General features: G+C 42.9%; 3 protein-coding genes and 1 non-coding gene across 6 annotated transcripts; 3 read left to right on the top strand and 1 right to left on the bottom strand.

The window, feature by feature from the left end:
* The first annotated feature begins 15,598 nt into the window (after window positions 1-15,598).
* Window positions 15,599-36,103, top strand: LOC147197606 (heterogeneous nuclear ribonucleoprotein U-like protein 1). Of its 2 annotated transcripts, none has more exons than XM_086126260.1 (16): window positions 15,599-15,679; window positions 16,147-16,415; window positions 16,959-17,210; window positions 18,112-18,325; window positions 20,434-20,507; window positions 20,593-20,732; window positions 21,228-21,327; window positions 21,422-21,534; window positions 21,605-21,868; window positions 26,575-26,697; window positions 27,226-27,354; window positions 30,571-30,739; window positions 32,137-32,397; window positions 32,904-33,058; window positions 34,509-34,742; window positions 35,514-36,103. In XM_086126260.1, exons 2-16 carry the CDS (start codon window positions 16,184-16,186, stop codon window positions 35,628-35,630), a joined length of 2,577 nt encoding a protein of 858 aa, XP_085982386.1. In that variant the 5' UTR covers window positions 15,599-15,679; window positions 16,147-16,183; the 3' UTR covers window positions 35,631-36,103. The 2 variants fall into 2 exon arrangements, with proteins under 2 accessions (XP_085982386.1, XP_085982387.1); XM_086126261.1 differs by lacking the exon at window positions 15,599-15,679 and adding an exon at window positions 15,771-15,992.
* Window positions 18,762-18,902, top strand: LOC147197608 (small nucleolar RNA SNORA50). Its single transcript, XR_015102586.1, has one exon. It is a non-coding gene; the product is annotated as a small nucleolar RNA SNORA50 (small nucleolar RNA).
* Window positions 21,886-24,146, top strand: LOC147197607 (uncharacterized). Its single transcript, XM_086126264.1, has 2 exons — window positions 21,886-22,826; window positions 23,656-24,146. The coding sequence occupies exons 1-2, from the start codon at window positions 22,685-22,687 to the stop codon at window positions 24,138-24,140; spliced, it is 627 nt and encodes a 208-aa protein (XP_085982390.1). The 5' UTR covers window positions 21,886-22,684; the 3' UTR covers window positions 24,141-24,146.
* Window positions 36,104-36,243: 140 nt separating the features above from the next.
* rasgrp4 (RAS guanyl releasing protein 4) lies at window positions 36,244-59,865 on the bottom strand. Of its 2 annotated transcripts, none has more exons than XM_086126263.1 (17): window positions 59,461-59,865; window positions 52,749-52,936; window positions 50,578-50,689; window positions 49,177-49,239; window positions 48,953-49,078; window positions 47,099-47,240; window positions 45,993-46,166; window positions 44,605-44,721; window positions 43,156-43,431; window positions 42,996-43,076; window positions 41,487-41,591; window positions 40,375-40,484; window positions 40,110-40,260; window positions 39,981-40,017; window positions 38,620-38,757; window positions 37,660-37,847; window positions 36,244-37,362 (listed from the first exon to the last, which is right to left on the bottom strand). In XM_086126263.1, exons 1-17 carry the CDS (start codon window positions 59,475-59,477, stop codon window positions 37,249-37,251), a joined length of 2,139 nt encoding a protein of 712 aa, XP_085982389.1. In that variant the 5' UTR covers window positions 59,478-59,865; the 3' UTR covers window positions 36,244-37,248. The 2 variants fall into 2 exon arrangements, with proteins under 2 accessions (XP_085982389.1, XP_085982388.1); XM_086126262.1 differs by lacking the exon at window positions 59,461-59,865 and adding an exon at window positions 54,472-54,547.
* Window positions 59,866-62,723: the final 2,858 nt, after the last annotated feature.

The following is a 62,723-nucleotide window of genomic DNA, read 5'->3' as shown; positions in this document are numbered from 1 at the left end:
CTTTGTTTTTTCCCCCACACCACACGAACGCTACGCAGTGTACACCCGGATGCGAACCCACGTTTGCTTATGCATATCAAGCGGTAACGTTTTACACAGTAGTGAAGCTTGTTAGCTAACATAGGCGATAAAGTTGAAAACGACAAACAAGTGGACGTATAACCTGTGTGTAATTATTAGTCCGTTTTGTTTGATAATTGTAACTATGGTAGTAGGTCGAATGTACCCCCGTTTAGTTAACCGTTTTCTTTATTTGTAGCCATGTAGCTAAACTACAAACGTTAGCCCATGCACCACCAATGGCATCCTTGTAATAAGTTCAGCTCAACGCTGTAAACCAGGGGTGGCCAACCAGTCGGAGACGAAGAGCCAATTTTTTTACTGTGTTACTGCAAAGAGCCACATCATACCCATCCTCGCGAAGAGCCACATCATACCCTTCCTCGCGCGCGTACACACACGCACACACACACACACTTTTTTGGCCAAAGATCGACTTTTGAAGCGACCACCTTCTCACGAACGACCCGATCGCGCATGTGCAAGCACTCACACACACATACACTCACACACACACACGCGCGCACATATGCACGCACACTACGATGGGCAACAGTCGGAACGGCCGAAAATGAATGAAAGCTAAAGATACAAACAAACAAATCTTTTTTTCCCCCCACCCGATTCTGATCGACAGATAGAGGGCTCCGTCCTTTTAGCAATGACCTACAATGCACTACCGGCATATAACAAGTCTATTCGTGTATGGCTTGTTTATAACAGGCATATAACAAGTCTATTCGTGTATGGCTTGTTTATAACAGCCCTCCAATATGGCCGCCGGTAGTGCGTTGTGGGTAATTGCTAAAAGGACGGAGCCCTCTATAGTAATACCCTCGCTTGGCATTCTCATGGCCTCGCCATTACTCTGAGATTTCGGAATTTCGGCAAGAACGGAAGCCACAAAGGGTGCACGTGTGCACACAAAAGGAAGATTAATCATTGAATGTTGAGTATTTGAATAGCGTTTTTGTGTAAACTAATTCATGCGTGATCGGCCAGGCATGTGTGTGTATATATATATATATATATATATATATATATATAAATTTCCCCCCGGAATTTTCAGGAAAGTCCACTTTCATCTCTGATCAAGTAACGGTGCGATGATAGGCTGACGTTGTACGTTCTGTGTAGTCAGCACCTTTTTTTTGAATGGCATCGCCACTGCCGAGGCGTTTTCCACGCTTGTCGTGTGAAAGCCCGGGAGCCGCATTGAACCAGCCAAAGAGCCGCATGCGGCTCACGAGCCGCGGGTTGGCCACCCCTGCTGTAAACTTTCCCATGTCTCATCACTGCGCTCTTTCTTTGCAGCATTTGTACTGCACACACGCACGCCAGGCAACACAATGAGTTGCGACGTGATGAAACTGAAACTGAACGAATTGAAGGGCGAGCTCCAGCGTCGCGGCTTGAACGCCACAGGCCTAAAAGCGGACCTGATGCAGCGGCTTCAGACGGCCCTGGAGAAGGAACCCCTCACGGACTCGCAAGGTAAACCAAACATTTACATTTGAGATTTTCCTGGCAGGAAAAAAGGCGAAGACCAATGTTTTTGTACTGGGATAGTGGTATGATTATACCCGGGAGGGGTCGACAGACTGCACCAGCGAGAGGTACCCGGTAATACTAACAGTGTAACAGTGCTTTTGCGCAGGTGCTTTTGCGCAGGCACTTTCGCTGCGGTGTGGCATTTGCATGAGGCAGATGATGTTCGTGCACACGGGAGCCTCTTTTGACGGCTGCTGCTTATTTTTGCGTGGATGAAAGTGTCCTGCTTCTTTGAGAAACTCCTTACTCTAGTCCAACGGTTCTTAAACTTTTTTAGTGGTACCGAATGTCATGATGGTGCAGACAAACTTCACGTTTAATGCGACTTTTTAAAAACAACGTGACATAGCTGAAAACATGCAGTGTGCTCACTCTAACAGTAACTTCCTGGAACTCCCCCTTTATAGGCGGGACCTGTCAATCAACTGGAGTATGACGTATCACAGTACAAACTTTCATAAAGCACTACTCATATAATAGCCTATTATATGACACCGAATCCAACCAGTTAATATGCACATTCACCGAACCTTTCATGAGTGAAAAATAAATATATATTTTTTAAAAATTCAAGATATAAAAAAAAAAACGTATACATTTTTTAAATTAAAAACAGAAAAAAGTAAATGAAATTTCAAGAGATAGGTACTGTATACTTTTATTTTTTTGAATTGTACGACGTACCAACACGACAATCACTCTTGACTACTGAGCGAACTACATTTCCCACAGCACTGATTGGACAAGCAATGTCATGTGATCATCTGCAGCCAGTGATGGCCAAGCGGGCGTGTCATAACTAATTAACATGTTGAATCGCATGTGTCTCACCCTCTCCATAGCAGAGGCTCCGTCGAGCCCCTGAGACCAACTCACTGAACACCTGGGGTTCGATCGAATCCAGGTTAAGAACCACTGCTCTAGTCCTTGTGGAAGATTTTCTTCCCCAAAAGCAGTCCTCACTGGTTAAGTGTTTTGATTTCTCCATCCCTACTGGTTCGAGTGCGCTCTCTACCAACTGCACACAACTCTGCGCAGGCTCCCACGCAGAATCAAAATCAAATCGAAGTAGTTCCTAATAATGCCCAAACCTAGTGAGTGCATATTTGATCTTGGTCACTTACTTAAAGTTCAAGATATTTACTGAAACAGTGAACAAAATGTGTATTGCATTTACAAAATGTATATGAGCAACATATCTGTCTGCGCATTCACAGCTGAGGCCTTTGCTGGAAGCGACAGCAATGCACTGCTACAAGACAACAAATGCAGGGATTCGGGCAGCTACTCCAAGGAAGCGGAGGCAGAGTCAAAGCCGGCGTCTGAGTCTGGCCGCAGCGTGCTAGATTTTGGTGCAGACGGTGTCCTTCCCACAACTGCTGCCGTGGCCAAGATGGTTGTTAAACTTGAACCGAATGAGGAGGAACACGTCAGCATCAGAGGAGGGCGCGGCACTTCAGTTTCGTGGCCTGCAGGTACATATTATGTACATTTTCATGTGTTTTGTATTGTCAATCAAAGAGAGAGAGCATTGAAAAGTAAACACTTGGGAGCTCAAATTTCCCCCGGGTTGTGAAAACATGTAGATGTTCAAAATGGCATTACAGTAATCCCTCGTTTATCACGGTTAATGGGGACCAAAACCACCCGCGATTAACGAAAATCCGCGAAGTAGCGACCAATTAACATATACGTATATTAAAAAAAAAAAGCCCCACGTGGGCCTTTGCGCTTGAGCAGAGCGCGATAACACACACACACACACACACACACACACACACACACACACACACACACACACACACACACACACACACAGGCCAGCCGATCCCTCTGCGTGCAGCAGATGTGTTTATGATTAGTCAATTAGGGTTGTTTAGACAATTAAGGGTTAATAGGCATGTTGCCACTGAACATTTTGAGTGGTTGAAAGTCAAAAAATATTCATAAATGACTGAGTTATCACACTTCAAGTTCACGTCTGTGCAAGGTTTTTGGGGAAAATGCTCCTGTCAAAAAAAAAAAAAATTGGCATGGATTGAAAATAATTTTGTCACTTTTTGACTAATTCAAAGCTCTAATTAGGCCATATGAAATATTCACCGAGAAATTTTAAGTATACTGTATATTGTGGCAGTCGAAAGGAGCACACATGACTGACTGTAAACACGTCTTTATTCCACGACTGCCAACAAGTGGATCTGAAACAATTACAAATTTGCCAAAGACATTCACATGAACACGCCCCCTACTGTATACCTGCTGGGTGAGAAGCATGGTCCTAGTGTCTGCCATCAGGCCCCCCCACCCCCAAACACCCAGAAGGACAATCAAAATGACAACTTCACAGGGGTTTAATTAGCCTGCCACAACGACTACGCAGTCCGTCTCTTGGTGGCGCAGGCGAAACTAGTCGGGCAGGAGGCAACAGGTGAGACATGAGAGGGAGAACAACACTCAACACTGACACGCCGAAGTGAGGCTGTCGGCTTCGGAGGACAACCACGGCGAGGTACCTGGGCCGGCAACAGCACATCGCCCGCAACCAAATGAGCTGGTTTAAGCCTATCTAATGAAATACACTCCCTTCGCTCACCCATATCAAGCACAAAACTCTTATCACCGTGCTAGAGCACCCTAATAAAAATAATAATAATGCGCTGTAAGCATCTGCAACTTGGCACAGCATCGATTATACTTGCTTGTCGTATATAACAGTGGAGACAAGGGGACAAGCAATCAGCAAACACTTTCTTAATCAATATAGATGATCACGAGACTGGCTGCTAGTCGGCGATGGCATGATATCTGGGCACATCCGCGACCGCTCTTCTGGTGGGACACAATTGTGCCAGAGTTCACTGCTCAACAGTTGATGCAAAACCTCCACGTGTCCAGGGAGTCATTCCTCTACATTTGCGATCTTCATGACAACCCCGCCCCCTGAGGTCGTTGGTGCAGGAGTCTGGCCCAGCAAATGAGTGAGCTGGCCAATTTCGATGGTGGACAAAGAAAAAACTGGTGCTCACCTGGGTACCGGCCCCGAACTAGCACAAGCGCGGTGGCCATGTGATAACTGGGAGCAATAACATGGGTACACTTCTGTCTCTTCTTCAATGTATGGTGTACAATACAAAAAGTACCGGTAGATAGCAGAGCCCAAGTTAAATAGCAATCTTTGAATTTGTGGCACAGGCCGACCAAAATAACATTAATTGTCCTTCATTACAGAAATTGAAGAGGACCTCAAAATTAAGGGCGGCCCAGAGATGGGCGTTGAGGCGGGGTGGGACGCCCTTGGGTCCGAGCCGAACAATGAACAAGATGGCAGCGGGCTGGCAGAGCAGTTGAAGGCGCAGCCCGAGAGAAGTGAGCAGTATAGCCGAAAGCGAAGGCACGGGGAAAGCATGGGCCGCAACCACTTTGAACGGCACGAGAAGAGGAGGTATTCATTCATAATTGTCCAAAAGTGAATGTGTCAACAGGATGTTTGATGGGCTCTTCTTATGAGCCAATAGTGACTTTCATTCCAAACAAATTGCTTTACATTTGACCCCCGTTCATCCACGCTCAAAACACAAAGCACTCATCTCTCAAAGCATCTTTCCCAAATGCAATGATTGTGAATGCAATTACTGTAATCCACACCGGCCCCTTGAAAAGCACCCCCCAAATTTTTGTAACCTTTCTTTAAACAAAAATAATTCTCTACACGATATTGTTGCACTTCTAATTTGCATACCTTCACCAACAGGGAGGGCGCATTAAAATACATTGACATGCAACCCCTAGATTTGATAATGAAACTACTGTAACAGCAGATGTTTTTCGCAGAGTGGAAAGAATATATGCCTGTATGGTTGATACTCTGTCTGGAGCCATTGCTGCGGCTTGTGTTCAAGTACTGTTTGTATTTAGATTCAGACAACTTTATTTATGCCCTCAAGGGGCAATTCGTTTGTAGCTTTTCAGTGTACATTCAAGCTCCTGCTGGTTAATCCATGAATGAATGTGTAGTAGAGAAACAGTGAAGCACGGGACAGAGAGAGAGAGAGAGAGAGATCTGGGCCTAAGTAGCCTACAAATGCAAGCGCAAGATAAACGTGATACAATAAGATAAAACCAAATAAGATATCCTTTATTTGTCCCGCAATGGTATGAGGTAAGAGCAAGACAGTGTAAAAGAACAATATAAATAGTAATAAGAGCAAGAAGGAATTACATTCAAATAAATGACTTCTATCATTAAAAAAAAAAAAAAAAGATAGATCATTCAAGATGAGCACAGTTTGTGTTTAGAAGCGTATGACCGAGGGAAAGGAGGACTTTTGAGGACCAGTTCGTTTTCCTTCTGGGCACATTGGGAGCGCCTGCCCAAAGGCATGAGAGAATTCCTAAGATATGTCAAATTTAAGCTTTGAGTCAGACACAATGCCCAGATATTTTGTACCAATCAACAAGTCTAGCCTTTTGTCGACGAATGATGCTTTCTTTGGGCATATCACTGTGCCGCCTAAAATTGATAATTTGCTCTAAAATGTTTAATACATTTGCATCCCAAAAATGATCTTCACACTAATTCACCCACGTCGCTCAAGCGTGACGATGATAAGAGGTCTGTCGCAGCTGTGCGGTGTCATCTGAAAATTGGACAACATTCCTCCCCCTCCTGTGATGTCCTGCAGCTGTCTGTGTACACACTAAAAAGCAAAGGAGACGGCATATTGTTTGAAGGTTTATGTTTACGACAACAATGATGCTACTTTTCGAGCCCATCCATGGCGTTGTTTTATCACGAAAATAACATGCGTATATAGACATTTTTTTCTTCATTTTTCAATAGGGTTTTACTTTTTTTTTTTCACATTGTAGATATTTAAGTAAGGGTTACAACAGTAAAAAAAATAAATAAACGCGCCTATAATATGAACATTTATGCCGGCTCGTGGGATTTCATTTTATCTTGAGGTCTGAGAATGGCACAATGTGGGACAAAACAGCCGGCGGCATCATCACTTTTTGTTTCGTTTTAAGCCCTACGATGGCCCCCAAGCATCCTGCACCTCCGAAGGCTTCTGGTAGAAAGCTTAAGCGCCACAGGAAGATGCTGACCATTCAAGAGAAGATCAAACTCCTGGATATGCTTCGGGAAGGACGGAGTTACGCCACCGTCGCTCGACATTACGGCTTAAATGAATCGACTGTACGCTGCATCAAGAAAGAGGAAAAGAAAATAAGATACACCGCATCGGTATCCTTCAACCGTTCAGCCAAAAGAGCGGTAACCTGTCAAAACGCAGTCATCATTCGGATGGAATCCGCGTTGGCTCTTTGGATCACTGACTGCAGAAAGAAAAATGTTCCTTTGGACATGGACATAAGAGAGAAGGCTAGGCAGCTTTTTGCCATGATTGCGGAAGATGCTGACAACCCCTGCGATTATGGAAAACCTCAAGCGAGATCATCCGCAACCGAATCTGCCGCCAACCCCACTAAATTTTATGCCAGCAAGGGTTGGTTGCACAGATTTAAAAACCGCTTCAATCTCAAGAAACTTTCCCTGTGCGGTGAAGCTGCATCTGCGTCTCTGGAAGACGACGAGTACAACAAGGAGACATTCAAGTCAATCATTGAGGGGGGAGGTTACAAGCCCGAACAAGTCTTCAACATGGATGAAACTGCCTTGTATTGGAAGAGCATTTCTTCTCGTACCTCCATCGTGGACGAGGGAGCCAGAGCCTCTGGATTCCAAGCTCCCAAAGACAGATTGAGTTTGATCATGTGCGTCAATGCTGCTGGCTACATGATAAAGCCGGCGCTAATTTGCAAGTCCAAGAACCCCAGGTCACTGAAGAACAAAAACAAAAACCTACTGCCCGTTTATTGGATGCACAACCCCAGAGGTTGGATTTCAAAAGTCCTCACATGTGACTGGTTCTACCACTGCTTCATTCCAGCGGTCAAGTTGTACCTCACCCAAGCTGGGTTCGAGTTCAAGGTGCTGTTACTGATGGACAACACAGGAGGCCACACGCTGAATCTATCCCACAAAGGCGTTCGGATCGAGTTTCTCCCGCGAAACGCGGCGGCATCGTTTCACCCGATGGCTCAAGGCATCATGCGTGCCTTCAAGGCTCTGTACGCACGTAATATCCTCCGCCACCTCGTCGAGGCAATGAGTTCTGACGAAACCTTCACGCCGGAGACGTGCTGGCGTGATTACACCATGGCAACGTGTCTCCAAAATATCCAAAAGGCCGTGAAGGAAATGAAGAAGGAAACCTTAAATGCCTGTTGGGGAAAGCTGTGGCCCGATTGTGTCCAGAATGATGTCGGTTTCTCCCCAGACCAAATTTGTCTGTCGGCAGTTAACGAGGCAGTTGAACTGGCCAAGTTGCTCAGAGGGGAATGCTTCAACGGAGTGACTCGTGACGACATCAATGACCTCATCGACACACACGCAAATCCACTAACGAACGAAGATTTGATTGAAATAACGAAAGCCAAAGGTGAGGAGGAGGAAGAAGAGAAGGAGGAGGCAGAGGCAGGAGCGGATCCATCGGAAGAAGACGACAGTGACCTCTCACTTGAACGACTGACAAACATGGTGACAGCTGCTGAACAGCTGCAGGGAATGGCGGAAGATTATGATCCCCAAATGGCCCGGGTGTTGCAGTTTCAAAACGCCATCGAGGGAGCTATTGAGGTCTACAAAGACCTCCTGGCACAGAAGAAACAATGTCAGCACCGACCCGTAAGAGTCCCGAAGAAGGAAAAAGGGCACACCTGTGCCGCCATAAAGGATTCAAATCCTGCAGCAGGGTACCCCTCCTGAAGAGGCGCCTTCAGAAGAGCTGTAAGTGCTTTACCTGTGCATTTTGTACTCATCGGGGTCATCAGATAATTCCTCAGTGTACTTATGGAGCGTATGTTAAGCAGAAATTCATCATCGTTGGAAGGAATGGAGTGTGTCTTCACTAGTAATATTTTTTTTCCCTAGTTAAGATTCACACATTTTCAGACATGAAAAATCAAGTAACTGTAATGCCCTCGCATGTGGGCAAGGAGAAGCACAGTTGCAGAAGTACTTGTTTATTGAACGGAACAAGCAGTCCAACACTGTAACCTGTGTAAGGTTTTTAGTACGGTCTTTGAACCCGTTTGGTCCAGCCCTGACCCTTCCCCAAGTGGCCATTTAAAAATTGTAAAATGTTGATAATTCGTCACACCATTTTTAACTCTAACCATTCTCCGCTGCCAATGACGTCTATGGATGTCGATTAATGCGAAGGGCTAGCGGGCTCACCTTGTAGGTGGCAGCGTGGCAACTCTGTACATGGGAGATCAGCATAGATGATGAAAAGATGACAGATAATGAGAGAATTGCAAGATGAAAGTTGGAAAAGATCAGGGAACTTTCTCTCTCTCTCTCTCTCTCTCTCTCTCTCTCTCTCTCTCTCTCTCTCTCTCTCTCTCTCTCTCTCTCTCTCTTTCTCTCTCACACACAAAATTTAGTCCCACTAGTTAATATACTGCAACATCAGTTGCTATCACTTACGGGAAGGAATTTTCAAGTGACAGATTGTGCATCCTGCATGGGTCCCTCGCCATTTGGCAGTCTGAAAAAGAAAGATAAAAAAATGCATCCCCACATCACATCAATGAAGAAATCAGATTGTTGGGGTAATTGTTTACATTTCTATACTTCCGCCCAGCGCTGGACTACAGTGTGGAAAAGTTTAAGCAGATGTATCAGCTAGGACAAAAATTTGCATTGATGAGGGTATGATGCTGTGTGTGCATGTGTGTGTGTGCGTGTATGCGTATATTTGTATATAAATATTTTTCTATGAGATGTACAGACGTGTGATACACTGATTTGTAATAAACATTTGTTAGCAGTTTTATGGCCTTTGTTTAAAAAAAAAAGTTTATCGTCATGACCATATGTGCAAGGTACCATTTGTCTAAGGACCAGTTGTTGAAAAAAAATATATATATCTAGATATACTGTATTTTTTTTACCGCATTATACCTTCAAACAGATAACCGGGCAATGCCTTTGATACAGCGAAGAGGGAGGAATTAATGTGATTTTAGTGATCAAAGCAAAACTCCTTCTGCCCTCTCTCAGTCCATGCCAAATGAATGCAATTTAGTCCCTTCAGTTTTTATACTATGCTATAATGTTAGTTGCCAGTGCTGATGTGAAGGACTTTTCATTCACAGATCGTACATTCTACAAGGATCCCCCTCCAGTTGGGACTCTGCAGAGGAAAGGTAAAAAGAAATGAAAGTGTATTTCACCACATCCAATTGCCACAATAAAAATACAGGGATCTCATTTTTGGGTAATTGTATATATTTCTGTATTTTGCATGTCATGCGCCAAGTGATTCCAGTTCCACACTTGTTGACAGTTTGAACAAAGGTAAGAAAATAATAAAAACGACTCTTTTCCTCCACCACACACTGCAAAATTAACCACATTTTTATGGTAATTTTTTTATTTGGAAAATTTATAGATCATATGTGGAGTAGCAAGGATGAGGAAGATAGTAGCTGGCACGAAGCTGGCTGGCAACCAAATAGGTTTTTCTTCACTGCAACACCTGGGCCTCGGAGTGCTGCCGCGGAGCTGGATTCAAACCAGCCAGCTGACTTCCTGGAGCTCTTTATCACAGATGAGCTTCTCCAACACATTGCCGATCAGACCAACCTGTATGCTACTCAGTGTTTGCTATCCCAGCCTGAAGGTCTGCCACCTAGCAGAAGTCATGCCTGGAAACCCGTGTCTGTCGCAGAACTGAAAACCTTCTTTGGACTCACTTTTCTCACCAGTTATGTCAAAAAACCAAGCGTTTCACTCTACTGGAGTATGGACGAGATTGACGCAACACCCCATTTCGGCCAGACCATGCCAAGGAACAGATTCCAGACTATTTGGAAGTTCCTTCATTACAACGACAACGCCTCACAGGACGACAGTGACAAAATGTACAAAGTCCGCCCAGTGCTGGACTACATTGTGGAAAAGTTCAAGGAGATGTACCAACCGGGGCAAAATATTTGCATTGACGAGGGTATGATGCAGTGGAAGGGGCGCGTGTCCTTCAGAGTGTACAACCCCAAAAAACCTGTGAAATATGGAATCAAATCGTACATACTTTGCGACTCTGCCAGTGGGTATTGTTTCAACATGCAGCCTGATGTCAAGGAAGCTCGTACTACGTCGGACATTGTGTTCTCTCTCCTTGATCGCCTCCCGGGTCACGGTTATACACTGTATATGGACGATTCCTACAATTCTGTGGCAATGTGTGAGCTTTTACTGGGAGCGGAAACCAATGTCTGTGGAATACTGAGTAAGAATAGGGGGGAACCTCAGATCTTTAGGATGGTGAGAAAAAATGAATTGGGGGTGGAGGAGAAGCTCGTGCGGCATAATAAGAGGGTAATGGTAGTAGCGTGGCAGGGCAAACGGTTGGTGTCAACTTGCCACCAAGACAGGATGCAGAAGGTTGAAGTGTCGCAGAAGGGACACAAAGACAAGTGTCCTAAATTGAAGCCAGAGTGTGTTGTTGCATACAACTCCTCTATGAACGGGGTGGATAAGTTGGACCAAAGCATTGCATACTACCCCTTCGTCCGAAGGTCGCTGAACTGGTCCAAGAAGTTTGTCGCCTACCTGTTCCAACTATGTATGTTTAATGCTCATGTCATATACAGTGCCAAGCACCCAGAGGAGTGTAGAACCCTCTTGGAGTTCATGCGCGGCGTAGTCAAGTCCTGGACTGTGAAGCGAAATGTGTTGGCGCAGGTGAAAAAAGAGGAGGAGGAACGTGCGGTCGCCAAGGTTAACAGTTGTGGTGACTGGGAGGACATCCGGGGTTCGAAAAGGGCCCCGCATAGAATTGACCCGGACAGCAGGCTTGACGGACAGCTTGGCAAACACAAACTCGAATATTTGAAACCAGCTGCCAAGAGCGTAAACCCAGCAAGGACACCAGGAAGGAGGTGTAGAGTGTGCGCGCGCAGAGGCCTGCGCAGAGATACCAGAATGTGGTGCGTCTCCTGTTGTGTCCCCCTCCATCCAGGAGAATGTTTTACAGCTTATCACACGAAGCAGAACTATTCTGTATCGGTGTGAAATCACAGCTTCACTATAGATTTGACTGTACATGTGTTACGATAGACAACTCAAGTTTATATATTTTTGTCAAATGTCAAAATGTTTCCATTCATGTTTGTGAATAAATCTTGCCATCAAATGCTCCTTGTGATTAGTTGTTTCTTTTATGAAAGAACTTTTGAGGTATCACTAAAGCAGAAAAAAAAGCATTCGGCATCCCAGTTACTGTCTTGCTTGTTTCTTTTCACAAAACTTGTTTTCTCCAGGCTCTTTTGTTTCAAGAGGACTATCGGAGGAGTATGGACGAGGTTGATGCAACACCCCACTTCTGCCAGAGCATCTCAAGGAACCGACTTCAGATTATATGGAAGTTCCTTAATTACAAGTGGTGTGGGAATTTGGGATTCAAAAGGGCACCCTATAGAACTGACCCGGAAAGCAGGCTAGATGGCCAGCTCAGCAAACACAAACTCGAATAAGAGCGCAGCAAGCAGGAAGGAGGTGTAGCGTGTGCGCTCGCAGAGGCCTCCGCGAAGATAGCAGAATGTGGTGCGCGTCCCCTTGTGTTGCCTTGCATCCAGGAGAGTGTTTTACGGCTTACCACACAAAGCAAAACTATTCTGTATAGGTGTGAAAACAAAAAAAGAGCAATAGCTGTGACAATACAGACATAAGTGGTAACAAATCAAAATGTCATACATCTTTGTCAAATGTGAACATTTGTGCATCATTTTGCTTGTATTGTAAATACATTTTACCATCAAAAAATGTTTTTTTTTTTGCAGAGGAAACCACTTAATTGTTAGTGTCACTCAAACAAAACAAATATTGGATTTCCGAGTGACTGTCTTTCTTGATGCTTCATTTAACACAAACAAATATTGTTTTCTCCAAGTATTTTTATTTCAGTTTTTTGTTGAACGTCTCTTCATACGAAATGTTCAAGTTACGAAATGCCTCAACAGGAAAATATTGCCTCTTTTTACGAAAGAAATTTCCGGATAAGAAAGGTAAAAATACAGTATGGCCTGCTGCTCGCAGCTCCCAGCGTCTACTGAACGCAACATACCTGTAGCTGCTCTGTCATTGGCTATTATCGAGCATCTTCCTGGCATCCCATTGGCTAAGAGGGACCTCTACCGGCTGTATCTATTTGTTTAGCGAGATTGTGTCTATGCAGCGTCCTTTTCATTCGCCTCTCGGGCCATGAGGTGTTCCGAAAGTTTTAGGTAAACTTTACTGTATTCACTATGGACCCCAAGAAAGTGATGGGGAAAAGAGGAAAAGAAAAGAAGAAGAAAAGAGTTTGTTTGTCCATACAAACAAAGCAAGAGATAATCGAAAAGTATGAAAAGGGGATGCGTTTGAGTGATCTCGCCAAAGAATACGGCCGTAATGGATCTACAATCGCCACGTTATTAAAGCAAAAGGAAGCCATAAAAGCTATAACTCCTTCTAAAGGCCTCGCTATAATTTCGAAGAGGAGGTCGGCAGTGAACGATGAGATGGAGAGGTTGTTACTCGTGTGGATAAATGAGAAAGAGATGGCTGGTGACGTGATGACCAAGGCCATAATTTGCGAAAAGGCAACTGTCATTTTTAATGACCTCGTGAAGGAGGATGCAGGCGATGGAACGTCGGTGAAAGAACACCGGGAGTTTAAGGCATCGCGTGGGTGGTTCGAGAAGTTCAAAAGGAGGACTGGAATTCACTCTGTTGTTCGGCATGGTGAGGTAAGTAGCGCCGACCACAAGGCGGCCGACGAATTCGTGCAAAAATTCAAACAATTGGTGATTGATGAAGGCTACGTTGCACAGCAAGTTTTTAATTGCGACGAGACGAGCCTTTTTTGGAAAAAGATGCCTCGCCGTACATTCATCACAGCAGAAGAGATTAAAATGCCAGGCCACAAGCCCATGAAGGACCACCTTACGCTTGCCCTTTGTGCCAATGCCAGTGGGGATTACAAAATCAAGCCCCTGCTGGTGTACCACTCCGAAAATCCCAGAGAATTCAAGGCTCACAAAATATTAAAAGAAAGACTTCAGGTGCTATGGAGGGCCAATGCCAAGGCCTGGGTCACCCGTCAATTTTTTGTTGAGTGGGTGAATTTGGTTTTTGGCCCTGCTGTTAAGAGGTATCTAGAGGAGAAGAATCTCCCCTTCAAGTGCCTCCTCGTTCTCGATAATGGCCCTGCCCACCCACCCGACCTTGAAGATGATATCCTGGAGGAGTTCTCGTTTATTAAGGTGTTGTACCTCCCACCGAACACTACCTCTATCCTCCAGCCCATGGACCAACAACTAATTTCAAACTTCAAAAAACTCTACACAAAACACCTGTTCAAGAGGTGTTTCGACATTACTGAAAACACTCAGCTTACCCTTCGTGAGTTTTGGAAGCAGCACTTCAATATCGTTGTTTGCCTCAAGATGATTGACACGGCTTGGCAGGAGGTGACCAGGCATAACCTGAATGCAGCTTGGAGAAAACTGTGGCCTGATGCTGTTGCCCCACGGGATATGGAGGGGTTTGAAGGGGAGGGTGAAGTTGAGCCTGAAGTTGGGGAAATGATTTCGCTGGGGAAGGGCATGGGTCTTGAGGTGAATGAAGAGGACATCAATGAGTTGATTCAGGAGCACAATGAGGAGCTGTCAACGACAGAGCTGAAGGAGTTGGAGGCGATGCAACACACGGCAGTGCAGGAGTTCAAAGAGGAGGAGGAGGAGGCGGCAGCCATGATTCCATCAGCCCGAATAAAAGACATTCTAGGAAAATTCCATGATGTTTCCGAATTTGTTGAAAAGAATCACCCAGAAAACGTGTTCATCAGTCGGGCGATCGCTCACTACGATGATGTTTGCCTTGGACATTTTCGAAGGATTGTTAAAAGCCGACAAACGTCCTTGGATCAGTTCTTTACAAAACGCCAGGCAAAAACCACTTCTGAGAGAGAACATGAACTAAACAGGGCAAAAAACGATGAGGACGTAGTTAAAAGGTAAATGACCATCATTTTTATTCTTTATTTTTTACATTCTGCACAACTCTCATTTATTGTGCCATAATCTAATTGTAACATGTATTTGTTTCATGTTTTGATGCATTTTTATGCTTTATAAAAACATTTATGTCTGAATTTTGTGGGGCTTGGAACGGTTAGGGCATTAACATGGAAAACATGATGCATTTTTATGCTTTATAAAACATTTATGTCTGAATTTTGGGGGGCTTGGAACGGATTAGGGCATTAACATGGAAAACACGTCTCTACTTAAAAAAAAATTCTAATTGAGAAATTTCTTTCAGAACATCTTAATTTCGTAAGTAGAGGTACCACTGTATAATTTAGGGGTTCAATGATTGGGCTTGATGTCAAATGGATTAATGAGTCAGACCATTAGCATTTATATGTTTCAGCGCTTTGTTACAGCTGCAGCTGTTGTGAAAGCGCTATATAAATCAGGATGTATTGTATTGTATATATTTTTTTCAGCACAACGCAGAGGCCTCCAACCTTTTACACCACAGACCAGTTCATGCGCAGCAAAGACGGAGAAAAAAAAGCACATCTGCATTATTGGAGATAACATTTTGGCCATGAAAATTGTCGGCGGGCAACCTCTTACACGATATTACCCAGTATTCGTTTAAGTACTGTATATATCTGACAAAACTTTTAAAGCATGTGGGCTATCGTTCACGACACTGCAACCAATTACTAGATTTTTACTTGCTGTCAAAGCCCACCTCTCTGTTAGTTGGTGTTTTTTAATCAATATCAAAAATATAATTAAGATATACAGTACAATAAACGGAATGAAAATTGTTCAAACGCAACTTCCGGCACGTTGTCTGGCTGGACCGCTAGAGGGCAGTGGTGGCTCTTGCCGGCAACTACGCTTCTATTTGCCAGCGACACCCACGTCGAAGGAGGTAGGCCTCGACTTGAATTCCACAACGCACCGTCTAACTTTTGTTGTTCCTCAAGCAAACGACGCCTCGAGTGTTCAAGTTGCGTGCGAAGCTAATTCACGTCTACGACTGGCGCTTTTCAAGCGGCGGTGTTTCGACTCGTGCTCACTGCTTCGCACTGGCCCGTGTGCTCAGCTAGCTAGCTAGCTAAGCAATATCGAAGGCGATAATCGCGATCTCGAAAACGGCAAATGAATGATTTTATATACGTGTGTAAGTAGTCAGTTTGGTTCGGTAACGATTATCGATTCGTTGCTAGGTCGAGCAACCCCCGGTGAGTAACGTGTGTTGGATATTTATAGACTTTGTAGCTCAATGGCTAATGTTAGCTTAACGCTCCGTTGATGGCGCTCAAATGCAACGTCCTTGTAAGTTAACGCAATACTGAAAACTTTGCAGTGTCTCATCCCCGCGCCTTTTCTTGGCAGCCATTGTCCTGCACACACGCGCGCGCAAGGCCACGCGATGAGTTTCGACGTGAAGAAACTGAAAGTGAACGAGTTGAAGGACGAGCTCCAGCGTCGAGGCCTGGACGCAAGAGGCCTGAAGGCAGATCTGGTGGAGCGGCTCAAGGCGGCGCTGGAGGAGGAAGCCCTCGCGGAATCACCGGACGCAGGGGGCGAGGAGCAGGGCGACGACGGCGCGGAGGACTACGAAGACGGCGGCGAAGACGTTGGCGAAACCGAAGCGCAGCAAGGTGAACCACACATTTGCTCTTTTCGATTTTTCTTTCAACGAATATATAGTCAACCTCGTGAGGGTAAGCAGTGTGGAAAATGAACGGATGGAAACAAAATATAAGGTCGTATGTGGCAGTCGCTACAGTCTTTTATTTCCAAAGGGCATCGAGCAGGAGGAAAAATGAATGTTGCTATGAAATGAATATATGTGAAGTCAAATGTCTACATATACTGTAAATATAAAATTTCATTTATTGCAGGGTTGCAGAAAAATCTGCCAACTTTGCTGAGTTTCACAATAATTGGTTGACACAAAAATGTCTACCCCAAAACTGTAGTTCACGTAGAAACTATAATTGCACCACTTGGAAATATGTTTGGCTCCTGTTCATTTTCATCGCATGGGCATTTGTTCAATTGTCAACTTGTCAGTGGAGAATGACTGCCAGTAAGCAATACGGAAAAAACTCGGTTTAAACTAAAAATAATTAAATAAGCAAAGGCTATATCAAATTACTGCAGAGCAAAATAAATGACTTTTTCTCTGTGGGCATTCACAGCTGAGGCGTTCGCTGAAGGTGATGGCGATGCGCTGCTGGAGGAAGATGAAGGCAGAGATTCAGGTGGCTACTACGAAGAAGAGGAGGCCGAACCGGAGGTAGAATCCGAGCCGTACGAGAGTCGGCCAACGTCGGACTCCGGCCACAGTGTGCCAGACTTCAGCGCAGACGCTGACCTTCCCAAAGCCACCATCACTGAGGCAGTCGTCAAGCTTGAACCGGATGAAGAGGAAGGCGTCAACATCAAAGAAGGTGCTGTGACTTAATTGCTGCATTAGCACAGTATAATGGTAGACTACAATGCTTTCAGACTTGTATTGGGATTTCTTTTTTGTGGGAACTGACCTGTGCTGTCAAACGAAAAGTCAAAATCATATTTTCCTTCAATAAGAAATGGATGGGAATGGCTCGTGTAAAACAGGATAACAGTGGTATTTGTACATGTTGTTCAGGATAAACAACAAAAACATTTCACTGCTTTTTTTTTGTCTTGCAGTTACAATGACAGTGATGTAAAATACAGAAATAATTGCCATAAAAAGAAAAGATTTGTGCAAATCATGGTTATACTGTTCAACATTATATAAACAGTTATTTACGCAAGCAACATCGAAATCAAGATGGCATTTTGATTTATCGTCCAGCCTTAATAGTTAGAGCCCAAGTACTGGGGCACAGTACTCAACCTTCCTCAGGACATGTAATGACAGCGGGAAAGAATAGCAGGCATTTATGTTCAAATTCAGCAATCCACTGCCAATTCCTGTCATGAAAAGGAGTAATTGACAGTATCCATCCTAAAAAACAGTTTATATTAAAAGTTTAAACTGTATACACATAAAAAATGTTGATCCCAAAACATTAAAAAAATATTTCCAACTCTTACGACATTACCATTACTTCAATGCTGTTAGTTTCTCAGTTGCAATGTATCATTTAGATATTCCTTCCTTGGCGCCTTTTGTTGCTTTCTTCTGGTGCTTCAATGCCATCTTGTCTTATAAAGGGGAGTTATTGGGTCAATAGATGAAAAGTTTACATTTGAATCTGCTTTAATGAACCGTGACTCTGCTTGGGATTACTTAATATTTTTTTGATGCCGTCCCGATTGGAAACAACCTGACAAAGTAATGTTCGTTGTCACTCCTGACAGAAATAAAAGAGGAGATCAAAACTGAGGACCCTCCAGAGGCGGCGGGTGATGCGGGGCGCGAGGCCCATGAGTCCGAGCCGAGTCGCGGACAAGATGACGACGCTCTGGCAGAGCACATGAAGGTGGAGTCTGAGAGAAGTGGACAATACGGCCGAAAGCGACCGTACGAAGAGAGCAGGGGCTACAACTACTATGAGCACAGAGAGGACAAGAGGTATTCATTCCCTAATTGTACAAAAGTGAATGAGGAAGAAGCTTGCTGGACCATTCTTTTGAGCCAGTAGTGACTCATTAAAAACAAATTGCATTATATTGTACACCCATTTACCACGGGGCGGGGCTCAACCGTGATTTGAAAATCCGCCATGTACAGAGACCAAGTACGTACAAGTTTCGTTCTGTGACCATACTGATAACTCAAAACACTTGTATCTCACATAATCTTTCCCAATTAAAATGAAGGCAAATGCCATGGCTCAGTGCTGAACACACACACACACAAATGTCCTGAGCAGATTGGGGAGTAAATATTAATCAACACACCGCAGGATAATCTTTTTGAGACAATGGATAATCAGGCCACCTAATGAATTGTACCGCCAAGGGGAAATTGACTAAGGCCCGATGATCAACAATGTGTGTAAGGTTTTTAGCACTGTCTTTGAACCCGTTTGATCTGACCCGTGACCACTCGGGTCAAGCTACAGTGCGAAAGCATAATGGTAGGCTTGTTCATAACTGGAGCCTCATGGTTATCCTCCAAGTGGCTCTTTTAAAAGCAAGCCACAGCTTCATATTAACTCTGATCATTATCAACTGCTAGTGATTTCTATGGATGTCAGTTGTTTTTCAATGGGACATGCTGGGAACTGGCTGGCAGAGCTTGTCAATCAGTGTCAGGCTTGTAAACCAGTGTCCTGTCAATCTAAGACCGTATGTGGCAGCGATCTAACTCTGCATGAGAGATCAACATATATTATAAGAAGCTGATAGATACGGGGTGAGTCAGACAAGTTCACCGAACCTGTACTCGCAACACCATGAGTTGCATCAGTTCTGTTTGAGCGTTGCGATGCTGAGGGGGAAAAATGCTGCTGATCATGGAGCGGTTTAAAGGGTAGGGTCAAGCTACCCTAGCTTGAAGAGAGGGTCGAGCTACTGAGACTATCTTTAGAAAAAGAATGCCGGCGACAATGAACATGAGTCATGCGGTGCAAGTCAGCGTAGTTCACAGCGCTTCTTACCACAACACGACTTGTCCGATGAATCCGGGTCAGATAAATTAGGTGAAACTGACCCGAATTCGTCTCAGTGATTCCCATTTACGTCACACTTGTGTGGCGGAATTGTTGTCGTGAACTCTTGCAAGGCTGCATGTTAACATAAGGTTACAGCTGAAATTAGTCGAAGATGAGCTTTCATTATGAATCAGATTTGATACTGTTTTCACTGTTGTCACTTTTGTGCTTCATGGGATTTTAGCAAAAAAGTTTTTTGTCCGGTTTCTGTGAGAAACGGATTTTGTAAAACCTACAAATGTTCTGCTCTTGACTTACAAAGTTAGAATCAGTCTTCTCTTCTGGGAGAAAAGAGCAGCCTATACTTGGTTTGGCAGATTTGGTGTCTAAACTGTATATTCGTAGAGCACACTGTTATGAGTGACGGGACTTGAAAAATCAGTCCAAATGCCAATGAAGTAGACAAATCAACTCCTACTGTCTTCAACTGCAGAATACTAAAGAACAGGAAAAGATATAAAGTGTTTTCCTATTGAAGGGAGACAGTCTACTCTTTTAGTCTTAGTAGTATTGTATAAAGTCTCATAATATTCTGGTACACTTGAAAAGTTATCAGAAATTCTCAAGTGTAGGGCACTGCTCTGAAAATTCTTAGCAACCATCCATCCATCCATTTTCCGAACCGCTTGATCCTCACTAGGGTCGCGGGGGGTGCTGGAGCCTATCCCAGCCGTCTTCGGGCAGTAGGCGGGGACACCCTGAATCAGTTGCCAGCCAATCGCAGGGCACACAGAGACGAACAACCATTCACGCCCACACTCAAACCTAGGGAGAATTTAGAGCGTCCAATCAGCCTGCCATGCATGTTTTTGGAATGTGGGAGGAAACCGGAGCACCCGGAGAAAACCCACGCAGGCCCGGGGAGAACATGCAAACTCCACGCAGGGAGGCCGGAGCTGGAATTGAACCCGGTACCTCTGCACTGTGAAGCCGACGTGCTAACCACTGGACTACCGGGCCGCCCCCTCTTAGCAACCAATGAATAATTAAAAAAAAAAATTAAACGGATTGTTTCTGTTTTAAGGTCTCGCACGCCACAGCCGCCGGCAGAAGATGAGGAGGAGAACATTGATGACACTCTTGTCACTATCGACACATGTAAGTTACAAGGTGGGACGTGAAAAGATGCATCTTTTATTTAGGTTATACTAACGCTCAATGTCCACTCTTTTTTTGTTCTCAGACAACTGCGATCTGCACTTCAAAGTTTCCCGGGATCGCTACAGCGGCTACCCACTGACCATCGAGGGCTTCGCCTACCTGTGGGCGGGAGCGCGAGCCACCCACGGTGTTACCTGTGGACGCGTGTGCTATGAGATGAAGGTCAACTTTAAATGATCTAGTCATTGTCTTAAAAAACGGAATTGTTAATTGGCAAGTTTTTAATGCATATGGCATTTGGGGATACACGTAGTTTAAATGGTGAAACATTCCTCCCCTGAAAGCGTCAGTAGATGCTTTAAGTTTGAGATCTTCTACAGTAGAGACAACATTGTGCGTGTCATAGTTCTCACAAGTCGCATTAAACAGTGAACCCTTGCCATGGGGGGGGGGGGGGGGTGAGGACTGAGCCCTCCTGCGAATATCGGAAATTGGCAAGTAATTGCTGCCTGGCTGGAAAAGGTTTGTAATTGTCCAGTGATGCCACAAGATCTCGTCAAATCACTTTTTCCCCTATGAGACAAAGCTTTGGTCTAGAACTGACGGGTGATGGGTTCCCAAAATAATTTGCAAAAGTCTCTCATAAACAAGAAAAGCGGTTTTTTTTTTTTTTTTTTTTTTTTTGTATGATCAAACTCAGTTTGGCTTTTTCTTCAGATCAATGAGGAAATTCCCGTCAAGCACCTGCCCAGTTCCGAACCGGACCCACACGTGGTCCGAATCGGATGGTCCCTCAACCACTGCAGCACTCAGCTTGGTGAGAACATCTGTGGAGGCATAAATAAGCCTCAAAAAGATAACCTCACCTTTGACATGCTTTTTATGAACTACCCTTGAATTTTTGTTTTTAGGAGAGGAGCCCTTTTCCTTTGGATATGGAGGAACCGGAAAGAAATCATCCGACTGTAAATTTGCCGACTACGGAGAAAGATTTGGGGAAAACGATGTTATCGGCTGCTACATCGTATGTGACGACAGCCTCTTAATCTCAGCTGCTTTGTCCAAAAAGCTAACACCTGCCATGATATTGGCAGGACTTTGACCAAGGTGATGAGGTAGAGATGGGATTCTCCAAGAACGGCGTGGAGCTGGGCGTAGCGTTCAAGACCACCAAGGAGGAGCTGGCGGGCCGGGCGCTCTTCCCCCACGTGCTGGTGAAGAACTGCGCCGTGGAGTTCAACTTTGGACAGAAGGAGCCTTACTTCCCCCCGCCCAGCGGCTTTACCTACATCCACAGTGTTGCACTGGAGGACAAGGTCAGAGGCACCAAGGGACCTGCCAGCAAAGGCGAATGCGAGGTAAGTCATGGGCTGACTCCGAAGCTTGTCTCTCAGCCGGGATATATCCCCTCAACATACAGTATTTTCTTGACACCAAACAGTTCTACTTTGCTTTTACAAAGGGCTTTGGCAGCATTTTGGGATGTTTAAGAATGAGCACAAAAACTCTACGTAGTTGCGAATAAAATAAAATGCAATAGGTGATTATGTAAATAGTGAAACGTGAATATATTGTCTGAAGTGAATTGAATACATTGACTCATATTACAGTAAAAGTGTAAATAATTTAGAATTTGGCCACTTATTTATTTATTCATTAATGTCAAACTGCAGATAATTTAGCCCAAATAATACCCTAAGAGTTTGTCCATAGGTCCAAGGTAGAAAAAACAGATGAAAGTCTTCCGGATTTTTCGAATTGTCCTCAATTTTCCTCCGGGAAATTATTTTTAGGCAATTATCCTACGGAAAATTGTCTAAAATGAATCCGGGTATTAGTTGACAACATTGAATGAACACACGTTTGAGTTCGTTGTTTTGCTTGTAGCGACACCATTCAAGCGAAGCGCACCACAGCACTCGGTTGGTCTCTGCTGTACGTGCGTCAGCGCGAACATGTACGCATGCGAGCGTCGTTTTGGTTTCAACCAATCAGCGCCGACGCAACCGACGTGAGATATCAAAGAAGCTGCGACAACAGCAAACGCAAGCAATGGTAACACCACTCCCCTACCTTGGACTTTCGAAATTTCGGCGACAGCGGAAGCCTCAAAGTACAGATAATTCATTGAATATTGAGTATGTGAGCACTATATGTAAAGTTATTCGTGTGTAATGTTCAAGCAGGTAGACAGACAAGCAGACTTACGCGCGATAGACGCGAGTGTGAGGAACACGTTCAAGTGGTCATGGCTCGAAGAAAGGGACTTGAACGGAATTTTTTTGTCTGACTACATTCGGAAGGTCGACAAACCCGGTAAGTCACTTTGATTCTCTCCTCTTTCACCTCAAAAGGCTTTAAACAACAAAGCCTACGAGGGAGAAGTGGTTACGATTGCATGACTGTCCGTGTTTTGTAATATGCTGTGTTCATTATTTTACTTTGCTAACTGTTTTGTTAAGCGCTTTGTGTTACAGTTGCGGCTGTTGTGAAAGCGCTATTTAAATCAGATTGTATTGTATATATAAATCAGTGGCGGATGTTGGTCTGTCAAGGAGGGGAAGCTCAATTTCGGGCTACGTAATAAAATGTGTCCGTTAATTTATACGGTACGGGAATTCTACTCTCCGTTCGTTTTCAAGAAAATGATCTCTGATATGTGAATTACAATAAAACCCACCAGAAAGAAAAGATTAATTTGTCACTAGTCGTTTTCAACAGAGTATCGCTAGCTGAGCTTCCCTTGCAGTCTTAGAGTAATCGCCTCTGATATATATACATATACAGTATATATAGATATATCTATCCATCCCTCAAGTGTGTGTGTGGGGGGGTGCTGGAGCCTATCCCAGCCGTCCTCGGGCAGACCCACTAGAGACAACAAGAAGGAAACACGTTATTTCAAAGAAAAGTTGACTATATGTGTGTGTGTGTATACATGTATCAAAATATTAAAGGCAACTCATTATACTATTCGTATTTCTAGATCTATCAAGTTACAATGAATGATATGGTGCAGACGTATCTCTATCTTACTGTAGTCTTAAAACTTGTTGTATTTATATTTAATTTTATATGTCTGTGATTTCATTTCCGAAATAAAACATGCAGTAATTTTTCATTCATTCTTATCATATTCTTTCAGGGCATGCTATCTGTATTTGGTGCAACGATATCCTTAGGTATGGATCATCAGGGAAGAAGGATTTAAAAATCCACTCAAAGAAAGTGAAGCACAATGCTGTGAGGAAATCCATGCAAACAAACCAGTCCCTTCCTGCAATCTTCAGTGCAACCAAAGCCCTGAATGAAGGAACAACTACCAAAGCTTCATCCAGTCTGCCATACGGAGCTGCGCCTAATATACCTGACAGTAGCAGCTGCTCTGAGCCGGTTCAGCCACCACGTCCCTACGTCAGTATGCTGGACAGAGAAGCTCATTTAGAAGCAATGACACTGTCATTCATCACAGAACACTCACTGCCACTGAGTTTAACACCTCGACTCATCAACTTTGCACAGGAGTTTGGTAGAGATACCAAAGCAAGCAAAGGAATACAAATGGAGAGGACCACAGCTTCATATAAACTCAAAGATGGTCTTGCAGAAGTTTTGCATAAGATAAGATAAGAAAACCTTTATTAGTCTCGCAATGGAGAAATTCCCGATTCACAGCAGCAAAGTTATGAAAGGAAGAAGTAGAACAACAAAATATAGGAGCTGCTGGAAAGGCAGCAAACGACTCATCAAAGATTTGCAGACCCACAAGTTTTCAATGAACATGGATGAATGCACTAGCACAAACAACAAAAAAGTATTGCGTATTTTGGTGAGTTACTACAGAGATGCACAGAATGAGTGTGTTGTGCAACCTTACCTTTCAACAACATTAACTGTAGTTAGTGCAGCCATAATCCACTCAACCATATTGGAAAATTTTGAGAAAGATTCCATACCGCTGGAGAACTTAATTTCTAATCTGTCGGATTCTGCCAATTACATGAGGGGCAAGAAGGGAGGTGTTGAAACTCTTCTGCGATCTAGTGCGCCACACCTGCTGGATATCGATGGAGACACCTGTCACCACATTCAGAATGCTGTAAGGAAATTCTGCAGCGGTTTTGAATCTCAAGTGGAAAAACTTTGTGATGATCTTTTCACTGACACAAAGTACAGCACTGATATCAAAGAGTATCTGCAAGAGCTTTGCATGATATTAGGAGTACAGTACCTGACGCCGCTACAGAGAATAGCACACTGCTGGCTGCCTGCCTATGATGCTACAGAGAGGAATCTATCCATCATTGAGCCACTAACGTTGCTGTATGCTTCCTGGATTCCTAAAGATCTGCAGTCAGCTTATGCCATCTGCACTGACCATCTTCTGGAAAAGCTGTCCAAACAGTCTGTAAAAAGAATCAAGGCCATACAAATGCAATGTGCTAACAAAGCTCTCACTGATGATGGAAGAAAAAGAAAACTCAGAATTGTGGACAAACTGTTCTACCAAAGAGACAAAACTATTTTGACCATGAACATGTACGTATCTGTCCTACCCATATTCAAGTCTTTGGTCCTGATGTTTGAACAGAAGGAACCAATGGTGCACAAGCTTCACGACGAGCAGACAGATTTGTTTCGTCATTTCCTTGCCTGTTTCATGCTACAAGAGAAGGTGCGGGACATTTCTGCTTCGCAGTTGCAAAAAATAGACGTCAGCGATGCATCCATGCATCTGCCCACAAAGGACATTTTCATAGGAGATACTGCAGAAAAGATTCTGAAAAGATTGTCAAGACACAACAGCTTGCGTCAAGAATTTAGAAAGGGTCAGAGAAGCATTTGTTGCTGCAGCGCAGTATCTCCAGGGAAAGCTTCCTCTCAGCAATCCACTTTTGAAGTGTTTGTCAGCAATTGATCCTAAAGCACAAGGGCACTCTGTGACACACAGTCATCTCAAGAAGCTTGTGAAGTATTTCCCCACTGTTATGAGCTCCAGCAGTGACACAGATCTGTATCTCAGAGAAATTTTAAGAATCCAAGTTGACTCTACCCTTCAGATTGTGCCACAGTAGTAGATGGAGAGTCAAAGGTCAAGCGTCTGGACCACTGGTGGGCTGAGGTAATGCCACGCTATCCAACCCTGGGTAAAGTAGTGAAGGCCTGTCTCAGCATCTTTTCTGGGCCACGAATAGAGCAGTCATTCAGTGTCATGAATGACTAGCTAGCTATCAGGACATATTCAGCCATACAAACCGTCAAATACGACCTGAAGGCAAGAAATACAACAGCCTTAAGGGATTTCCAACGAGATGATATACATCATGATCCAGTGGACAAGAGTATGGTATGTCATTTGCAGACAGCTTATGGCAGATACAAGAGGAGACTGCATGCCGAAAATGAAAGAAAGAAAAGGAAAGCTGAAGAATTGAAAGTGACTGACACAACACAGCGGAATGCTCCCTCAAAAGTGACTGTTCATCAATTAGCTAAGAAGACGAAGAAGACTGTAATGAAGCATTCACAGGAGAGGAAAAGGAAACGAGCCGAGTCTGACTGCAGTGGATCTTCAAAGAAAAATGCAAAAAAAATCAAAACATGTTTAAATCACAGAACTGTAAGAAGTGATTTATTATTTAGGTATTACTTTCCATTATTATCAGGAGTAAGAAATAAAAAGTGGAAATTCTACTTTCAATTTTTGTCTGAATCACAGATATCACCAGAATGCACCACAGCCATCCATAAATGAAATTAATTATACGGTAAATTCCGGGCTACAGACCGCACCTGATTAAGAGCCGCATGCTCAGATTTATTAAGAAAAATCAATTTTGTAATTATATGCGCCGCACCATATAAACCGCTGGCCAATGAGTAGGCGGGGGTTTGCTTCTGCGTCCCTGCCGCCTGGAGCAACACAGATGCACTGCAATCCGCAAAATGCTCGTATGAACGGACTTATTTTGCTACATCCAAGCAGACAACGCAGCTGGCCATTAATTGGGGCAAGGGTTCCTACTCCAATGGAGGCTTCTACTTGCAGTGTATTTGTTTCCAGATTCTGATGATGGTTGGCCTGCCCGCCTGCGGAAAGACCACCTGGGCTATCAAGCATGCAGAGACCAACCCTGAGAAGAAGTACAACATCCTGGGCACCAATGCCATTATGGATAAGATGAAGGTGGGTGGATTGCGCTGTGTCCCCCTCCCTCTCCGCCAAACAAAAAAAGGAGACTTTTGTATGAAAAACATATTTGCTTTCAAGGCTGTAACTACTGTTCTATTTTGTCACACACACACACACAAAATTAAACTTAACTATGGCAACGTGGCTCTACCAGATGGTCCCAAAGTAACACTTTTAATATCTTTGGCGTGAGCATTAAAATGCAGAGTAGCCGGGATTTCCAACAAATAACGGAGGATGAGTTTGCCCTTCGAGGGGCTTTGCTGTACGGTAGTGTGAAAAGGTTCACGTGCGGCTTAAAATTAAATGCTGTGCATTAAACATATCTTTGTGTGCAATATTAACAACCCACAGGCATGCTAAATAAACGTGTGTACAAACTATATTAGCTTATCTATACATTTACATTGTACACATTTAAAATGTCACATTGTATTTGTCTTTTTTGGGGGGGGGGGGTCATCCGATTTGGATCTTTTTCTGTTCCCCTGATATTTTCTAACATGGGCCTGGGTTGTGCAGTTGATGGGCCTGCGTCGCCAGAGGAACTATGCCGGCCGCTGGGATGTTCTGATCCAACAGGCTACGCTGTGTCTTAACCGGTTGATCGAGATTGCCGCACGCAAGAGGCGCAACTACATCCTGGACCAGGTAGCGTACCGGCCGCCGCGCCCACACTGTGAGCACTCAGCACCGTCACTCAATGATTACTCTCTCTAATGGACTATCTATTTATTTTTCAGGGGGGCTCTGTGTATTGTAGAAGTAGTAGAAGCAGCATTGAATCTCACCCTCTTGTAACTTTGCTTGTCTTGTATTGTAAACGAACGTGACAGAATATTTATTCCATGTTGTCATCCCTCGCTATATATACACATATATATCTATTTTGCACTTGCTATCTCCTGTCATAATTTAATACTGTTTGTCTTGTGAACTGCGACAATGTACAAGTAGACCATGACTTTGTAAAGATGTTGAGAAACAAGTAAGCTCTGACTCTGGTGAGTAAGAAAAACACCTTCTGTTGCTAATTTCTAAGAGAGAGCTTTTTCACTTTAAAAGCTGTTTTGGTAACTAGAAGTGAGATACATGGAACTTTTGAGTGTGTGTTTTTATGAATTGACTCCCCCCCAAGGTAAGTAGCGACTAACAGGGTTGAGATTTTCAGGTCTTGGGTAATGGTGGCACCAAAGGTAGGTAGGGTCAGATGGCTACATTGCATTGGAGATGTGAGTATGAGCAGGTGAGTTGTATCTGTGTTGTCCTGTCAAGTGGGACGAGAGCTTCTTGGAAAACAAGGTAAGTCCAGGTAAGTGTCGGTGGCGGGCGGGGGGGATCCACCCTATTAACACAAACTGTTGCGTGCTAATTTTTGTTCACGAGGGCTTACTGAGGCATCAATTTTCTTTTAGTACTAATTGTATGATCTTGTTTTTCTTTATTCATGCGAACTCTACAATGAAAGTTATTTCTCAATGCCAGCCAGCTGTACTGCGTGATTTTTTTTTTTCCTTTCGTGCCGAGACAGCCCTTTGATATAGTTATGGACTTAAATCGGCAAATAACAACCATTCATTGCTTCTCTGCCGTTTTATGCCTACTAACACCGGTGTTTCTTCAATTTTGACTCTTAGTCAATGTGACATTTGGGCACGAATTCCAGGAAACATTTTTCTGAAGCGATCCTGTCGTTAGCCCCCGAAGCAATGGAAAGTTTTTGCGATGTAAAAATAAACGTCCCAAAAAATACATAATACACGATGCGTATTCTCTATCCGTTTCACAAAAACTTTGTAGAACGTGCAGAAAGACTCGGAGATGAAGAGATGTTGCATAGTCCATCATAACCTTACAGTACCTTAATAGTGAAGCCACGGTCGATATTTGTATGAAAAAGGCATCTAGGTCAGAATTTGTGACAATCAAAACTGAAAAACGGATAATATCTCATGCTTTTGTTTTGCGTTTCAATGTGCAAGATTGATTATTGCGCGCCGTTTGGGAATATCGTAAATTAAGGTCCAAATCTGAATATGAAGTTATCAACTACCCCATTGTATGAGTTGGCATCATACCTTATGTTGCGCCGAATACTGTTGCACCCTCGCTTCAACACACCACCGCCCCAAAATTACACACGGAACAATTTTTACTTGTTTTTAATTACCGAAGATTTCTTGGGTGTAGAGATTCTCACTTTAGAGGTGCCATAACGCTGCACTACTCCCGCACCGTTAGAACCAGGTGGAGTTATGAGACTTCTCAGGGGAATTGGGAGGTTTGCGCTGGACGAAGACCATACAAGGCGGCTTGTTGCTGATTTGACCGTTACTGTTTTCGAGTCTCGTTTAATTGCAGTTATGAATGCAAGTCAAATCATTCTGTCTCTTGTATAAGATTCTTTTCCTGATCACGCGCAGAAATCGATCCGTCGGTTTGAACCATCCGCACATAAATTAGCCTGCCAGTTGTATTCATTTGAAGTACAGCCTTTAAACACATCTGTAACATGTTGTAGCAGCTAACTTTTGCCCTTGCCAAGCACGGTTGACCGCACGCGTCATCGGGTTGCCGTTTTAATTCAATGACTGAAGGACTCGTTTACGTGGCCTCTACGGGTAAACTGCCGATGACACCAACCAACAAAAGTGGAGGAAAATCCTGTAATGTGCAATAATAGTTGCTGACGTCACTGCTCATGCGCGTTGATGGCAAACTCACTTTAGAGAAAAATGTTACAATCCGTTCAAATTTGACGAGTTGTGCACCAATGCTTGTGCAGCGCTGAGGTTGTTTTAACAGGAAGAGTAACTGTTGTTTTCATCAGGTAGCTTTTTTTGTAAAAAATGGCCTGTTCGGGTTTCAGGGGTCTTGTTACTTTTTCATACGATAAAGGTTACGGTGGGGGTCGAGGTTCCTAGGTTTAGCAAGGAATTCTGGTTTTGTGGTGGTGACATAACACGAATTCGGATGAAAGCCACGGACGCACTAGTTTAGTCATAATTACAGTGAATATTTGCATGAAGGAAAACTTCGGTGCTATCAACACGAAACACATTCAAATGGCGATCCACCAGCTAGCTCACCCAAATGACGTAACGCGGTGCAATTCTTTTCCTTTGCTTTTTGGGAATTGTTTTTTACCATTTATAACTTCAGAATGCTAATTGTGCAATTCTTGAACATGTGTTGGGCAGTTTTTGAGAGCGCTTGTCCTTATTAGGGCTGACTCCGGAGACGGAAAACAAATTGCCAGCCAATAATCGCCAGAGGGCATTCACACCTAAAGCCAATTTAGTCCTCAGTCAACCTAACATGAATGTTTTTGGAATGAGGGAGCAAGACGGACTCCCGGGGAAAACGTCCGCAAACCCCACACAGGAAGTTTGCAGCTGAGATTCGAACCCACGGCCTCGGAACTGCGAGACAGGCGTGCTGACCAGCTACTCCCCGACCGTTCTGCGAGTTGAAATCGCATAAGTATCCCCTCCGCAGGGTAACAATCACTCATTTTATCTCCCTTTTTTCCCCCCGCCTTTAACCTTCAACTGCTTAGTTAACTAACATGGCTCAGAATCGGCGTACCGTATCACGTCTAAGTGGTTTATTATTAGTGATGGTTATTAAATGGGTCCCCCCTTCCCCTTGTTGGTCCACGGTGAGCGGTGGGGCAGCAGACGTGGCAGGTAAGTCTTGTGAGCGACGCGGCCTCGAGCAACCGAGCTAACGCGTAGCCTCATCCCAGCCAAACAAACCTGTGTCACTTGATGATTGCAGGGTTCCAGCGTCCCATTCCAGCGGAACGCCTTTGCAAGTAAAACAATAACAAACAAGCTTCTACCTCTTTCTTGTCGCCATTGCTAGACAAATGTATATGGATCAGCAAGGAGACGAAAAATGCGTCCTTTTGAGGGTTTTCAACGCAAGGCTATTGTAATTTGTCCCACGGACGAGGATTTTAAAGAGCGAACGTTAAAGCAAACCAATGAGCAGGGGAAGGATGTGCCCGATCATGCTGTGTTAGAAATGAAAGGTAGGACCGCTGTGGATACAAGCAACAAAACACCAGATCTGCTTTTTTGTTTTGTTTTATTCTCTGTGTAAAAAAATCAAACTTGGAAGATGCCCTATTTCCCCCTCCTGCCTCCCTTCTTTCCATTCCTCCTCTTCCCCACCCGCCCCCACCACGTTATCAGAACTGGACATATTTTTTTTTAAAGTCGTGATTAATTTATTTCAATCTTCCCTTTCTCCTCATGCGCTGCAAACTGAGGTGGCGTCCTCATTCCAACATAGTTTCATTTCCAGTAATCCCCAGTTAACTGGCACATCCCGGCTATTGGATGAAACACTCATATATTTGCAGTTTTGCGCTGCTTATGAAAAGCCCCAAGATTACCAACATGGCAATTAACCCCCTTATTTGTGGGATTAAAAAAAAAAAAAAATAGACAGAGGTGCATGGCCTGTTCCACTAGCCAAGTTGCTCTTTTACTTTTGCACTAGAGGAGTAAAAAAATAATTTGAATCAAAGTCCGTTTTGTTTTTTTACAATGTAAGTGCATCGAACAGAATCGAATCGTTCTACTTTTGGACCCCATCGAAATACGTACAGGAGATATTGTGAGAAATGTTTTCTGTTTTACTCTAATTTGGAGGTCGTCTTTTGACCAGATGTTATGTATGTATTTTAATAGATATCTGAACCCCCAATTTAAAAGTCTTTTTAATTTATTTTTGTTAATGTATTTTTTTTAATTTATTTTGGGTGATACAAAACACCATTTTGACTGAGAGCCCAGCTTTTATAGGTCGGTGCGTTGCTAAGTTTAGCCTAGCTTGTTATGGAGCGTTTTCTACACATGTACACTTGTGCTTATGGCTTTTTTTCCCCAATAATAATAATCAAATGTCTTCCATTTTTTATCACAGCCAATGTTGTAAGATGTCTCCTATTAAGAGTTTGGGGATCGTAGTTTTTGTTGTACTTCCAGTTAAACTACTCGATTAGTTAACTATAAACATCTTTGTGTGGACGTCAATTGCTTGCACTCTTTTGCTATTCCTGACAGTCCCAATAAAGGGGATTACTGTCCATGATTGATTTCCATCCACTTTGCTGTTGCGCTCCGCTGTCCTTGGTTTGCAGTGCCCTTTCCTAAAGACCCCCCCCCCCCCCCCCCCCCAAAAAAAATCCTCCCTCCTGTGTCTGTTTCCACAAATGTTGCCTCCATGGAGGCAATGTTTTCTCCTTGATACCTAGTCTTTATATTCTTCCCGCCTCCTCTGTGTGGCACTAATTAGTCTCCACTTTGTGTTTTGTCTTTTGGTGGTGTGGCTGCTCTGGTCCTCACTGCCTCCCCTCCCCATTCCCCTGCATCTCCTGTCTTTTCCTCTCAATCCCTCGCTGGCGTCGCCCCCAACCTAAAGCCAACTTCACCCTGCCGGAAGCATGTGACTTCCTGGAGGCGGTCACCTACGTGGAGCTGCAGTGTGACGATGCCGAGAAGCTGTTAAAGCAGTACAATGACGAGGGGCGCAAGGCGGGACCGCCTCCCGACAAGCGCTTTGACAACCGTCAGGGCGGCTACCGCGGCCGCGGCAGCTTCCCGCGCTATGACAGCCGTGACGCGCCCCGTGGAGGCGGCGGCGGCTACCAGAACCGCAGCGGAGACGCGGGAGGTTACAGAGGTAAGCGGTTAATCATTTTGTGGCGGTCTTGATTTCAAACCAATTTTTTCATGATTTCCCGTCGGAAATCATGATGGTATGTTTAAGTGTTCCAGGGTCAAACTGTTGCTGTCATAAAACCTTTAATGATATATACAGCCGATTTTTTAAGTGACATTTTAATATCCTGTTTTTGCAATGTAAGCCCAAAGGCAGTTTGAGGTCAATTTCAAGTCGACAGCAGGGGCGGTGGTGCATAAAATGTCCACCTCCATGGCTGGCTGAAAACCAGTGCGTGCATTAATCTGCTTAATTCTTCATCCACCAATGCAATATGAATGAGACTACCTTGTTCATACATGCACATTTTAACGTATGTTTTGGACTGGACTTCCACTGATAGTCGGTGAATATGCGCAAGGCCTGATTTGACAGGGAATGCCCGCATTTTAGGCTTGGTCAGCCTAGATGCGCATCTGGCGTGGAGGTGCCAAAATGACAGGCCTTCCATGAATTCCTTTTGGTAGGCTACAATCGGGGAAGCTACGGTCAGAACCGCTGGGGCGGTAACAGCGGCGGCTACAGAGACGGCGGCTCCGACTCCCGCTCCGGATATCGCAGCCATTCGTCAGGAGGCAGCTACAACCGGCCGGCTCCTTACAACAAGGGGGGCTACAACCAGGTAAGCGCCTCTTCCCGCTTCACTATTGATAAGTTGGCACGTTTTTCTCTCTAACCCAGTCTCATCGAGTTGCGAACAATCTCGCCTATTCATGTCTTATCGGCTTATTTTGGTGGTGCTTCTGAAGCGCCCGAAAATGCAAACAAGGCAGCGCCAAAGACCTGCTTAACTCATTCACTCCCAAAGACGTTTTTAAACGTCTTTTCAGACTTGGTCCAGAATTGGCTGGTACTGAATGAGTTAAAACAGCTGCTCAAGTTGCCCTTTTTTAATTTAGTAGTGGTTTGCTTCTTTGTCTTCAATCATTTTCTGGGTATATATAGAGTTTGTGCGTCCTGTCTATTTTATTATGTCCTACATTAGCCAATGTATTGGTTGTTGTCCAAGGTCGGCTCCCCGTCTAATTGAGGTAATAGCCATGGTCCTCAAAAGCACATTGGTCAGCCTCTCGTAGTAATTGTTTTCAAGGAAGTATGTTCAGGAGCTTTTAGCTCAAGTTTTTAGTATAAGTTCCAGAGAGTCTTCACCACATGTTTGTGTTTTTGCTCTGCGGATTGACTAATCAAGAGCGCAAGCAAACCTCCCAACGGCGGTATCGTTGCCGTTTTGATGGGTTGTGAAGGAGGAATACATGTGCCACTGTATATTTTTTTCTAAATGGAAATATTTCTGTATGACGTTTATTTTTTAGGTTAGTCACTGGGCAGCAATTCCTATTTAGACAGTGCTTTGGCGGCATCTAGAGCACATTGGAAAGAGTACCCCAAAAAGTTTCTTCGAGACTAACTTCTACTAGGGCAGGGGTGGGCAAACTTTTTGGCTCGGGGGCCGCATTGACTTTTAAAATTTGACAGAAGGGCCAGGTCAGCATGAGCTATGGTACATTAAAAAAAACTGCATTTGTTGACAGTCCATATCAAACATCAACAGAACAAAAGCATGAAAGTACGGTATTAATATACTTTTTTTAATGACAAAAGTGTTGTTGATGACCTATTTTAGCCTGTGCATCGCTGCAGATGGGTTGTGATCAGACCAGTAGAATAGAGCGATAGAGAGGTACTAGGTGGTCGAAAAGATTGCCCCGCCCCCGTGTTCTGCAACTTCAAGTCAATGCGCCACCTGGCGGTAAAATGCCTGTCATTACAAGTCCAATTGAAATGAATGCAATCATTCACATCGAACCTTAATTGTGGACCAACCTTCGGCGGGCCGGATTAAAAAGACCAACGGGCCGGATTCGGCCCGCGGGCCGTAGTTTGCCCACCACTGTACTAGGGGGATGCAAATTTTCTTATTCTAAACAATTGGACCGAGTTACTCAGAAATTACTTGCAGACTGCCATTGTGGCGATGGTTCGCCGTGCTTTTAAAGGTTCAGTGCTGCACCGTGGTCCCCTTACTCACTTTGCATGCTTGCACTTTTCCTCCACCCGCCATCTCCTCGCAGGGCTACGGCCACAGCTACAACCAGGGCGGCTACAACCAGGGTGGCTACAACCAGAACTATTACGGCAATTACAGTCAGTACCCGGGCTACAGCCAGAGCTACAGCCAGCCCGCCGCCGGCGCCTACGGCCACCACCAGCCTCCCCCTCAGCAGCACCAGGCCCCCTCCCAGCAGCACCAGGCCCCGCCTCAGCAGCAGCAACAGCAGCAAAGCTACAACCAGCAATATCAGCAAGTGAGCGTGCAAACACGTCTTAACTATCCAGTGGAACAAAGCACTTAAAATTGAGTCGAAGGCTTATTTCCAGCGTTATTCATAGTTAACAAAAACTAACAAAGAAAAATGAAAAGAACATTTTTCGTTTATGGAATAAAATGAAAACAAATGCTTTTTTAACAAACTAAAACTTATCTGAAACTACATCTTAGGTTTATAAAACAAACTATAATCGCACTGGTCAACAGCTGATTTTAATCAGGGATGTGTCCCGAAAGGTATTTTTAATGCTGATTTTAAAAAAAAAAATTCTCAATTTTCCTGGCACATTCAATTTTTGGAAGATCTCCATTTTTTGGGATTTAAATTTTACCATTAAATGCTTGAACAACACAGATTTTACCATGCATGTGCTCGAGAAAAAACGACAGACATCGCTGCAAAAATGAATCTTGAAAAGTGAACTTAATTTCACAAAACTTTAGACTGTTTTAAATTATTATCTTACACTCTAAAAATAATAATTTTTACTTAATTTTTAATAATCTAAAAGTCGTCCTAAAACTAATAAAAATTCAAACAAAGCGTTTTTTGTTGGGGGCGGAATAAATAAGCAAACCTGCTCTAAAAACTACATTAAAATAAATGGCAGAACAAATTGAAAATATATATTTTTAAAAAAAATTCAAAACATATCACTTAATGCAGTACCAGAACCGAAGAAATACAAACTTGACCAACTAATTACCCATTCTGAAATCTCTGGTTTTAATGTGTTTTTCCTCACAGTATGCGCAGCAGTGGCAGCAGTACTACCAGAACCAGAGCCAGTGGAACCAGTATTACAGCCAATATGGCGGCTACCCTGGACAGGGCAGCCAAGGCTCGTCTTCTGGCTCCCAGTAGTTCTCCACACCAAAGCCCCTTCGCGTGTGTTGACCTATGCCCCTCCTCCTTCTCACCATCTTCTTTTTTCCCCTTCTTAATCAGTCTTATGTAAAGTGGTGGCGTGGTGATAGATGCTAGCTCGCCTCATGCTAACCCTTAAAATGCTTTTTGGGGATGAGAGGAGAGGTGGCTTGTCGCAGCAGCAGTAAACAATTGAGATGGGGAGGTAGAGAACAAAAGCATGCTTTTAACTTTTCTTTTGACATTTTTTTTTTCAGTCACACATAACGAAACCGCCATTTTAGAGGCACTTTTTCAGTAGAGGCATTTTCCTTTTTTTTTTCTTTTTTTTAAATACAGTATAATCCTCTTGTGGTAGCTGTAGTTTAAATCCCATTACATTCCCCCAAGATATGATTTTGTACCAGTGTGAAAAATCTGATGTTTGTTGTCTTTCTACAATAAATGCAGTTGTATACACCTGGATGAAACGTTTCTGTTTCAATTTTTTTTTTGTGCACTTGTCCTTTTTCTGGAGCATTTGTCATCATTAGCCTATCCCAGCTGATGTGGGCAAGAGGTGAGGTACACCCTGGACTGGCCGCTAATGACAAATGTGAATGCAGTACTCTTAAAGGGGGAGTTTGCTTTATTTTGTTTATTATAAAAAAAAAAAACCAACACCAACCTATTGTTCCCATTTTTTCATGAGCTGAAGCAAAGGGCTTTATATTTCCACAAAAGGCCTATATCTCTGACATACAAATTAGTGTCCTTTGCCGACAAGCTATCTGGCCGGGCAGTTGGCAAATCACGATGCTAGTTTGGCGGCCTGATTATGGAATAAGTGTGCCTTAGGCTGCCCACGATAAAAGGACACACCTGTCAGGTGGATGGATTATCTCGGCAAAGGAGATGTGCTCACTCACATTTCTGAACAGTATATATAAAGGAAACCGTTTCCGTGCAAACCGGAAAAAAATTGAGTTCAGCTCAAGATCAAGCAAAAACAAGTGTTGATATTTTTGTTCAGCATGACTTAAGTTTGTGTTCCACAGTCACGTATCGCACACTGACGAAATGTTCTTCGTGGCTTATTAAGTGCTGCCCATGCGTTCACTGTCTTTGGGGGGCTTCTGTCCCACCATAGTTGCCATGGTAATGAAACTGCTTGCCATTGGCTCAGTGGCATATGGGAGGGGGGGGGGGGGGTGATGTGGGGTGGCTAGACAGAACCGCCCCCTCAAAGCAGGCGTATTTCGTCAAAGTATTTTTTTTTCTTTTTTTAAATTCTTCATCCTTGGGGTATTTTCACCAAAATAATCACAGAAATTAACACGAGAACCGTTTTAAATGGTCAAAACCAAAATTCATGTCTCCTCTAATAGATTTTTGTGGTAGCTGCCACACTTAGGAAAAATAATAATGAATGGGAATTCTGCTTTAGTGTTCATTTCCCTCCATGGACTCAATCCTGGATCTGGAAACTGCTCACGTGATATTTCCAAGAAATGTAGCACCAGAGACAACATGACAAGAGTACAACAAGTTGACAGTGTCCTTAATTTAAATGGGAAGCAAAAACACAATGAAGCTGTCCATTTGAGGGGGAGGAAAGTTCATCTTTTGCCTGTGGTCAATCGGGCTCCCGGCTCTTCTCCTTGCAGAGGTGAAGCTCCTCCAGTTTCTCATGCAGGAAGGAGATGGGCATGGAGCACCCGCGACTCCTGGGAGGTGGCAGCGTGTTGGCCTGACACACACACACGCACACACACTGAGTCCCATGTACAGTGATATTTCTTTAGATTTGTTTGAATGGCATTGGGTGATCCCCAGTTATCTGAGGGTGTGCTCACTTGGGAAAGCATATTATCTCAGTGGCTTGTATTGAATTGCCCTTGTTCAAATATTTTCTTTCATTTGAGATGAAAAAATGTTGATGTGATTTATGCTGGGGGTTTTTTCATCCAAATAAACTGGCATTTGAAACGCGGTGTGTGTAGACTTTATATTCAATTTAAGTCCAGGTACTAGCTTAGTGTCTCACCTGGCCAGGGGCGCTGTGGTTGTACACCCGGCGCTCCTTCTTCTCCTGGGGGGTCCACACCCCAGGGTCTGTCTGAGTGGCGCGGTCCCACAGACCTACAGGGTCTGTGCTTTTCCTGAAGGGGGTGCAGCCCTTGTGGTGTTCTGAGTCGTTGCCATGGGGGAACACAAAGGCCTCATCCTCAGAACCTGACGAGGGTGTGGGGAGACACAAGTGTGGGTGGTTGTTGTTGCATGTGTAAACTTCATCCATCCATCCATTTTCCGAACCGCTTGATCCTCACTAGGGTCGCGGGGGGTGCTGGAGCCTATCCCAGACATCTCCGGGCAGTATGCGGGGGACACCCTGAATCATTTGCCAGCCAATCGCAGGGCACACAGAGACGAACAACCATCCACGCCCACACTCACACCTAGGGACAATTTAGAGCGTCCAATCAGCCTGCCATGCATGTTTTTGGAATGTGGGAGGAAACCGGAGCACCCGGAGAAAACCCACGCAGGCCCGGGGAGAAGATGCAAACTCCACACAGGGAGGCCGGAGCTGGAATCCAACCCCGGTACCTCTGCACTGTGAAGCCGACGTGCTAACCACTGGACTACCGGGCCGCCCCCATGTGTAAACTTATGTTAAATTATTATTTTCATTTTATATTTGAGCATTATATTCTTTTGTGCTACAATTACCTAGGTTATATTCCGTTTCATAATTGCTTAAACACGTTTATGTTGATATTGTCCGATTGGCTGAAGGAAACCAGGAAGTGTTTGTGTTACCGAAAGAAGGTGTGTTCTCGTTCATTCGTTCGCAGGTGCAGACGTTGGAAAATAAAAAAGCTGCCTTCAAAGGATTCCATCTCTCCTTTTGCCCATTCTTAAAGTAGAGCTATCCACTACAAAACTACGAACCCCTCAACTTGCATGTGGTAGAATGTAGGAAGTCCGCGGAGGGTCCACCTACCAGTACTCCACACGCTCCCCTTGGCTCGGGAGTCGGGGGCGGGGGTGCACGGGCAGGAGCCGCTGGTGCTTTTGTGTTTCTTCAAGCACTCCATCCCCACCAGATCCCGGCAGTGTCTGTGGCAATTCATCCCACACCCTGATGAGGAATACAGCCTTAATTATTATTTTTTTCAATTACATTTACATTCCACTATAGTTCCGCTCTGCTGTTGAAATATTGAACGGAGCTTGGTTGATTTTGTCTAGTGTGCCCCCACCTGGCCAAGTATGGCTACTGCAGTTAGAGGTGTGCACTCTTTGCAAGGGTCAAGGGTTAAAAGTAAGATGGCTGTCTGAAGTCGTGTTTGTGTGCATGGAAGCAGGCCTCTTGGCTAGATAAGCTTTAATTAATTTTTCATTAAAGCATAAATTGACCTTCAACGCATTATTTTGACATTTTACGTTATTTTCAAGCATGTAAAGACCACGATAGTTGGGATATTCTCCACTCATCAAGCCATCCACCTTAATCCACTTCCCGACCTCCTCGTCTCAACAAACAATTGGTGAGTGAATGCACTGAAGCCCTGCCAAGACCCGTACCTGCTTTTGAATCTATGAAACTAAAACTAAAATTGCACAAATAATTATTTTAGGGACTGTGAATATATGTAGTTGGCTATTTTGGTTTGAAGGTAGTTTTGTTCAGGGATTTGTAGCTTTATTGTTATTATTATTGCTCCTATACTTTTGGTAGACTTTACTCAAAAATTCATGACCAGATTCAGGAAAATCAAGAAAGAGCAGATAGTGTTCAACACACTGGGGCACTTCAAATGGTTTCAACTGAGTGTAAAAACCACCCATATTTTGCAAACACATGTATACAGGCAATAATTTATAAGGGTTTTAGCTGTGCCAAAGTAGTCGGCCATTTTGATTTGAAGGTGCACTTTTAATGGCATTTGCAGCTTTAATTATTCGTATGACTATGATTTTTTTTGGTGGTTTTAAGATACTCAAAACGAGATTTTCCTCAAACGTTTATCTGAGCAAAAATTGAACTATTGTCCCAGAGATTATCAACCATTTTTATTTGAAGCTGCTCTTTCTCAAGGCTCTGTCGCTTTAATTATTATTCGTATATACAGTAAATCACAATTACTCTCTTGGGTGTTTTAACATCGTCAAATATGCACCAGATTTTTAAAATGTGTATGAGTTTATAACGTATTTTAGGGACCTTAGACACAATCGTCCCCAAAACCCTCATTAGCTTGAATTATTATTATTTTCAATTATCCTTTGGGGGTCAAGCAGTGTACTCCATTTTGCCTCTGTTTCTTTAAAATGGAATGAATGGAAGAGATGTGTACTTACCTCTGCAATGGTAGCCTTGCTTGATGACCCCCCACAGCTGTAACACGATACAGTAGTGTGATTTATTTATTTATTTTTTTCATTTCAAATTGTATTTGTGTTTTCTCTGGATTGATGTAAAAGACTGACAAAGCCACCGCAGGTGTCGCAGAAGGTGGGTCTCTTGTACGTGATCTCGTGAAAGTTGTGCGCATCGTTGAAGTTGTAGCCCAGCTTGGCGCAAACCGACATCCCGCGCATGAAATACGATGTCATCTCCTCTCGGCTGATTTGACCCTGCCTGAGAATGGAGGACATTTTTATTTGTATTTTTGTTGAAAATGAAGGTTTTGTGGCCAAATCTTTACTCTAAGGTGTATACTCTGCTGTCGTGATGTCATAAGAATAGTGTCACCTGTCAGTTTGCTGCGTGCAGAATGAGAAGGGGAAGTTGGCGGCAATTTTCTCAAAGTCCTCCAGCGGGATGTAGCCGTCTTGCTTGTGGTCATAGTTCTTCATGATGGACTGAAGGGGGCGACAAAGAGAAGCGTGTGTTGACTACTTCTCCTTTGAGCTACCTGCTAATAAGGAAGTGAAAATCTGGTGTGCATAATTGTGTGAGTGGCCGTCAGTGACGTTTGCTAATTTAGGATTGCCTCTACCGAAACACTCTCACAAGAACTGAAATCCTCTAACACAGCCAACTGAAATCCAACTGTGTGTGTGTGTGTGTGTGTGTGTGTGTGTTAGAGAGAGAGAGAGAGAGAGAGAGAGAGAGAGAGCGTTTCAGTCGTGAGTGAGAGAGCAGCTATTTCAGTTGTACATGTGAAAGCATACAAGTAGAGTGAGAGGGTTTTTTCTGTAGTGTGTGTGAAAGCATTTCTCTTTCAATTACATGTATGTGTGAGAAAGGTTTTCACGACAATGGCATTGTGTTCTAAATTGTGTGTGTGAGAGTCTTTAAGAAGCCTGAAAGTGTCGCAGTAGCTGCTGATTTTGTTTCTGCTCACACTGAAACTTTCACACATACAACTACTGGTTTCTTTTTGCCTACGCATGCGAAAGGAATGCTCTCACACCACCACTGTAAGACTCCTACAAGACTGAATTCTAATTAACACACCTGAAATGCTCCCAAACCTAAAACTAAAATCCTCCCACACTTCATCCTAAAATACTCTCACATAACTACTTAAACACTCTCCCACCCACTAAAACGCCGTGACATACAACTGAAATCCTCTTTCACTGAACTGAATCGCTCTCATACACAAATGTCACATGTCAAACTGAATAGCTCTCATATAATATACTAAAGCTCTCACACTCACTCCTGTGAGACACACACACACACACACACACACACACCAAAGTCTCTTTCAGACAATTGAAACACCCTCATACACAGAAAGTCAAATCACATGAAATAAAATCCCCCAATACTGAAACACACTTGAAAAGCTCTCACACAAACACACTCAAATGCAGGTCATGCTGACTGATGTCCCTCATGTGTGTTGTACTTACATCCACCATCTGTTTGACATGTTTTGATATGGTGTCGGGGTCCAGGCGGGGGGTGACCCCTGATCCCCACTCTGCCACCAAAGGCGGTTTCACTGGAGTGACGGGCTGCAGCCATCAAAGAAAAATGTTCCGTTAAGCGCTTAGTTACAGCTGCGGTTGTCGTGAAAGTGCCATCTCAATAAAGATGTATTGTATTGGATGAAACAAGATTAGGCACACACACGCGCAGCGTCACACCCCAACTTGGCCCTTTGATGTGGTTGAGTAGCAGTTGCGGTGCACTTTTCTTGCAAAGTGACCCAGCCCACACGCCGAAACCAAACATGCAAGTGCTTGTCAAAAGTAAGAGTGGCAAAGGTCGATACATCCCCACACTAATCATACGAACACATTGAGATAGCATGACACCTTTTTCCCAAATCTTTAAAAAAAAATATAACACGATATAATATCATCATGCAAATCAAGCATGTCAACCTTTCGATGACGCTTACTAAAGTCTGAACCAAAATTCGTAATTGTCTTATGTAATCATTCATTACATACAGTAGATATTGCAATCATTATCTCATTATGTACTTACTACTTTAACCAACCATTATTCTTGACTTCTGATTTTAACACTAGTTATCCACCTATTTGTGATGCACTGTACATGTAATATGTGGAGGTGATCAAACATTTCACAAAATTCACAGTCATAATGGCCCGCTCAGGGAAATCGTAACTACAATGTGGTCCACTACATAAAACGGAGTTTGACACCCCTGGTCTAAGGAGAGGAGAAAGAACATTGATAAAATCCAAAACACTGCCCGATCGTTCACATATTTGTAGCAGTTGAAGTAGGCTTGAGTAGACATGGCCATGTACACGCTGGTCAAGACAGCTTGCAGTTTTGTGACGTCAAATGACGTTACACTTTTGCTATGGAGAATAAAAAAAATAAACGTAACGGGAATGAAATCCAAAATATTGGGGGATCGTTTTAATATTGTGAGAGGTTGAAGTGGGCATGACTAGAGATGTGCACATAAATTTTGGTGACAATTGGTCACAGGGCGCAGCATTTGCAGTACATTTTTCTTCTCTAGAGTGAGCGCCAATGGCGAATAAAAGGTTTAACGTCCATAAAATCCATTCCATTTCAATCCAATATTTTCAGAGGTCAAACATTGGTCACATTTTTGGGACATGAAGTGCTGTTAAGCCTTTTGATATGAAGCGTTTTGGACTGTTCCTTTAAAAAGTGTGTTCTAAAACTAACTGTTGATGCTACCCGTTAGCATTTTGTTTGTTTCTTAGGTTTAAGCTAGCACACTTTCCTGAGGCAAAGCTGTGTTGTTTTAAATACACATCTAGAGTAATTCGTTTGGTTTTACGTTTAGTGGGACAGGAAATGTGACCAGGGAGTGCCATTACCTAGCTTGAAGGCTTTTTTTATTTTTATTTTTGCCAAACTGCTGCTTGTTGTGAATACCACACTTGTTGATGGTGAAGGTGACTGACCTGGATCTTGGGGTTTTTGGGTTCCTTGGTGTAGGAGAGTTCATAGATCTGGTCCTCTGTGTAGTAGAGATCTAGAGAGAGCTGAAGCATTAAAGACATCATTGGCGATGTTCCAACGGAACTCCTGGTTGGGATCTGGTCTCAGGACTGGTTCCCCTACCGTCAAAAGATGCAGCAAGTCTTTGTTGGCCTCGAACGGTGGCGTGAGTCTGTGCAGCTCCAGGAGATCGTTGACGTTGCTGTGGAGATGTTGCAGTTTACTCAGGTTGATCTTATCGCCGTCCACATAGTCGGGCAGGGCCTCGTTGAGGGAGATCAGGTCCTTGAGGTGCACGCCCAGAATGGGCACCTTGAAGCCGGAGCACTCGCCGTATAGACGGCGGTAGTTGCTGTAGTTGCTGCGTGACGACAGGAGCTCCGTCATCTCGCTGAGTGCCTGACGACGTTGTGACAAAGGGTTCTTGTTTTAACAGCAGGAAATAATGAACACGAGTAGTAGTCCACTTTACTCTGGTTTAATCCAGTCTAGTTTAGACCAGTCTTGTATTGTGTACTCTTGTTAGGTTTAGATACTTTGAGTCTAGTCTGTGTTTTGATAAGTAGCTTATTCTTTTGGTCGGTTTAGTTTTATTTTGTCTAGTTTAGTTTTGCTAATTTAGATTGGTTCAGTCCTGTTTTAATCTGTTTAGTTTCGTTTAGTGTAGTTGGAAATTGTCTGGTCTCAGTTTGTCTTTAGTCTCATGTAGTAGTGTTGTCAAGTCAAGTATAGTGCAGTGTTGTTTTGTCTCGTCTCATCTAGGGTTGACTAGTCCGGTGTTGTCTCTTCTAATCTAGTTTACATTTGGATACTCAAGTCTAGTCCAGTGTTGTCTCATCGAGTCTAGTTTTGTTTCAAACTGTCCTACCTTGTCTAGATTAGTTTTGTTGATCCTTGTTTTGTCATCTAGGGTTGACTAGTCCGGTGCCGTCTTGTCTCTTCTAATGTAGTTTAGATTTGGCTACTCAAGTCTAGTCCAGTGTTGTCTCGTCTCGTCTCATCAAGTCTAGTTTTGTTTCAAACTGTCCTGTCTTCTCTAGATTAGTTTTGATGAACCTTGTCTAGTCTCATCTAGTTTAATGTTTACTAGTGTAGTCCAGTAATGCCTCCTTTATACTAGATGTATCCAATTAATCCAGCCAAGTCTAGTCTCTCCTAATTCAGTTTATTGTAGTCTTTAGGCTATCATATTTGGCTTAGTTTAGTTTCTTTAAAGTTTTTATTCTAGTCGAGTGTAGTCTAGTATTTTGTAGTTTAGTTTTTTCTAACTTATTTTTTTTCCTTGTAATGTTAAATCTAGCCTAGTTTAGACTCTCCTAATTTAGTTTAGCCCAGTTGTTTAGCCTCCTCCAATTTATTTTCGTCTCATTATGGTCTAACATGCCGTAGTCTAGTCTACTTTCTTCTCACTTAAAAATAAAAATACATTTCTAGTCTTGTTTGTTTCGTTGCTGAACCTTGTTGAGGGTAGTTTAGTTCTAGTGTCATCGTAGTCTATTCTGTTTTGGTCTGGCATCAAGTCTACGAAGAAAGGGGCTAAGACTTTATTGCTGCTGTTAGCCATCAGGGTACCTTGGTGACGTCAGGAGGCAAAAGGTTGTACGTGTCTTTGAGGCGGGAGATGGCGCTGTGACAGAGGCCTCCAGTGACAGCCATCAGCGTGTTGAAGTTCTGCAAGGCTCGGAGTCTCTGCGCACACCAACGGGTCATGTTGTGAAATGAATTTGTTACGACGTTAAAGTGTTTTGCCATCATAGTTGGTTTGTACATTTTACGGTCGCTCCTACAGTATTACAATTGTTTTCTCTGAACAGGGATTCTTGTAGCACCATTTCGAAAACTATTCATATCCGTCACAAAACCTCTCGCAGAGTTTGCAAAACTCAAAGCACAAACACGGCGCTGTAGTGAGTGTATAATTTTGCCACACACAATTCACTGTTCATTTCCAATTGATCTATACACTCCTTGCAAAATGAGACGCATATACTGTAAATGGCTCTTATTTACATGATTCTGCCAAGTGTCTAGCCACACTGTCACAGGAGAAAACTTCAGAGCATTAGTTCACTTTGCAGTCTGCCTGAGCACTAGAAATAAGCCGCAGGTAAACTGTCGGCGTGGAGTACAATGGAGGGAGCAGGAAGAGTGAGAATTAGAGGAGGGACAGGAAGAAGACACAGAGGTGAAGAAACGAGAAAGGGAGGAGGACAAGTCGGCGAAGGAGGAAGGCGAGTTAGAAAAAAGAATTAGCGATGACATCAGAGCTACAATAGTGTACCCTGTAATCGACCAAGAAATGATCTGGAGGGACGACGCAATGTAGACAGTTTTTTCTTTCTCTCTCTCTCTCTCTCTCTCTCTCTCTTTCTCTCTCTGTCTCTCAGTGAAATAAGTGGGTTTATTTTTGTGTGTGTGTGTGTGTGTGAGTGTGTATTTTGACATGGAAAAACACAATTTTGCTCTAGATGTTTACAGTAAATACAGTAAACACCTTGCGCAAAAAGACTTGAAATGTGGATCACCGCGTGTTTACCAAACGAGGACAAAAGTGTGACCTCAACCTGACACAGCCCACATTGTGCGCAGAGAAAGCGAAAGACAAGTGCGTTTTTTACCCTTCCCAAAAGTGTGTCGATGGCACATTGTGTGCTTACTCATACGATGGCTTGTCATAGTGGCAAGGTTTGAAGAGTTAAGTAAGACCTTTCATGCACCCTGATAACATGATAAGCTGTCCACTGTAGTAACCGCTGCCCCTGAAAGGGTTAAATTGCAAGCGAACTACTGTATGATGTTTTGCCATTTTGCTGAACGTTTTTCTTATTTATGTAAAGTGCTTTGCCGAAATAGCCAATAGTTACAACAAATGTATTGGAGCCATCAGAAATTAGCCCTGCAATTATCGCGCGAATAACACGCGGAAGTAAGAAATTGCATACGACTCGCTTGTGGCCCACCTGAGCTACGTGGATGAACTTGGTGAAGACTTGCGCCCTCTGCTGGGCCGTGTGCCTGCTGAGGATCATGAGCTGGACCCACTGGGATACGCCGTTGCACATCATGACGGAGCGCTCCAGAGCCGGGTTGTCCCGCACCGAGCCGCGCACAACATAGCTGCGGTAGTCCAGGAACTGACCAAAACACATGTTGAAATGATCAGAAGTGACAACAGTATTGACACTAGGTACTGAAGCAGAAGTACAGATTTAAAAAAAAAAAAAAAAAAAAGAAAGAAGTCGCCATACCGGTTCAACTGCTGGGGCCCTATTTTCGTGCCCAGCGCAAGTGTAGCACAAAGTGCAGTTTAACTGTGAGAATGAGTGAAGTTGTATTTCTTCTGGTGTTTTTGTAAACTCCTGTAATTAGAAAATGGCCGCCTGCACTATTGTGGGAGCGAACGCGGACTACTTGATTTCCGCCCAATCGAAGGGGCTCCCCTTCTTCCCCTTAAATTCAGTGCGGTGATGTAAAGTTGGCCACCGTGAGACCGCTTTCCACATCAGATTGTGCATCTTTGTGACAGCCACTATCAAAATTAGCATGAAATAATGCACCAGTCTTTATGCTGAGTGCACCTGCGCCCGTCAACAAAAGTAGGGCCCCTGTATTCGGTCGGCGCTTGCTCTACACAAACTCACCTATTTGCGTTACTTTTATGTGGAACCTATTCTCTGATATCCGTAAAACATTTCAACAAGTGGCACATTTTTATGCTCTGTCAGGAATGTCAGGAATATATTGACTTGATTAATCTTGATGAAAATTTGGTACGTGGGGCAAGAGCTAAGTGGTGTTAGCCTCATGTGTTTTTGCTGGTCCATATTTTCAAAATCAAATCATCTGTAAGCTATTAGAGTAAACTCATACGTTTATAGTTTGGATATGGATTTAAAATTGACCCATTATATTGAGAATAATTTTTTGCGGCAATTCTCTGTGCCTATTACCGTTAAAGTAAAGCGTACGGACTGAATTTCACTGAAGGGCAAAAGTAAAAAGGAATTTATCCATTTTGATAACTCAAGTTAGAAAAATAAATACTGAAGTCGGTGGGCGGTCTCACCGAAACGCTGCAGAAGTTCTTGAACTCCAAGTAGCTGAGGTGCTCGGCCATCTCGTCGGCCTCCATGTGGTCGAAGATGAGCGACACCTTCCTCTTCTTCATGGAGGGCGAGGGGGCCTGTGACACGTTCACGTGGGGGCTTCTGGGAAAAGACGGGTTAAACATTGATTTAGAGCCATCCGCACTGGACTGACCACCTGTTAATCAACAGCACTGATCAGTAAGAGAATAGAAATAGAATTTAGTCCTTGATGATGCTAATCTTTGTCAACATCAAAGACAAAACAGTTTTTCACAAAGCTACCGCACGAGTGTGTTTTCACGAAAACCAAATACATTTTTGGAAACATCGCTAACAAGTCTGAGAAAGTACACCTGACGTATGTGTTTGCTCGCTTGAACATCATTGGCTAATTAAGCTCAAAAAGCCAACATGTTTTCTTTTTTTCCACAAACCTCTTTAAATGAATCTATAAATGAACTCGGCATTATTTAAAAATCGACCTAGTCTAGAAATGAACACATTTTCTAAAAATTTATCTTCAACTAATTAATGTATCGTATGAAGATTTAGAGCAGGGGTGTCAAATGAATTTTTGTCGCGGGCCACTTTGGAGTCTTGATGTCTTCCTTCACAGGGCCAGCAGTGAAACCACAAAAATGTTGTCTCATCGCATTATTACTTGTACACACCAAATTTGATCTATTACTCGTTTTGAAATCAGTCAACTACAATAGTCAATTATTGTGTATAAGTGAGTGTAAACAGGGAAACAAAATTATTGCAAAATCTCATCATTTATTATTCATGACAATTTGACATTTTGGTCCAGATTTTAGCAAGGATCATGCAAGTTGACACGCATGATTTTCTTTCGGAGGGCCACATCAGATGACGTGGTGGGCCTTGACTTTGCCACCTGTGAGTTTTCAATGAAGCCCACTTATGCACACACAATTACAATTAAGAATTATAAGCACATCATCAAGATGTACAGTCTCGAACTCACGACTATTTAGTCTAAATTGAATCATGGAGGTTTTTCCATTTATTTATTTCACTTTTATTTATCCAGGTAAGACAACTGATAACAGCTTCTCATTGGGCAGAAAATTGAAAAGACGATGAACCCAAAGTTGTGCCGACTTTGCCAATGAAGAGCTTTGTAAAACCGCTGGGAGAGAGAGAGTGTGTGTGGTGAGCATTGGGTGGGGTCTTGCCAATAAGTGTTTTCAAGATGAACATGGACCAGTGAATTTGTCCGTATGAAAGAAGTGAGCACTGATTAGCAGTGATGGCTATTTAAGGGAGCACCAGGGATTTAGGGAAATCTTTTGTTGTTGTTGGTTTTTTTGTGTGCTTTTTTTTGGAATATTGATATGGTAAAAGGACTTACATAGCGCTTTATGTACAGTACACCACACGGTGAAGACAATTACTAATCTTGAGCCCAACATTTGTGCTATTGTAAACATTTTGCAATTATTTTTTTTTAATGACAAATACGCTACCTTTGCTGTTCATACAACAGACAAAGCAATGGAACGCACACATATGAGCAAGTAAATTTGTGAGTAAAGATCCTAATTATTTCACGACATATGCCCGACAGTATGCGACAGTTTTGTTCGATTTTTCGACTTGGCTCAATGCTGAAGACGTTGTTGTAAATGTATTATAATCAAAACGAGTGTACATTTGACGGTAAACATTGACATGGGGAAAACTTCCACTATCGCATTGAGAATGTGTCCAATCCACACCGAAAGTGCAAGTCAAGACGTGAATGTTTATTTAAAGACAGGCCCGCGCAGAGAGAAAGAGTGTAGTCAAAATAAATAAATAAATCTCACAGGCAGGACGTGTCGATGATCTGTGCCTCCTCCCCATCCGAGCGCACCAATGCCCATAGGTCCCCCATGGTCTGCTCTAGAAGGGGGTCGGCCTCGAACACGGCGGGGAACTGGCCGATCCAGGTCCTGGCCGTCATGGCGCGACAGGAAAGCGTGTTTAGGAAGCACAAAACAGGGCGGGAGAGAGAACCGGTTCTGTCAGGACTGGAGTCGTTCTTGCTCACCTGACCAGGTGACACACTTGACCCCGCCTCAGGCCTCTCTTGTCAGGGGGGCAGTCCTTGTACGTGAGAGACAGTCAAGGAGAGCACATTCCATCCAGATTTTTGAGGGAATATTTATCACACTTGATGATTTTGACATCTCACCAAGACAACCCAAGTATACCAGATGCAGTTTCCAAATGATGATTTTTACCTTACTTGGCATAACGTGAAAAATGAAATGCCCTGCTTTCATTCAATCACAAGTGAACTGTGATGAACCACAGTTTTTGGAAAGATGAGTTCAATTTCCCCGGCCACGCCTTGGCCAAATTACTGGCATATTTGTTGAGTCAAGAAATGACTTGTCAGACAAAGTGAATGAAGCTTCAAAATTTCAAAAATAAATGCATCATACCATGGTGTAAAGAAATTCAGGAACAAATGAGGGGGGAAAAAAAACATCTGGAGAAGGTTACAAAGTTATTTTGAAGCAAAGGTGAAAACCAATGCAAACATAAAAGAACGTGAATGCTCGTTTCAATGATCTCGGAGACTTGTGGAGAAATATTCTGTGGACTGACGAGAAAAAGGTTGAACTTTTTCTGAGGTGAATCTTACATTTCTAAGTAGAATTAACAAAGCATATGACCGAAGGAACATCACAACAAAAGCTTGTGGTGGTGGTGTCATGGTCTGGGGCTGCCTCACCGCTTCAGAGCCTGGACGACCTGTAGTACGACCTGTAACTGCCAACTCACGCTTAAAAACTCTCCAACATGATTGAATTTTTTCCAAAAACTTGTTTTTGTGAGTTATTATGATTGCTTGCTTTGACACGTATAAGAGTGATATATATAGTTGTATAAATATATCTGAAAATATGTTTTAATATTGTATAATACATTTTAGAAAAATAAAAAAACTGAAATATAGAGGGGGAAAAACCTTTTCAAGGAACTAAATGCACCCACATTACATGCTTGGGTTGGATTCAGCAAAGTAAAATACGACATCCTGATTACATTTTAACTCAATTAAATAATAAATTCATCAGGAGAAACCGAAATGTAGAGTTGAGTCTCATCAACATAACTGGAAATTTCTTTTGTGTTTCTTTTTTTTTTGTTGGTTTCTTTTTTTTGGCCTACTCATGGACACCATTCACACATTCAACCCTAGACTATCTGTGACTTTGAATGTATGTGTTTTTTTTTAAAAGGCGGGGCCTTGCCTGGTGAGTGACGTGGGAGTCGGTAAATGAGAGTGTAAAATTTGGCTGTTGTGTACTGGTGAACCGTTAACTACGTAGACAAATTTTTCAATATCAAAAAATACCATCACCACGTGCTTATAAGCTGTGTTTAAATGAGTTTCACTGAGATTTCATCAAGCAGCACCACCGTGTGACCATCAGGATATAAGGCGAGGAGCTTCTGGGCGAAGGTCTGAGACGAGACCACCCAACTGTGCATCATCAGCGTCATGTGGACCATCTGGGACCCTCGCGGGCTGCACAGCTTCCCCTCTGAATCTGACGTAGAAGCGCAACACATAGATTTAGCCTTGTTATGATGGGCCCTTACCTCCACCAAGGAAATTGTAATTGAATGTATCTGGCACTGAATCAAATGATCATAACAGTCTAAGCGGCGACGTTTTGACATGGTGGGCAGGGAAAAACCCAAATCATCTTTCTGATTATGAGTTGATCACCATGTTGAAAAGTGAAGAGCTTAAATGGGTGAGTTGCTCAGCACGGTGGTTGTCAAACTTGGGTCCTTGGAGCCCCCGGGGGACCACAAGCTGTAACTTTGGATGATTATGACGTATTATTTTGACACTGACACTCCCCAGCTCCACATGTGCTACCCCGTGTGACACGTACTAATGCATGCCAGTTTGTTGAGGTTTTTGTTTTTTTTTCCAATTCCATACTGTCCTCCCCTGACAGAAGCTCAGTCTGGGGTTGTCAACCGTTATGGTTTTCTTTACATCTGCGAATTTGGGGAGCTGTAAAAGGTGACCCGTCAGACTCTCGTTCTGTATCCCCCGGTTGGTCGTTGTTTTTCTGTGTCTCTTGGATGGGTTGTGTCTTTGTTGCATCTTGTGCCCGAGGGGTCACTGACAATAAAGCTATTCTGGGTCTGATTGATAAATACTACTAAATATATTATATTGTTTTATTATCATCCTTATGAAAACTGGACAAGCTAGAGGAAAAAAACAAGAGCTGTCTCAGAATCAGCGCAAAAAAAGAGAAAAGTTTACTTGCCTTTCTGATTTAAACATTTAGCAAAATTGTGTTGACCAGTGTACGTGAGGCTCATTATATTCACTTAAAAAGAAAAAGTGAGAGTTTTCTCCAGGTACTCCGGTTTCGTCCCACATTCCAAAAACATGCGTGCGAGGTTAATGGAACACACTAAATTGTCCCGAGATGTGAGTGTGAGCGCGGATGGTTGTTCGTCTCTATGTGACCTGCGATTGTCCCGCAACCGTTTCAGCCCGACTGCCCGAAGACGGCTGGGATAGGCTCCAGCATGCCCGCGACTCTTGTGAGGATAAGCGGATCCGAAAATGGATGGATAGATGGATGGAACAAGCGAGGATAAAAAACAAACGAAAAAAACGCAAATTCATAGTTGTTTCCCTGAATAACGCAGGATCGGTTATCACCCCCCAAATTTAATGTCGAACTGCTCATATATACAGTATATATATATATATATATATATCAAGTCAAGTCAAGTTATATATATATATATATATATATATATATAAAATACAGTGATCCCTCGCTATTTCGCAGTTCGTTTATCGCGGCTTCAGTGCATCGCGGATTTTTTCAAACATTTTCATTAAAAAAAATAAATACAGTATATATATATATATATTTACTGTACTGCATATGTTGCTCTGTGTGACTCTGTGTTGTTTTGCAGCTTCTCACGGACCGTTTGTGGACTTTTTCCGGACTTAAAAAAAAAATATATATATATATAGTGTATATAAATTTTTTTTTACCTGTATATGTTTATTGGTTGCTACTTCGCGGATTTTCGTTTATCGCGGGGGGTTTTGGTCCCCATTAACCGCGATAAATGAGGGATTACTGTATATATACTGTATATGTGTGTGTGTGTGTGTGTATATATATATATATATATATATTTTTTTTTTTTTTTGCGTGTCTTACAAGACAAAATATCTTTGAACTTGACTTCGCAACCTGTAACTTTTTCATTCCTGAAAAAAATGACATTACCCTCAAAACATAACACCTTTTTCCCGAATAAATTTGTTATCCTGATAAGGGTACTTTTTTTTCCTCTCAAAAATAGTCAACCTTATAATTCGTATTGCTTTTAAGAGACCACATGCAAATCTTATTTAGTGAGGATTATGAGGCAAATATTCTCCCATGTAAGGCATCCCTGGACTCCAAAAGTTTGAGAATCCCTTAGCAGAAGAAAAAGCGCCATTGTCTGAGTCTCCCCCTTGCACAGCCCCCCCCCCCCCCCCCCCACTCTCTATGTAGCCCACTTCCCTCCTTTACATAACCGTGTTGGGATCAAACGCGGGCGACTGACCAAAGCAGCCAAGGCAGCGCAGTATGAGCTCATCCAGGCTGGCCACGCTGGCGCTGGGGGCTGACGAGGGGGCCTGGAGGGCCCGACTGATGTCCTGGGGACTGGGACATGTGTTGCGTCTGTGCGGCACTTTCTGCCGCGGTGACTTCCTGCTCTTGAGCACACCAGGACTCTCACAGTTGGGCTTCCTGAGAACAAGTAGGCGACAGATAAGTAGAGCAAAGTGCGGTCACAACATCAAGCCACGCCAAGCGTGATCGAGAGCGAGGGGAGGGGGAGTCTTGAAAGTTTGGGGCAAGGGAATTTTTCCAAGGCCCTCCACCTGCCTTTCCCACATATTAAGCATACTGTTGCTCCTTAATGCCCCAGGGATTAAGAAGTAGAACGTTTTCGAGAAAATAAACCCGTTCCGATAACAAATTCAATGCCATAAGAATCATCACATTTCTTCAATTGTGTTTTTTTTTTTTTTTTGCCAAAAAAGAAAATAAAGTTGCAAAATAAAGTTTAAATATGACATTGACACTTGATGAGGGGAGAAAGTCAAAAATTAAAATGTGATCCAACTTTTTTGTTATGAAATGGAAACAAAATAACTTTATGGAAAAAAAGTAAATAAAAGATGTGGTACATTTTACAAATGTTTTCATTTTAAATTACATTCTTATTAATTTGGTGTAATTGTGTACACTTGTTTATTTAAGAATAAATCCATGTTTTTTTCTTTTTTTTTTTTTTTAAATCATCAGAAGTTGTTTCTTAATAGTCTACCAGGAGGATCAATGAATGAATGAATAAATCATGTGATTTAATATGGTTATGTTCACATTTAAAAAATATACATTTTAAAATACATTTGATTTTTTTTATTCAAGAATTGTTTTCCCACTTTTAATTATTTTTACATTTTGGGGGGGATGATTTTGTGCACTTTATTTAAGAAAAGAAAGGGGAAGAAATGCAACACAGTGAGATTTTGTTTCATTTTGTTTTGTACATTTGTAAAATAAATAAATGGGATCAAATAAGCGAACCATATAGAATATTTTGTGCACTATTTAGCAATAAAAGAATAAGTATTTATGTATATACAATATTTTTACAATATTAACTCCAGCCATGACAGTGTGGGGGTTAAACTGTTAATACTCTGTTGTTCCTTCACAAGTGTTATTATAATCATCGCAACCCTAACATTATATTGACCTACAAACTGCCAAAATGGTGTTCTGGCTTTTCTTGCAAGCAATCAAAAAACCAAGGAAACGACAAAAACGCTTCAAACAATTCCATTCAGATTCAGCAATTTGACAACGGGTAATGCAGCCACCTTAATTATTCAAATAGATTGCTATCTGTATTTATTCAGTCTCTGATTGAGACATCGTGCAGTTGTAGTTGACTATATTGTAACTCAAACTGTGATTTGAGTCGAATATTGTCCAACTCTGTGCGTGCTTACCTAATCAAATGGCCTGTATCTGTATTTGTATGGCTCCAGTGTGCCCTGCATAATGTGTAGAAATGTGTGTGCGTGTGTGCAACCGTACTGCTGCTAACTAATATTGTGACATTACCAGGAAACTGGGTGACTGCAGAGAAATGACGACAAGTTCCCTGAATGGCCAGACCTACATCCCTTTCTTTTACGCACAACAGACATGCACACACGCACACGCACACACACACACACACACACACACACGCCTCGATATATATTTACCCAAGTAGCGAAATATTACATGTTGATCCACTGATGACTGCATTCATATTTCGGCTGCAGGAAGGACAGCGGCACAGCAAAGTAACAATCTGAAATAATCTGAAGTTAATCCGTGTACACTACTCACAAAAAGTTATGGATTTTTCAGTTTATGGGTAAAATTTTCCGATGATCTGTAAATACCTTATCAGTGAACAAAATGTAGCTTTTGAATGTCCCACTGCCAAATTCACAAGTGTTTGATCCACGAATGGGCTAATACAGTACATTTCCTAGAAAATAATATACATGTTTATATATAATAATAATAACAATAACACCCAGAAAATTCATCAAAAATCGTCAATTACAAAATTCTTTTTGAATGTCATTATCTTTGTCTGGTGTTAATATGGGGAAAGAAATCAGCCAAAAAAAATCGTCTGATCTTTGTCAATTTGTAAGAGGCTAATATGGGTTGATTAATCCATCAGGTCCTAATTTTCATGTCATGAGACCAAGAAGACTGCTAACAGTTGGTCAACAGTATGTCATCACTGTGAGGCTTCAAACGGGAAGTGGCCACGGATCTCAGAGCGGGGCTGGGCAACTGGCAGCCTGCATGCGACCACTCTCTGAGTAGCCACTTGATTAATTAGAAAAAAAATAAATAAATAGAAGACATTTTTTCCCCATGTTTTTTTTTTTTTGTGGCGGGAGTTTTAAACATTTCTACAACTACACGGGATAACCTGAATACTCTCATCTTGGCACCCTCACTTATTGGTGGATTTTTTTTCAAATATGTTTTCAAATGGAATTTTTTTTCAGTTTTTTTTCTTACTTTTATATATTTTTTTCTTTTTTTTCCTACTTTTGTATTTTTGTGGCAGGGGGCAAACCTCCAGTTGTATGAAAAATGTATATTGGAGGTTTCTAAGTGTTTTTCCTTGTACAGGTGTATATGTATATGTGTGTGTGTCTAAATTTTTTCCCCTGATGCATTAAACGGGCATCAATTGTACGCCGGGCTTTTCTATTCTTGGTCTGGCACGGCCCATCACCCCCGCGAATAGCGCACTCCCACTGTATAATTTTAAGTTGGAACATCACCATTCACACGAGATGGCATTCGTGGCTTGGTTGTGCTTTCAGCAGGTCATATACTGCCCTATACTTCAACATGAGTAGGCCGAATACATTTTTGCGGATTCAGAATGATATGCAGGACAAACATAGTACCTTAATTATTGAATTTTAGTTACCGGTAGTTGATTTTGGTGTGAAAAAAAAAAACATAAAATGAACTGAATATACTGTTCAGCAGTTTTGTGCCATCCTGGAATGGTGATATTTATACATGAGAGCCCTAAAAAAAAGTCACAGTATCTATCTATCTATCCATCTATCCATCCATCCACGCACAGATGTATTTTGCCCATATGTAAAAATGTTGTCCATATGTAAAAAATATGTCATACATCTGGTTTGGGAAGGTGTGGTCCCATGTGGCCCACCCTCAAGCGGTGATGCAAAATTGTAGCCCCCTCCATCGTTTAAATGAGTAATCCCTGTCTTCTAGAGTCACAGTGTCATCAGCGGGTTGCAGCAGAAATGGACATCATTGGAAATGTTCACATTATAAATTTCCCCGTTCAGCTCTTTGCGATTGAGCAGATAATTGTGCAAAAAGTAGTGAAACACTCAGCACTTGGACATTCAAAAGTTTAGAGACTGACAAATTAATTTCATATCTGAAGGCATTTTAAGTCCGTCCTGAAATTTCACCCAATGTTTTAAAACATCACCTCAACAAAAACCCTAACGTTTTTGTTGAGGCCAATTTGCGCTAGCGTCAAGCTAGCAGACTGAAAGGCTCAGACATTTGGTTGTTTCAAAGACGCACAGTGTTATTCTTATGTTTGACCGTGAATTCAACTGGGAGTGGCATTGGTCCAGTACACCTTAAGGATGAACACACATTTGATATGACAATTCACAGATACACTTCAAAATAAGCTTTCCTTTGGTGAGCAAATCTTTTGACCTTTTCGCTTTACTTTTTGACTCAGAGCAAAGGTGAACAAGATGGGACTCATTTGGTTTTTTCGAGATGCTGTTGGTTTTGGGTATTCCCCCTTGTGGGTACATCTCTCTCTCTCTCTCTCTCTCTCTCTCTCTCTCTCACACACAAAGCAGGTGAGAAATATCTTAAGAATTAACTTGCGTGGCTCTGAATGGAGTTGTGACTGAGGAAGTCGTTCACCTTTTCCTCCCCGACGCCTTTCTTCTTTCTTCATCCCCCTGCACGCAGTTCAAGTTGGAAAACTGCTTCCTCTTTTCTTTCCCCTTTGGAAACCCCCCTCTCTTGTTCCCATCTATGCCAGAACCCCGGCAACAGAGCCACAACAAATGCCCAATACGCTGCCGCCCTCCCTCTCCTGCTTCTACACAGGCCGAGGGATATGCAAATTCCTCGCTTTCTGTCCTTAATTGATTAATTGAAACCACTTTGAAGGCAGGGATTGTTTGCCCACGTCCCCCTACCCCACACCCCCGCCACCTGGCCCCTTTTCAGCCCTCGCTTCACAACCTGCATGAAGGGGACACTTCTTACCCTTTCAACATCACACTTAATGTGCATAAAACCAATGATGATGGATATTAGGGGAAACATTTGGCATGTAATATGTAATACACAATAACTCGATTAGTGAGTGAGCGAGTAAACTCAAAGGACTCTACAATATTGTCCCTTATAAAAACATACAGCAATGACATCATTCAATAGGATTACAAATAAATAAACCCGTTGTTCCCTGTTGCATCTTGTGACTGCTACTGCTTCTTCTGGTATGTCTGACTTCGCCCTATGGGGGCATTATAAGAGAGATTGTTCTTTGAGATGTCACAACTCCTCTGTGAGCTCATCATTACAGCGATAATGTGAGTGGTTATTTGCAGAGGATCAAGAATATATGACTGTGAGTACTCTTATATTGTCTGTCTATATGTGTTGCTGTACAAGTTGTGTTCAATCCATAGTGTGAGGCCGCACAGGCTATACGAAATGGTTTTCTGTTGCGTCATAGCACGGCATGTACTGTACATCAGTGGCATTTTTTAATGGGGAATTTGCGCCTCCTTGTGAAGTCGCTTTCTGGAGAAGAGATGCAGGGTGGGGGTCATTGGGAATTATGAGAAATTGACACCAAACTACACGAAGTGTAAACATGTAGAAGAAAAGGGTTTCAAGCGAGGCTCCCACTGCAGATTTATTATTTTTTTTCCATGTCCAAGTTTTACGTGACTGGTGTAAACGAAAAGAAAGTTACTGATTTTTGAAGCTTTAAGGCTCCATCAGATGCAATTACACATGTGGTCAAGATGACTTAAGGTCAAGATAAATTGTCTAAGTGATAAGTTTGGTGGTTCTGCCCAGGCTTTTTATTTTGATAAGATAAGATAACCTTTATTTGTCCCACATTGGGGAAATGTCCAGTCTTCAGCAGCAAAATTGGGGGCGGGGTCAGAGAAGAAAAAAAAAGTTTTATTTTTCATGTAAGTGCCATAAAAATGGCCTACTAGCAGCACATAAATACAGCCACAGTCTTTTATGAACGATTTCATAAATGGACTCTTGATGCTTCTTCCTCATACACAAACGGTCGTACTGCAAAAAACTACGCTTGGAAAGAAAAAGTAATAACAATTTATTTAATTGAGCAAAATGATCTACCGAGAGATCATAAAAGTTTGCCTAAAAACATTGATGTCTTAAAACTAGCGTTTTCGTGCCAACACCTGTAGACTTACTGTACTGCTTAGTTTAAGATAAACTGATTCATAGTCAGTAATGACATCTCAAAAACTTAGAATTGCTTATTTAGATTTTTTAAGGAAACAAATGCTCTTAAAAAACTGCCTGGTAAGAAAGTTTTTTGAGTGGGGAACATTTTTAGTTTTTGCAGCGCACGTTGGATTCAAAATAAAAACGGCCCAAAAATATCCATCCACAGTATTGAAAAGTACACTGCATGGTCCCTTGCGCAATGAGGGTTTAAACTGAGGTGTTACACATCATTACGACGAGTCGATCGCGCCACCTGATAAGAGCTGCGATCACAACCGCAATAGCAGCAAAACAAGTCTCAAAGCAGGACGGAAAGGTTTCCTGTTGTAACATCAAAAGCCTAAATAAATAAATCATGAAAAAAATACCATATAGTTTTCATAGTGCTTAGCTTGATTAGCATTTACAATCCTATTTATGGACAATTAAGAGTAGCAATTCTCAAAATGTGGTACTCGGGTTCACTCTAGTGGTACTTGAAAGAATCACTGCCCAAGTATGGTTCGGTTGTATTTCAACTTAGAGTACAAATTTCTAATATTTAGGTGCCGTGTTAATGTTCAAACTGTGCACAAAGTGACAGTGACTTGGTATCGTATTATTTTTCATGCACACTATGCGACTGTATTTTAATGTTGGTTGTTCGTCGTTTTATGCCAACTCGTTGGACCCTGGATTTGCTGTATTTACTTTTCATTTTTTTAAATTGAATTATTTTTTTCTTTTTTCAACCCTAACTTATATTGGCAGTTCATCAGCGGTTTTTTTTTTATTTTTTTTGTCAATTATATGCGGATTTTTGCTGTATAAGGCAGAACAATTATTCCACTAGAAGGCACATGGAACCCGGTATATGCACCTGTTCCCATCTATTCAACAGAATAGCTTCCCATTCAAACAAACACACCTTGACTTCACACTGAGCAGGTCAGTTTTGAGAGTGAAGTGTGTGCGTGTGCGTGTGTGTGTAACCTGTCCGATGAAACTACTATTGCACGGCAACACTAAAATGGCTGATGCAAACACAAAAACCCCCAAACAAATGAACACTTTTTAGAACCACACTGCCATGCACCATATGAGTCATGACCTCAAAACCTCTGCACACACACACACACGCACGCAACATTTTAATACACTATTTGTTTGTGTTCTACCTCTTGGTCTTGTTCATTGCGGCTGCTTTCTCTCCGCGGCCTCGTCCTCCTCCTGCCCGGCATCTGAGCACGGCGTCCCTATAGCTCCATGCTTGACCCCTTCTCCTCCTCCTCTCCTTCTTCTTCCTCCTTCTCTCTGTCCTCTCCGAAGTATTCACCTTCCAGCCATCTACAAAACTAACCTCCCCCTCCCCACCCTCACCCAGAAAGTCAGTCAAGCCCCTCTCCGAGCATGTGCGGTGAGCACAAATCAGCTGAGCCAGAGGTCATGCACCTGCCATCAAGGAAGGCATATGGAGAAAGAAGAGAAGGCCTCGCACCAGTGTGGGAAAACGGAGCTGCGAAAAAAATAAATTAAAAAAAAATCACTTGTCGCGTCTACGTAAACAAGTCAGCATCTTAAATGGAGGAACTGGCTCTGGCAGATAAGGGAACTTGCATCAGTTTCTGTGTGTGTGTGTGTGCGTGTGTGTGTGTGTGCGTGTGTTTGTGCGTGTGTGTGTGCGTGTATACAAGGGGGAGGGGGCAGGCTACATCGAGAGAATGGTGCACACATGCAGCGCTTGTATAGGAAGGAGGAGAGCTGAAGGCAGGCAGGCAGGCCGGCCGGCAAAGAGGGAGGGAGTAATGAACAATCGTCAGTATAGCTCAGGAAGCAACATTTGCTGGGCTGTTTAAGGCACTTCCCAGAGGAAATAATAGAAATAGAAAGAAGCCGCTTCCATGGGCCAGCTGTCGCCATCATGTAACTTTTATTTACCCTACAGACAATGTTTGAAGTGACTTTTGTCATCACGCGGCTGAAAAAAAATAACGGTATGTAATTAAAGTAGCCATCAGGGAAACCAATTTAAGTCAACATTGCAATGCATGCAATTTTCAGCTGCAATTCGTGGGTCGGAAGGAGGATGTGGTGGTGGTGGTGGTGGTGGGGGGTGGGGTGGAAGCTTTTATTTTGGCCGGTCCGTAGGCTTTATTTTTTTTACGAATTCATATACAGTATATACACACACATACATATATATATATATGTATAGTAGTTTCACCTGAAGAGGAAGGCGGCATCCACAACCAAGAAACCAATTGTTTGTGTGCTATTAGTTTAAGCAGCCTCTGTTTGTTTATTATTGTCATTTAGATGGTCAGTTTACTGAAAAATGAAAGAAATTCCAAAGGGTTCACATGGTTTATCCTCATGACATATTTTTTTGAAGTAATACTGGTTTATTTTATGTTATTGTTTTTTTCCTTTTTTTTCTGGCAGATCAGATTTTGGAGATATTTTCTTCTTCTTATGATTATTATTTTTAGCTAAGTTTGACCTATAAACGCGTATGCAATTCCACCTGTTGCTGAGAGTAGCCTTATATATGTTATTGTAAAGTGTCCTTGGGTGTCTTGAAAGGCGCTTATAAATAAAATGTATTATTATTATTACTATATCACATACTATTGCTATAGGTGGCAGAAAGATGCCGAAGGAATGGAATGATGAGTGCTGCTGCCCAGTTTTAAGAACAAGGGAGATGCGCAGGGTTGTAGTAACTACAGAGGAATAAAGTTGATGAGCCATACAATGAAACTATGGGAAAGAGTAGTTGAAGCTAGACTAAGAGCAGAAGTGAGCAGCAGTATGGTTTCATGCCAAAAAAAGAGTACGACAGATGCAGTATTTGTTTTAAGGATGTTGATAGAGATGTACAGAGAAGGTCAGAGTGAACTGCATTGTGTCTTTGTAGATCTGGAGAAAGCGTATGAGGGTGCCCGGCGAAGAACCGTGGTATTGTATAAGAAAGTCTGGGGTGACAGAGAAGTACGTTAAAGCGGTGCAGGACATGTATGATGACTGTAAGACAGTGGTGAGGTGTGTTGTAGGTATGATGGAGGAATTCAAGGTGGAAGTGGGTCTTCACCAGGGGTCAATGCTGAGCCCCTTTTTATTCTCTTTGGTGATGGACAGGCTGACAGCCGAGATTAGACAGGAATCTCAGTTGACTATGATGTTTGCAGATGACATTGTCATCTGTAGTAAGAGCAGGGAACAGGTGGAGGAGAAACTAGAGAGGTGGAGGTTTGCCCTGGAAAGGATGGGAATGCAGGTCAGTCGCAGCAAGACGGAGCACATGTGTGAATGAGAGGGACCCAAGTACAAGAGTGAGGTTACAAGGAGAAGAGATAAAGGAGGTGGAGGATTTACTTGTACTTGGGGTCAACTCTCCAGAGCAATGGAGAGTGTGATAAAGAGGTGAAGAAGCGTGTACAGGCAGGCTGGAACGGCTGGAGAGAAGTGTCAGGTGTGATGTGCGATGCGCGATAGAAGAGTTTCAGCTAAAGTGAAAGGCAAGGTGTATAAAACTGCTGTGAGACCAGCCATGCTGTTTGGACTGGAGACAGTGCCACTGAAGAAAAGGCAGGAGGCAGAGCTGGAGGTAGCAGAGATGAAGATGTTGAGGTTCTCTTTAGGAGTGACCAGGTTGGATAGGATCAGGAATGAGTACATCAGAGGGACAACTCATGTTTGAGGTTTTGGAGAGAAAGTCAGAAAGGCCAGACTGAGATGGTTTGGACATGTCCAGAGGAGAGAGACTGAATATATTGGGAAAGGATGCTGAGTCTTGAACTGCCAGGCAGGAGGCTAAGAGGAAGACCAAAGAGGAGATTTATGGTTCTAGTGAAAGAGGACATGAAGGTAGCTGGTGTAAGAGAAGAGGACGCACAAAACAGGGTTAGATGGAGGAAACTGATTCGCTGTGGCGACCCCTGAGGGGAAAAGCCGAAAGGAAAAGAAGATTGCTATAGATGGCACGGTTATTGACCGGTTGGCTCATCTGCCTCAAGTGAGAAGGTCCAGGGTTCGATTCCAGGCTCCGGCCTTCCTGTGCGGAGTTTTCATGTTCTCCTTGTGCCTGTGTGAGTTTTCTCTGGGTACTCTAATTTCCTCCCACATTCCCAAAACATGCATGTCAGGCTCTTGAACAGACAGACCTGACCTGAAAACCTGGACTCACCCCCACTCACCCATTCTGAATATGCTTATATTTATTATTTTCTCATTTATATTTACTTGTATACTTTTTGTTCTTTTACTTCTCCCTTTCATAATTTTTGCTGCTGTGATTTGGGAATTTCTCCATTGTGAGACAAATGAAAGTTTTCTTATCTTATTTTATCTTAATTTTCCAGAGGTGTGATTGTGAGTGTCAATGATTGTTTGTCTGTGTGCGCCCTGTGATTGGCTGGCAAACTGTTCAGGGTGAACCCCG

Source organism: Hippocampus guttulatus, chromosome 12 (genome assembly GCF_054856545.1).
Source record: "Hippocampus guttulatus isolate MCC_2025c chromosome 12, RoL_Hgut_1.0, whole genome shotgun sequence".
Classification (NCBI taxonomy): Eukaryota; Metazoa; Chordata; class Actinopteri; order Syngnathiformes; family Syngnathidae; genus Hippocampus; species Hippocampus guttulatus.
The sequence above is the reverse complement of the archived record's forward strand: the minus strand, read 5'-3'. Positions and strand labels throughout refer to the sequence as shown.

Bases quoted from the DNA above. Each gene is read 5' to 3' on its own strand.
- rasgrp4 (XM_086126262.1), bottom strand. From the start codon at position 54,518: ATGAATGCAGTCATCAGTGGATCAACATGTAATATTTCGCTACTTGG. The intron at 49,240-50,577 runs ATATCCTGATGG...ACTGTCTCTCAC, and splicing joins GCCCAGAAGCTCCTCGCCTT to GTACAAGGACTGCCCCCCTG. The intron at 47,241-48,952 runs GTGAGATTTATT...GTCTTTTCCCAG, and splicing joins ATCATCGACACGTCCTGCCT to AAGCCCCCACGTGAACGTGT.
- LOC147197606 (XM_086126260.1), top strand. From the start codon at position 16,184: ATGAGTTTCGACGTGAAGAAACTGAAAGTGAACGAGTTGAAGGACGAG. The intron at 20,508-20,592 runs GTAAGTTACAAG...TTTTGTTCTCAG, and splicing joins TCTTGTCACTATCGACACAT to ACAACTGCGATCTGCACTTC. The intron at 34,743-35,513 runs GTGAGCGTGCAA...TTTTCCTCACAG, and splicing joins ACAACCAGCAATATCAGCAA to TATGCGCAGCAGTGGCAGCA.
- LOC147197607 (XM_086126264.1), top strand. From the start codon at position 22,685: ATGTTCAAGCAGGTAGACAGACAAGCAGACTTACGCGCGATAGACGCG. The intron at 22,827-23,655 runs GTAAGTCACTTT...ATATTCTTTCAG, and splicing joins TCGGAAGGTCGACAAACCCG to GGCATGCTATCTGTATTTGG.